Here is a 70,893-nt window from a genome sequence, read left to right on the forward strand (position 1 = left end):
GCAGGAGCCACACGATCCGCAACCTGCTGTCCACTTCTCTGCCAACCAACCAACCAACCCCTTGCAATCTGCGCTTTCTAGCTTAGCCACGGCAGTTGTATCAGTGGCTAAAGGCTAATTGGTAACAGCTGATGGCCAACTAATCAGTGATGGCCATCTACTACCGGAGCCAGAACCTTTCCACATGAGGCTGAGAGCATGGAAACTGCTCTCTGGGATTTTGTCCCCACACCCTTTCTTAAATGTGTATACTTTTTTTTTTGGCACCTGGCCAAGCAGAAGTCCAGGTTGTCACACAAGTCTGCCCCCCCCCCCCCAATCCAGCCTTCAAAAAGGAAAATAGGAGGGCAGGGTCACAACAGATGGTGACCTAGTTCCTTTTCCAGGTAAGGCCCCGCCCTCCTGCCAAAAATATAGAAGCTGTCTGCAGTTTTTCTTGGGGCAGGTGTCAGTTAGAGCAACACACCCTTAATTTCAGAGGAACTATTGACTATTCTGCAGGTTTTCATCACCTTTAATGGTGGAGGCTTTAATCATATGCAAAGGAAATTAACCGCAAGGCAGCAAGGCACCATTTAAAAGCCGCTCATCTGTTGCTGTCCTGCAAATGTAAGCAATCTGCCTAGTTTGCACGTGAGTGACTCTGGTCCCTGGAAACCAGGGCTCTCACACTGAGGTCGAACCACTGAAGGTCTAAGCAGCCCAACTCCCCACCCAGAAAACCCTCCTGAGACACAGACACACTCAGTTTTCCATATAAGTTTCCTTTTATTTTGAAATTGAAACAGTGGAATGAAGTGGTTTGTGGCTGAAACTGGAGTGCTCCTCCAGCAAAAGAACAAATTTCAAAGTGTGAGCCAGCTGCTCCACCTCCCCCAGACAAAATAAAGACCAGATTAAAAGGTGGGAGAAAGGGTACAATCAAAATCCGGGTGGTAATGGCTGGCAGATTTCCAGCAAAGTACAATTTTCAAAGTGGCCGCATTTACAAAATAGGGTAGCACAATCTAACACCATTCCCCGCCTCCAGCCCCCACCACGATTCGCATTCATAACACCATTTTAAACTCTCCTGAGTAAGTAACCTCTCAGGACTGGATACCCATTCACTGCCTCAGGGGAGAGGGCGCTTTTGACTTATTCTGGTTTCTGGGACCTGGATCAAGATGCTCAATAAAGGGGAGAATCCAAACGGCGGTAGAAGATGTGTATTCATGATGCTAACTCATTATCTGCTGAAATTCATTTTGAACACCTTTCCATCGCAGTGGGTTACATAAAATTTACACAGAAGTGTTACCAGTGCCCCCCCAACCCCCACAGGGGGAAACGGTGAGTCAAGACTTAAGCACCCTAACACACACAAAGCCTTAGTTCTTGGTGGGGGGTGACGAAAGTCACCTGGCTGGGAGGGTAACGGGTGAGAAACACAGGTAGGACTCACAGGGCAAGAATGGGGTGTGTGGGGCAGGCAGGCCAGGGGGCCCGACTGTAAAAGCAGTACCTGTTAAAATAGCGCGTCACCTTAAACAAGTGGAGAAAATCGCCAAAGAGTGAAACTTAAAACGGGGGAAAAAAAGAGAAAAGTTTGGGAAATTAAAATAATCCAGTAGTCACTGGAAAATGTCTCCCTCTTTTTTTTTAAAATTTTATTTATTTATTTTTTTTTGGTTTTTTAAAATTTTTTGGAAAGTATTTTTAAGGTAATATTTTTTTCCTTTGGAAAAAGAAATCTTTTTCCCCCCCTAACCTAAGCAAGTGGAGTTGCCACTACCTAATTTATCTCTATTGTCTTGCTAAGAGGTAGATAAAACAAAAGTGAAATGGGGCTTCTATGAGGAGGTCCATTAGAGGGTGGGGAGGGGCTGGGACCGCCCAGTGGAACTCCCCCGACTACAAAGACACCTGAGTGACCAGAGGACCTGGCCCTCAGACTCTCAGGACAAAGGATCCTGCTCCACCTCTTCTTCTAGAGCCAACTGTCCCCGTGGAAACTGAGAAGGGGATCCAGTGGAGGTGGAGCATCTCAAAGAAACCCTGTTGAAGAGGTCTTAGCTCTGGCTTCCCCAGGCTTCCTGGCTTTGGGGCTGAGTGGTGGGTTCCAGGCCAAGCCCCAGATTTCACCTCCAGCCAGCCCCCTTAGGTAGAAGAGGCGGTGATTCCTCTCCTCACCCTCTGGTCCAACAAAGATATAGCAGGTGACAGAGGGACAAGCTAGAGGGAAAGGGGTAAAACATGAGACCTCAGGGCAAGGAAGGCAGAAAGGGGGGACCTAACGGCCACCCCTCCCAATCCAATTGTGAGTGGGAGATCCTGGCAGGCTGCCTGCTCAAGGACAAACCTTCTGTGGCACAAGCCTTAACTCACTCCTCCTGGCTGGGATTTCTACCCTATGCACGGGTCCCTGCCCTTGGTTCCAATCTTACTGTAAGGATTGAGGTAGTTAATCCATTTATACTCGTAGCATCCATCACCTGTTCCTCAAAACACACGCTCCCAAGGAGCTTCCTGCTATTTCATTTCAGAACAAAAATTCTTTCTTTTGTCTTGTCAGTCCAGAGTCAACCATACTAAGGCACCAGTAACGGTGCCATCAGACTGTGCCCCCCAGGAGGTGCACAGGGCCGAGGGTCAGGCTTGGGGCTCTGGCCCTCACCCTCCAATTCCACCTTCGGTCATGAGGCCTCCTCCCTGTTCTGTACCCCGATCGAGAAGGCTTATGCATCCAAAGAAACAAACTGAAGTTTTCAGCTGGTGTTGCTCTTAAGTCTGAATACAAGAGAAATGTTCTGCATCTAAATCATCGATTGTTTGGAAGGGAAATGGCTTTATGTCCCCCGGCATTGAGGGTTTTTCTTCCATCTTCCTGCAATTACTGTGTCAGGCTGTGCTGTTCTCCTTCTGCCAGTTTTCAACAGACAAAACAGTTGCATGGTTTGAATGTCAACGCCACTAGGATCTCCCCATAAACACTTTGGGGGTGGGGGAGAAAAGAGACCCCCACACACACCCCTGGAGGAGAAGTGAGAGGAAGAGGGTGGCTAGAGGCGCCAGCTTCTTAGTGAATTGGGAAGCTCGGGCAGTCCCTCTGGGGCTCTGAGGTAGTTACATAGCACCGCTGGTTCCCAGTTTGGCAGAGGTTCTGTCTGGAGTGGGAGGAGGGGAAGGCACCCTAAGAGCTAACTGAGGCCCCTCCTCACCACCAGTCTGCCAGGCCTGAAGGGAACCTGCCATGCTATCTCCGCAGTGGGGGCAGGGGACCAAGAGCAATCCCATGTGGAGGAGCCCCAAGCTTCCCCTCCTTCCCCAAAGTGCAACCAGGAGCCATGGGACCTTCTCATCTCCCTACCCCTTGGCACGTATGGCTCCCACATCCGCCAGGAGCCTCAGAAGGGACGCTTTAGCTCAGTTTCCAGGAGCTCTCCCCTTCTCAGACAGCCCAGGTCTGTCAAAAGATGGCTATTGCTTTGACTCAGGAACGGCCTCTCTCAGCCTGTCTGCCTTTGGCACAGAGGAAAATGGACAAAGAACCAACTGGAGTCCCCCCCCCACCCAGTGTTCTCTGGGTTTTACATGGGGTCTTTTCTGCCAATAGTGAGGCACAACTAAGAGAATGGCTCCCAACTGCCCCCAGAAGTGGAGCGCTCAGGGGAAGGGAAAAAAGACTGAGAAGGACTGGGAGGGGAAGGAAAGGGTAGGTGATAAAACTCCCTGTCCCTGAACATGGCTCTCTCCTACCCAGACCCCTCACAGGAGCTGAGTCCACAACCCAAACTGCAAAAGGCAACCAGGCCCTCAAGGGGACTAAAGCCATTAGGGTGTAACTGTCAGATGCAGCTTCAAAGTCAGTGAATCAAACCATTTTGGTTTTTTATGTATTCCACGGAATTAAAAAATATATCCTAGAGAGATGTTCCTTTGTTAAAAATATATACGTAGCACACACACACACATATGTATACACATCTTAGAGCACAGAAGTCACTTTTCTCAGATCATAGAAATCTCCCAAGTGCTTTTCACGTTAGCTTGTTATCTCATCAAGGATGGGGAAATGGAGGTGACACGCAGGAGGGCGGGGAATTGCCCCAAGACCCAGCCTATGGGTCAAAGGCAGATCCACCACGGCAAGCCCTTGGTCCCGCTAAACCTTAACCACCAAACCATATTCCTTTTGCTTTCTGGTAGTGTAACTTCCACGATTTTTCTGCTGGGCAAATATCAGCGATGAGTGGAGCTGTGCCTAATCCAAGTCAAGTTTGACAGTCCCTTGCCACACTTCCTGGTCTCTCCTGGGAGCTGAGTCAGCCAAAGGAAAAGGATGTGGGCTGAAGGTGTGAAGGGAGCAGGATCCCAAGGAAACTGAACACTGCAACAATCACATTTCAGGTACTGTGGGTTTTTTTTTTTTCCTGATGGTAGTTTGAACCCAGATATCAAAGCATGCTTGCTGCTGGAAATTCACCTTAAATCACTAAATGGCCGATGTCTGAACGTTATCTGCTTGATTTTTGGGATAAAGCATATAGAGCTAGAGCCAGGGATGGAAGCTGGGAGACCCTTTATTGTGGTTAGGACAGGTGGGAAGCTTAATTATACTGGCCTGATATTATCCCTAAAAGCTTTCCTGCTTCCTCCTCTCTTTGGGGTAGACATTTCTGGGGTCTATGAAGGAACGTTATAGCGAGAAAATGGTTAAGACATGAACGAGGCGGGAACTTGTCCCCAATCACATTCGCATATACCCTTACCCCTCTTTGCCACCCACCACCCTAAAATGAGAATTCCCTAAGTTTGGGTCCACCGTCAGAATGCATCAGATCAATCTAAAGAAGATAGGGAGATGGAGGGGGCAGTTATCCAAGAATTTGCTTGCCCCCTGGCCTACTGGTATAGACCAAGAACAGCAAGATGAGCTTGAAATGAAAACAACAAAAAATGAAAAGCATTGCAATGAACAGACCAGGTGGACCTCTGAGGGTTAGAGGGTAGCTTTGTCTCTTCCACCCACAGAATCTTGGCTCCCATATTTTTAGACGGAGAAATATAAATTTTTTAAAGGGTATATTTTTTAGTTAATATTTCTCTCCTCGATAAAACGGAGGCAATATTTTAAAATATCTCAACAGTACCACTGGTGGGAAAGATTGGCTGGGATGCCCTTTAACCAAAGGGGGAGAGAAGGGAGACTTGTTTTGTCACTGGGGGCCCACAACCCAACTAAGCCTCTTAACCACACCAGGCAGGATTTTCCAGCAGAGGCCGAAGTCAGAGATTGGAGCCTCACCCTGGGCCCTTCCCTCTCAGCCCCAGCCTTGTCTCAAGGAGCCAGCCCCCGCTGCCTTTCCCACAGGGCCTGTTCTCCAGAGTGTCTAAAGGGTTGCACTGGCTCATGTTGTAAGAAATTATGAAACATAACTTTCTCATTTTTTTCTTTTCATTAAAAAAATAAAATATTCAAGACTATCAGCTTCTCTTTTGCTTTGCTTTTCTTTTTTATATAAAATATCAGCAAGCCGCAAAGAAAAAAAAGATTTAAAAAAAAAAAAGGTGGGGGAAACAAAAAGGAAAGTAATTGCTGAGGTAACTTCATACCTTGAGGTAGTTTACTTGCGCACAGCATTACCTGACTGACTCCGCCCACATGTCATGGTTGTCTTGTTGGTACTGTTGTTGTCGCAATGTCAGAAGGAGAGGACGTCACACGTGGGATTTTCCACATGCAGAGAGGCCCTCCTCCCTTCCCAGCACACTTGATAGAATTGTCCAAGGGAGCTAAAGTACATCAACTGGCTAATATGCATTGACAATCAGTATATTAGGAGGAAAGGCCTCTCAGTTAACTGATGGCTGCCGTCTTCCACAGGGGCTGAACTTCAAACGGGATCTTATGGAGCCTGGTAAATTAATAAATTAAGCTTATTTACCTCTTTGTGTATAATATGTTGCTGGTATTTTGAATTGTTTTTTAGGCACACCTTTCATCACGCCAGTGATTCGTGGAGGTAGAAGCCATCAGTTAAACATGCCTCTAGGATAAAAAAGCACATACGCTGCAGTGAATACTGAATATTCGTAATACATGCCAGCTGATGAACTTTAGCTTTATCGGGAGCTCAGGGTTGGGTTCCACATCCCACCACCACCAAAAGAACAGTGCCATGGGGGGGAGTGCCCCGCAACCCCTGCCTCTGGGAACCAGCCCTTATGGGAGCACATGGGCTGGGGTGAGGGCAAGTGGCAGCCTTTGGGGCCACTCAAGTCCTCCATGGAACTGAGACTTTATCAAGGGGCATAGTGTCCCCTTCCCAGTGCTCATATCCAATCATTAAAATAGACTTTAAAAAAATATAAAATCTGCCTGAGAATGATGGGAATCAGGGACGGTACAGCGGTCGCCCCGAACCCGTGGGGCACTCAGTACCACCCATGTGCACCTGGACATGACGTGTGACCTACATGGTTAGGGGGACGCGAATGGGTGGGTGGGTCTTGGTGGGGAAGCCCCCGCAGGGTGGGGGAAATTTCAATTGCGCCAATTTTTCCAGATGGTGATCTGGAGTAGAACAGTCACAAGGGCACTCCTTTTAAACGTGGATTACTATATACTTTAATCATCTTTCTCCCCATTTCTGGCCCCATTATTTCTTGCTGTTCCTACTGGCTGGTTAGGGAGGGATTGGAATTAAACTCCAGATGCTGCTGTGTCTTCTCCCTTTGCGTCAATAACGTTAAGCTAAGCAATGCACCGGTTCCCACTTTTTCTGGTAGCAGTAAAGATAAAACAACTAGTGTGAATATCGGGAGAGGCTATGTCAGGGCATGAGAATGGAGGTATTTTAATCAATAAACCAAGCAGGAGAAGGCTGAAAGATTTTAGGGTCAAGAAGCAAACCATCCTTTGAGGCTGATTAAAACACCCCTCTGCATGTTTTTAAAAACATGAAGGAAATTTTATTTCTCTTCCCACTGGGGTCTGGCCCACCCTCTGTCAAGTGGGACCTGAAGAACTTACTTAAACAATCCACGTTTAAAAGCACCCTGAGCTAGAATTTCCATGGTGACACCCTGAGGGGTGGGCAGTGATGGGCCAATTGGTTGGGTGTTTGGGGCAGAGAGATCAGGGTTCCTCACCGGAACGTCTTTCTCAAGCAAGTGGGCAAACCTGATCTACATCCCAGCCCAAGCGTCCCTGATTCCCACTCATTCTCAGGCCTTTTGGGGAGAACACGCTCTCGATTTCAGCCCGTCGTCCTTGAGTCAACGTGATGGGAAGTGGCTGGTCACTTCCTCCGTGCCTGGGCCTGGTTACTCTGTCCCTTTTGGTGCAGCTGTTTAACTTGGGCCAGGATGTCTCGGATCTTGCGCTGAGCCATCTGCAGAAAGAACAGGCGAGAAGGAGGGCGTGAGGACCTCCAAAAGGCAAGGAAGGAGACCGCCTCGCACGAGAGAGGCCATCAGGACCCAAACACCAGCAACAAACAGGACACACAGTACTTCGAAGAAGACGAGGAAGACTGACGGTTAGCATGACCTTAAGAATCTCTGCTTCCGAGGGGACACCGAGCACCCACAGGATAATACAGCAAAGGCAGGGGTGGAGGAGGGAGGAGAAACAGTTCTATAAACTCACTCCGAATTTAAGACTTGACCAACTTTAAAAATTGACAAAGTTGACACACATTACTGAACCCCAAATGGAAACCTCGAGTTTCCAGGAGTATGTGTTGTTCAGAGGGTCATCAACTAGGAGACCTCAGTCACAAATCACAACGCCACTGCCCATGTAGTTACATCCGCAGGAAAGGGGATAAAATGCCCGGAGATGGATTAATGAAAAAGCATTGAAATAAGCTCCACTGTGAAAACGGGCAAAATACCAAAGGATCCACAGCTTTACTCTTTTCCTTCTTAACATGTTGCGTACGGCGGGGTTTAAATCCCTCATACCCCTCTGTTCCGGCAGGTTTTTAAAAGAAACTACTTTAAAATGCACTCTTCTCTTTAAAGCGTAAATGCTTCTATGTCATTTATTATTTTTCTATAAATAATAGATTCTACAAATAAATTATTCTATAAAATAATTATTCTACGAATAATTCAATAAAATATGCAAAGTAAAAAGTCACCAGTAAAAACGAGAATTCTCGTTATCCGTCCCTAACGCATGGCTCAGAAAAAAACGAAGATTCTCGTGATCCGTACGCAACGTGTTAAAAATGTATTGCCTGAAGAACAAAGTTTTAAGGGAAATCAACCGCACAATGCTATTCATTTGGCAGAAATGTCCCGGAACATCTCCTTTCCATGAACAAGAATGGGTGATGGATAAAGACAATTTACTTTCTTATCCAGAGCAAAGAATGGTTAGGGAAGAACTAAGGTTAGAAAACAGGAAAGACCGTTAATATACATGGGGTGCCAAATAAAAAATGTATATACATTTTAAGAAAGCGAAACTATTAAAATTGTAATACTCAATATATACCAATAACAAAAGACAAATACAAATCACGTTTGACTTCTGCAATTACAAGAGGTGCTCCAAGTGGTTACCATCAGCGTCCAGACACTTCCGATTACGGCAAACTACTGCTTGAGCAACACAGACCGAAGTGTCCACTCATATACATTTTTTGGCACCCCCAAATGTGTAACATATAGTGTATAACATATAGTTATTTCATGTAACATATACTATATATGAAAGTTGTCAAATCACTTTCCCTAGGGAATCTTAAGAGGGAATAAAGCATGTATACATCACAGCCCTACACCTGGAAAAGAACGAACCAAACCAGGGGCAGACAGAGTCCACGGGACGTGTGAAGGTCATGCTGGTCACCCTCTGGAGTCTCGCGTCTCTGGTTCCTGGGCTCCTGCCACCCTCCTGTGATGGGGCAGTACCATATGTACCTGGCTGGCATAGAAATGCCCGATGATCTTGACGATGACCTGGTCGTTCTCATCGGGGGTCTGATCTCTTGGCACCACCACCTCAGCTGCTGTCAAATTCTGCAACTCATTCACCTGGGGGTAGGGCGGGCAGAGAAGAGCTCAGGGTACCATCAAGAAAGCATGAGTAGGACTGGAGGGAGGGGCAAGAGGCTGGTGACTAGAAGGTAGAAACCGTACGCGTCGGGAGTTAAGCTTGGGGAGTAGAATCAAGTAACTTTCAATGTGACCCTCACAGCTCACCGTTTTACCGCCTTTGCCAATGACCCGTCCAGCTGCTGACGCTGGCACCCGGATATGAGTCTCCAGCTTTACTTCCTCCTTGGGACCAAAGAAGTTCTCCTCCTTGAGTTTTCCATAAATTCTTCCCTGAGCCTGAGAAGAGGTCATGGTTGATCAGCAAGCCATACAGAGATGACAAAACACCCAGTGCAGTCCCCGAGCTCCACCCAATCCTCTTCTGGCCCAAGGGCCCACCCAACCACTTAGGCCAGGTCAACGGCACTGAGCTGTCAGTGTCCCTTCTGTTTATCTGTAATACTGGAGAACCTTCATAGAGTAACTGAATATATACTAATTCACAGGCTATTAACCAGACCTCTAGTATCTGGGGTGATTGCATTCATTTGGACAAGACAGTGGCCAGCAATTCACGGTCCTGAGTGGCAACCGATCGAGGCACGCAGAGGGCGGGCTGTCACGCTACAAAACCTGGAGAGCTGTCCCCTTCTCCATCCGTCAGGCTAAGTTAACCATCAGCTCTGCTGTCTGACCAGAAGTTTGAGAACCCAGGGATGTAGTAGGAGAGGGAATTTGGCATCAAAGGCCTTCTTAGTAACTAAGCCCGAGCGCACACAAGGAGCCCTCAGACTTCCTATTTCCCATATGCCTTGTTGACTTCCAAGAATTAGTGAGGGAAGTAAAAGTCGACAGAAATGAAGTTTGATGCCAGTCTGAAAGCAGCCTTCAGCGCTGTATCCTGCAGGGAAGCTTTTTAACAATGTGACATGGATTTAAGCCTTCCTCCCCATGTTGCCATTGAGTCCAGTGTGCCCAGTTTGGAAAAATAAAGATCAGAACCTTGAATTGGGCCTCTGGGGGTCCAGTGATGATGACCATACGAACTTTGGAGTCAGGAGTTTCTGGAGGAGCAATCTGCAAAGCAAACAGCTTTGGGTCAAAGAGGTGCCCTCTATCTCCACTGCTGCAGGCCCTCCATCCCACGGGGCATCCACTACCCACTTGAGGACCGGGGGTAAGAACCAAGACCCTGAACCCTAAGGTCACTGCCCCTGCACCAAGACTGTTTGGAGGGCATGGTTGGGTTTGCTTCAGGGGCGTTATCTAAGTGGGGCCTCCCCACTCGATCCCCTCCAATCTCCCAGGGCGGTTTCAGTGGAATCTTGCCCAGGGGAGGGGCAAAGATGAGATAACCAATGCGGGGAGGACAGTGACCACACTTCCCCAGAGAACAATCACTGCTTTTGCCTAGAACGTTAAGACCACTGAGAAAAATGAATTTAGACTTGTGCAATTTAACGCCTTTGTTTCCCTGTAACACATTCTCCCTCCTCTCTCCATGGGACCCTGGCCAGGGAAGGTAAAAAGACAGTTGACATTTACTGAGCAACCACTGTGCACCAGGCACTGACCAAGACAGGGGCTTCCACTGCATTATTTCCTGGTGTTACCATGACTCCTGTACTGATTAGGAAACTGAGGCTCAGGTCACACAGCCTGGGGATGGGCATTCGAACCCTTATCCATCTGTGGTAAAACCTAAGCTCTCGTTCTAGGTTATAATACCGCCGCCTTCCCAGCCTGAAAAATCCAGAAGCACGGAAGGCATTCTGCAGAGGACGCAGCAAGGTCAAAAGCAAATGGGCCTGCGATTCCGCAGAGAAAAGGCCTCAGCGCCAACACTAGCTGGATGGGGGCGCCTGGTAACAATGGAGGAGTGTGACGGAAGCGGAGTGTTCCCCCATCGCAGGGCCTGGAAGGACACAGGGCATTTTACCTTGATGGAGGCGCTGGCGAAGCGGGAGAGCTGTTTGATATGCTGCCCCTTCTTGCCAATGATGGCGCCCACCGCCTGGGCAGGAATGAACACCTGTACCATCTCCTGCTCCGGAGCCTGCTGCCAAGACAGGACATGTTACGACCATGGGCCAAAGGGCACAGCCCAGAAGCCCCTGCATGCCCGTCATGCATCCTCAAGGAGGAGGGAGGGCAGGCACCCAGCGGCCAACCTGGGCTACGTGCTTTTTAGCTCTCCCTATGCCCAGCAGGGCTAAAGAAGCGAGGCAAGAGGAAGGGGAGGGAAGAGGAAGCGTGCCCCCAGCATCCCTGGCAGAATCCGTGATTACCCTCCTTGGGACAGACGTTCTAAAGTGTCAGCAGTGGCTGGCAACAATGCAGGAGAAGCATCCCCAGACCTCCCTTCTCTCTCCCTGCAAATTCCCAAGCATCTGGCTCCCACAAGGAGTAGAACTCTTTAAGGGAGGCCACGAATAGGCCCAGGTGTCCCCTGTAATAAGACCTTGCACCTACCATAAAGGAGCTGTAGGGAGCAGCTCCGGTGACGCTGCTGGGAGGTGGCGGGACTGCACTGGATGAGGCTGGGAAAAGACCTACAGCAGCCAAGTTCAGGCCGGGGATGAGATGAGACTGCAGCTAGGGGAGGAAGGTGAGGAGGAAGAAGTCAGCTCAATCTGACGGGGCCTACTGGTCCTTTGCGTGTGGCCCTGGCTAAACCAAGAGGGCGAGTACCCCCAGAGAGACTGGGCCAAACACAGGAGAATGACATGCCATTACACATACACCTGCCTGCCCTTTTGGTTTTCACTCACACTCACATATATACTTACGGTGTGGAGTTGAGTGATGTGGTGTTCTCATTGGACCAAGAACTAACTAGTAACTACAACCAGAAGAGCCAATTAGTTTTATTCCATCAGAACTCCATTCTCTGGTTTATTCCAGGCTGAGACAGATGGCAAACTCATAGCCCTGTATTGTAACGTGTCTACGTGAGAGGAGTGGCGGGGACAGAGATCCTTTTTGACTTCTAGAACTCACCTTTTTGGGTCACATACCCTAAACCATCATTCCCTTTTGAAAAATCACATGAAAATTATGGACGCTCTCCCCACTGAAGTATACGCAAACACATTTTACAAATAAGTAGAGGCAGCTCACAGACCTTGAAGCCCAAGATTGAAACTCCCACCCCAGGACTTAAATGAAGAACCCCTATTAATCAAATTTAAAAGCCTTTTTCTGATGAATTGAGGTCCAAAAGCAAAGTAAATGCTTCGAGGTCACACAGCACATGGCGTGCCTGCCCCCGGGGAAAACCCACTCTTGTGTGGTTTAGGCTCAGGAGGGCGGGCGGAGACGTCTGACACTCACACTCATGGCAGCCACGTCATTCTCATAGGCCTCCCGAACTTTCTTCATGATCTCCTGCTCAGCTCTGCAACAGTTCTCAATGGCCCCCTTCACGGTGATGGTCCTTTCAGGGTTATAGAGAGTGAGGTCCTGCAGCCTGGGGGGAAAGCAAAGAGCAGTGTCACCCTCCCACGCACAGCACAGGCTCAGGACCCGGCCAGGGACGAGTCACAGCTCCACCATTTCTGGGAGCTGTTTAATTTTTGCCAGATAGCTTTCCGTCTCTGGCCTATGCTTTGTAACCAGGGCAAGGGGAGGTCCAGAGAGATGACAATACCCAACTGAAACGCCTCTACTTGTGAGGAATCCAAACACAGACAGGTTGTCATCACAGGTAACGCGAGGCTTATTTTCCTCATGGTTCAAGACCATGCATTCCTTGCGCCTTTTTGGAACAGAGCAGTTTGCCCACCAGCGAGTCTCATGAAATGAAGACACACGGCACTCACAGGAGCTAATCTATCCCCTTAATTTTGGTTCTTCCCAGAGAGGCAGACCGCCATATAGAGCATATGCTCTGTCCTCAGATGAGGACCTAGTCCCGCCCCTTCTCGCAGCATGACAGACAAGCTTGAAACCTGGAATCCCTGGCTCCAAGCTGCAGGCTCTCTCATCGACACAGTGAGGTGGGATGGAGAGTGCAGAGGACTGAGGGGGGCACCAAACCACAGCCCCCCAGCCCGCATGGCAGTGGTGATAGGAGAGCTGCAGCCTTTATAGGAATAAATGTGCTTTACCACTTCTTTGATTATTCTTCTTCGATAGGCAAAAATGGCATCCAACAGCAGGGGCAAGTATTAAGGCTCAATAATGAAACACAGCCGACCCTGGGCCCCCAGACATCCCACTCTTAAGGAAGGAAATGTGACAGCGCCTTACGAGGAGATGGTGATTTTTGTCTCTGTGTCCTGCTCCACTTTCTTCAGGTTGCGCCCCTCCTTGCCAATGAGACGCCCCACGAAGTTATTATGGGCCAGGATCTTCAGGGGGACCTCGTCAGCCCTTAGGGAGACAGAGGAAGAAGTGAGGGCAAGAGCTCCTTAAATGGTGGGTCCCATGGGCTTAGCCATCACGTCACCCCAGTGGGGGCTTTCAGAAGCCACAGGACAAAGTTACGTGTTTGAAAATAACAAAAATGAGCAGATTGATGGTCGCTTAGGGATAGAGAGAGGGGCACAAGTGAGTGATGACTATGTTCATTATCTTAATTGCGATGGGGGTTTTACAGGTATGTACGTATTAAATCTCATGGAATTGTATAGTTGAAAATAGCCCCACTATAGAATTCGATGCAGCTATAAAAAGCATGCGGTGGGTCAGTATGTGCTGATGCATGAACGTGAAAAAAGCAAACTACAGAACAAGATGTTCACTATGTTACTATTTATGCTGAAACGTGCACATATACATGTTGTGTACATACACATGTGCACATGCAGGCTTGAGAGGGCACAGAATTTCGAGGAGGATATACAAGGAGTTACTAGTGGGAAAGAGGATTTCATTTCTCAGTTTCTATCCTTTGGTACAATTTCTGACCGTCTCCTCTATCTCTGTACTCTTCTTGTTAATCAGGTGTGGAGTCAGGGAAGGGGCAGTCCCCACATGCCGAGAAAAGCTGAAGCCTTACGTTTTGGTGTCCTTTGCCTCCTTATGCATAATCTCCAAGATCATTTTACAGGCGGAGGAGCAGCCCTCGGGGGTGGAGTGCACACTGATGGCCTTCTCCGCCGCCCCTGCGTTCTCTTTCCTGTGCACGTCTATCCTGAGGACCAGGGACAAGGGTGGTCAGGTAGCTGTCTCCAGGGAGACGGGGTCTTCTTCAGGCTTCCCCCACCTCTCCTCACCCAGAGGCACAGGACAAGGCCGGTCAGGATCAGAATTGGGGAGCACAGAGAAAGGGCGAGGGACACATGAGCAGCCTGCTGCTCCGGATTCTGTCTTAATCAGGAGGTGGTGGTTGGAAGGGTGGCCTCTACCATGGGAATGCGGGCTTGGGGATCAGCAGCCCACAACGCTAAAGCTGCATTTCCCCTGGAATTCTAGCTTTGCCCCTTAAGGTAGCAGTAAAGGGAAGGCATGCTGTCCCAAATTAAAAGTAAATAATAAAGGATTTACTATGCATAGGATATAATGTGACATTATATAAGGATGTAATATTCTTTTTTCAGAGTACACCAATCAGCCATCTAGATTAGAGAGGGGTGGCTGTGGTGGAATGGGAGACGGGACAGAACTACGCCTGTGACTGAGGGCCCCAACTTTGGCCAGGCTGACCAGCCCTACGGACACCAGTAGGTGGTACTAAAATCAGAGCACTGAAGAGTGACTGACTCCCTAAGACTAGGTTCCCTTGACGAGACTTTCTACAAGAAATTATAGACCCTTCTACCTAACAATGCGAGGCCCAGCCACTGCCACCAAATGGCACCCCCAAACCCACTCTACCTCCCTACCTGCCCGCCCCTGCCCAGGAGGCAGGGACTGGAAGTGGTGACCACTGAGTGGGAAGAAAAGTATCAGGCAACATTTCCTAAGCGGTAAATGTTGATGCCCGTCAGTGTATTTCCAGGAGGCACCTGCCCATCCCCAGACGCCAACCAGTTTCCTGGCACCCATCTCCATTCCCCAGCAGCCAAGACTCACTTGGACTGGGTCTGTTTTGTAATATTGCGGATGGTGGCACCCTCCTTGCCAATGATGGCACCCACATACTGGGTGGGCACCAGGAGCCGCAGGGGAATATCCACTTGCTGCTGCTTGGCTGGGGCCCCCGCTGCCACAGGTGAGCCCTGGCGGGGCTGAGCCCTAGAGCCAAAGCCGCCTCGGCGCCCGTTCTCAGGGCCCTGCGCTATCTGGTCATCAGGAATGTAGGAGACCTTCAAGGCATGGTTCTCCAGCTGGTGACCGTTCAGCTTCATGATGGCTCTGGGGACAGAGAGAGATTCTACTGTCACTCTGCTTCATGCCAATCACACCAAACGCCCTCACGTACAAAGCACCATATTGGGTTACAAGCAGCCCGGAACATAAGAAAGGGAGATGCCCACCTGCCCACCACTCCCACCTCCACCTTAGAGAACCTTCCAGTCTAAATGGCAGTAAGACAGCAAAGGAAACGTCAATAAGTTATTTCCACCGAAATTTGGAATCAGCTTGTCAACTTTAGCCAAAACTACCTATTAAGTCTGGCACCTTCCATGTTTAAGGAAACTCCATGGAAAAGAAGTTGAGTTAGAGATAGAATGGCTTGTTTACCACTTGGAAGCAGGAGTTTAAGTACATCTGGGATGCCTGCAAAACGTGATCGAGCCCCATCCAGTCCCAAACCTGTCGCTGGTTAGAAATGTAAACAAGGCAACAACAAGTAGTGGGGAGTGAGCAAGTGTTGACGTGGTCTTTACAGCCAGGCAAAAGACTACAGATTGGCCACAAGGGGCAGTAGGAGCCTCCAGAAAATTCTGAGCCCATGAGACAACTGAAAGAAAATGGCATTTGAAAAAGTGGGGGCATTTTACAATGTACCCTAAGTTGGAGGATACAAAAGGGATAGAGGAAACACGATGAAGAAGCAAGAAAGCCACCAACAGCAAAATGTGGCAAAAAGCCTGTACCAGTGTCGACATAGATATAAACGAGTAAATGTGTAATGTGTACGGTTTGTCAGTACCAGTGGGTGAGAAGTGTTAACTGCTCAACCAAAGGGATAAGGAGCTAGAAAATGTGGGTATGATGGGACTGCAAGTACCCCAACAAGCACAACTGGGCTCACGGAGATCAGTGCAGGAAAATGTCTGCCCCCACATAACATCAACGAATCCTTTTAAAAAATATTGCAGTTCTTCCTCGTAATCACTAGATGGTGCCATGAACACAGCAAACGACCCTGAAGTTCTCTCAGAAGCCAACCTCTTCTCCTGCAGAGGATTTCCCACCTTCCCTGGCAGTTCTTTGGTTCCCTCCTTTCTATGCATTTGCTATCAATCCCTGAACCAACAATATCATAACCCAAGTGGGGACTCATGCCTACCTGGAACTCATCCCTGTCCGGAAGCAGCAACACCCCTCAAAGACCTTCCCAGCCCCCCTTTCCAGCCCACTCACTGCCTGGTCTGTTCCCGGTTGGAATAGGTGACATTCACCACTGCCGTCTCACTCTCGGTGTTCACTGGGGGAGAAAAACAGGCCTTGGTTAGAGCAGTGAATTCTGGAGATGCCACCGATGAATCCAGTGTGTTAGAAGTTTATCCTTCCTTATTGTGAGGTCAAGAAGGCATCTAGAAGACCACTTGGGGCTTGAATGACAAGGCAAAACAGTGCCCCCCTTCAGGTGCCTTTCACCAGAACTCCTAGAAAATCCAAATTCACCTTCTTGCATTTCCTTTCTATGTCTCCCTTTGAGTTCCCCACCCAGCCCCCAAGAGAGCTGAGTATACAGAAGGATGTATAGTCATCCTAACATCAGCAGTCAGGCAGCAGGTCAGACGACCAGCCGGCATGCGCACAACAGCCTGATACATTTACCCTTGGAAAGTTAAACTAGTTAAAAATCAACACACACTGAGATTAGCAATTTATAGAAGTAAACATCCCAAGAAACGGTCTGGTCTCTAAGGATACGGCTGAAGAAACTTGGGGAACACTCAAATCCATTTTAGAGGCCTAAGTATCCTCAAGGATGCATTAATCAAATGTACATGTATTACGACCTAGCTAAATGGGTTGACAGGAGTGGCCGTTGTGGAGCCTAGAGGGGGAAAAAAGTATACGTCTGCATCTTTTCCTGGGTAAAGGATTTTCTGACTTGAGTATTCCAAGCATCTTGACCATGGAAATGCACATTCAGGGCATAATAAATTCATGACACTAGCTATTAATCCCATCACACTCCTCATAAGCAACCTTTTGATTACTATATATGCTTTCCTACAAGGAGGAGACTGGATTGGACATTAGAATACCAGGCGATCTGGGCACATACTTCTCATTTTAAATTAATAAAGTGAACCTTCTGTCCTATGCATCATGTCCTGTGATTCTGGGTCCCCTGGGCTTGCTTAACCCTGGGGTGGAGAACATGGACAAAAATCAGGCCTCTGCCCCTGAGGCAATCGGCCACAAAACCTCACGCAGACCACTCAACCCTTCTGGCCTTCATCAGCGGAGCTCTACCAACTCAGTGGTGAGGAAGATTCTGCAAGAATAATCTTCTCGTTAAATGGAAATACAGTAGTTAATAAAACCACTGCCTTCGTGGAGCTTTACATCCTAGGAGGGGAAGACAAAAATAAGCATAACAAATAGCCAATTCTAAAGAATATTAGAAGGGACTTTGCTCAGAAAGTTACACTTGAACAAACTTGAAGATTCTGTTGTCCAACAAAATGAAATGTTTCCTGTTCGCTCCAGGTACCGGGTATCCCCTCCAGACACGGTGCGTTATAGCTCCCTGGTGAGCCCTGGATACTTAACTAGTGTGGGCTCCTGCTAGGCCTCCCACGGAGGCTCAGCACCCGTGTTCCCAAGCCACAGCTCAATCTTGTTCTGTTAGTCATTAGTCTAAGCTGTGAAAGGACTGGGCAATGGTTATGAGTGTGCCCGCTTGTGTCCTGTCATTTATGATAAAAGGCCAGCTTTAGGCTTAGAGCAGGAGAGAACCTGTTTGACTGACTCAGCACTTTACCTTCGTGCAGGCAAGTATTTTAATTGTTTATAAGGATTTATATAATTTGCCCGTTACACAAAGAATTTGGAAATGAATATTTAAATCTTGACTAGGTGATTATCCACGTTTCTCAAAGATCTACAAACGCATACTGTATCTTGTCTGCCCTAATGACGAAGCTCTACATTTGTCCAGCCTAAATCACTCCATTTCATTTTAGCTCATTGCCAATGAAAATAATTTGTAATCTTAGACCATGGAGAAACCTCAAAAATCATAGCAAACTTATGATCTAGAATTCTTTTGTATTATTTCTCCCGTTGTGGGCCCACTCTTGAAAGATTCTGCCTGCCCATCAATGTGTACTCAAGTAATAAATCCTCTGCTTTGTTCCCCCAAAGACATGTAGCTATCAGAGCTTCTGACAAAAAAAGAGGGGGGGATGGGGTGGAGATAGAGAACCAGTTGATTATTCCAGCCAAAAACAAAGAATTGAGATGCCTTTAAAATAAAAGGGCTGCAGACTTACTCGGGCTGAATGCACAATTTCCATTCTTAAACTATGTCTAAAATCTTAGGACCTCTACCTTGGTTGACCCCCAGGAGCCTGTGGACCCCATGTCGAGAAGGAGTGACTTTGAGTCTCTCATTAAACAAAAGAGAAACTTGTTCCAAGACAAGCAGCAGAGCCAAAGCTGAGACCTAGTCCAGCATTTCTCCCTGCATACCACACTCTCTTCTTTTGGGGTGCTCATGGAAAATGAGGCAGAACAGGACCACCACCCCCCGCCAAGTCCTCCATCACCACCCCACCACTCTGCCCACTCTTACCTTGCTCACAGTTCTCTACTGTTCCATACTGAGCAAGCAGGCTGTCCAGGACCTAGGAGCATGGAGAAGGCAGGAAGGCTACTCTGAGCATCCTGGGAACGATCACAAGGCCAGCCACTGCACACCCCTCACCCCAAAGCACTGCAGCACAGGCAGAGCCTTAGGTGGGGATTGAGCATTATTACCTGTTCCATTTGCCCTTTCTGGGACAGTAATGCTGGTGGTGACCGATGGAGTTATCTTTGCAGAAATGTACTTGAGCTCCAAAAGGTATTTAACGGCCTTTTTGGAAGCAGACTTGGGTCATCTGGGTCCCTAAAATCAACTTCTGCCATCACTAAGTTTGGGGCTCAGGGAACAATCTTCCCACTGCCCTAATGCTTTTCACCATAGGAACAAAAGCCTAAAGAATGAATTATTGGTAGTCTTGGGTTAAGGATGAGACCCAGCCTCCCTCCCCTTCTGCACCCCAGGCTTAACCCCAAACCACCAGAGGACCTCCCCAGTCACCTTTGCCAACACAGGCTGACCCAGACTTACTTTCCAGTCTCCACTACCCCACGCCAGGAAGATTTTCCCTCAATCACTTACTTCCCATCGAAGCTGGGGTGGAATATTTCTGATCTGAATTTTCCGGCTCCTGAAATGAAAGGGAACAGGATTAGTGACAGCTCTGAATGCTTCAGGGGACTGGGGCCTTATAGTTTTGAATCCATGTCCCAGTTTCCATCTCCCTACCTTCTGCTCAACACCAAAGTCTCAGAGTCTAAGAATGGTCAACTTGGGGACAGCAGATTTAGGGGTACTTTTGCTATCAGTGCATGTACCACAGATAGGAAAACCAAAATCAGAGCACGAGGGGAACATAATGCCCTGAAGAAAAAAAAAAAAATCACATCTGCTTTGTTTATCTCTGTACTTAGCTTTCTCACTACAGAAAACTTTTGTTCAGTAACCATCTATTACCACCCACTATGTTTCAGGCACTAAGAATACAAAGCGACCTAAGACATTATTCATGAATGTGATACCTATTGAATTGGTGCCTCCTTCATGCTGGACTTTGTTCTCCATGCTGGGGACACAGCCATAGACAACAAAGTATCTGGCCTCAACGTGCTCACAGCTTCTTAGGGAGACTATATGCAAACAAACCACAGCAGTGTAACGGTGCAGCAGCTAAGTGCTTTGTGCAGCTATGGATTTAAACCCGGGCTCCACTTAGTAGCTCTGATCTTTAAAAGATTTCACTTCTTTGAGGCTCTGTTTCCTCCTTTATAAAAACAGGAAAAACACCTATTCAAGGGGTGGTATATAAGGTAATGTTAGATAACATTATAAAGAGCTTAGCAAAAGGCTTAGAGTAAGTACTTAAAGTGGAGTAACAGATGCATCTAGGAAGACGAAGGTGGGAGTGATTAACGTACACAGAACCCAGCATTGCGACCGCCACCTTCCTTCCTCCCACTTGACTACACTTTTTCCTTCCCATCTTTCAAATGCCTCTTAAAAATATAATCTTCCCTGAGGAAGGCTTTCATTTCAGGTTCAAGGCTGAATCCCGGAGAAATTGGTTACCACCCAAATCAATGTCCTCATCTCTGAGGTTAAAGAATTTTAATTGACCTGTCTATATTGGTCAATTGTCATTATGTCTTTGCCTATCCCTGATCACAAAATCTTAGTCTAGGGACACAGCACCACAAAATTCTAGTGGCATGAGGAAAAACTGAACTAGGAAGCAAGAAAGTCCAGTTCTAGCCCTTAAACTGCCCCTGACTGGGTGTCTGTCTAAACCACTTAAAGCTTCTGGCCTCTCTCCCTATGCAGCAGGGGTCGTGTCAATTCCTGCCAAGCTAGAAGGGGGGCGTTGAAAACATATGGGACCAAGGGAAGGGATGCTAAGCTCTAACTATAAATGTTTCAATCTTGGCTCTGTCCTGGGCCAGCTCACGGATTTCATCTCAAGTGTCTTCAGCTATAAAATGGAAACAGAAAGACTCTAGTAGCTCTGCTGCTTTGAGTGTGGAAAGTCATTGATAAAACAGGTTCAGGAAATCTCTTCCGGGGATGAAATAACTTAGGGGGAAAGGAGGGTAACTGTTGAAGAGAATCTGTCTGTGGCTCATAACCTGATCTGAGGAGGTCAGACTATAGCAGGACAAAAGGACAAGGATCAGAGAAACAAGTCCAGTTCCAGGTCCTCGGATCCCACACCAGGCCACCTTCCTGTGATTAACTCATTTGCCAACAGGGAGGCCATGGCTTCTGCCCTTGTAAGGGATTTCCCGTATGACTCACTTGGTGACCAAATGGACAGAGAAAATCCAGGACCTCTCACAATGAAAATCAAACTGCTGGAGAACTGAGTAAGAAATAATTACACCATTGGAAGATTGAGAACACGCATCCAGCCTAACGCCAATGACAGGGGTCGCCCAAGCCCAGGATCTCCCTCAAGGGAACTTCTGGGTGAAGAGCAGACGGGGTGGGGGCTGCCTGCCTGGAAGTTCAAACCAGTAAGGCCTACAGCAACCCCAGTGCAGGAGCTCAGTTTGAAGAGCACTCTTTCAAGATGGTCCCTTGGTATAATCTCAGGTTAAAGGTCAAAAGTACCCTCCCTTCCAACTCCTAGTTTTAGGGCTTTCTTTTCAGACTGGGGAGGGGTTGTGGAGGGGATGGGGTGGTGAAATCAAATCTCTGCTGGGGACGTTAATCCATATCCTGAAAGCAATGGCAGTCTGGAATGTGTGGAATGTTCCAGGAGAAGGAGGGGGAGGAGGGTAGGGCCACCCAACCAATGAAGGAAAGGACATCCTGTAGCCCTCCCCCAGACCCCTCAGGCCTCCAAACCCCCTTTCAGCAAAGCCCCCAACCCAAACAAAAACACATCAGAGGCTGGGAAGAACCTTTGTCTTTTAAGCCCTTGGCCTGGGTTCTATGAAGTATGATGCTACCTGGTTTCTTTCAGGCGCAAAGCATATGGGGAGATGCAGGGAACTGTATGAGAACTGTACACTCTTCCCTGGACCCCTGGGCTCTGCATTCACCCTACAACGTTTTATGGAAGGCTCACTGCGGGCTGGGTGAGGGCAGTGTGCTGAGGACAGCAGGATCCGGGTGGAAGCTGAGGGTGCCCTGACTGGTTGGTTATAGTCTTTGCTCAGTACTTGAGTTTCCTCCCGTGGACAGCTGATAGGACTTTTGTGATAACACTTAAAGCAGGGCGCTCAATCCCTATGCCAGGCCCAGGAGCCTGCAGATATCCAGACAAGGATGGCAAGAGAGAGGCAGGCAGGGCTGACAATGAGCAGCTCAGAGTGATAGTAAAAGAGACTTCCACACTAGTGGGGAAATAGTGGGAAATACCACAGCCTAGAGTCCCACCCCTGTGATAACTAATGGGACCCACTCCAGCACCCCAGTGGATCAGCTTCCACTAGGGTTGAGCAATGTCTTTTGTCCTATAGGTAATAGGGCACTATACTGAGCAGAGCCTGGGGTACCTAAACCCCAACATCCATTGTTCAGGAAAGGCAAGAGAACTCCTAGAGGTTAAGGAACCACCACCTCGAAGCTGATAAACCTGCTGAGTGAAAGAATGGAGCCATGAGCCCCAGGCAATGCAGGCAATGACTGCAGCCTAATTATTTCCCTGGGTGCCAACACTGTAGCTTCTGACCTCTCTGCCTGCCCTGACCTGCAGGGCAGTTACGGAGATCTGGGGCAGCTCCCCAGATACAGAGCAACCACAGGGGACCCACCTCTCTAATGCAAGAAACAAGCAGGGGGCATAAGGGCCACAGAAACCAAAGTGGCCATTCTTCTCAAGACCAGGGGAGATTCCCGAAGAGACCAGAAGGAGAGAGCATCCGTGCAACAGCATAAGGAGTTAAACAGGAAAATAAGAGATTCAGGAAGCACAGGGTCTGGGCACCCGGAAGGATGGCTGGGAGTTCTCCCTGCTCAGGAAGCTCTTGTCCTTTTCACCTTTTCAGAGAAGTGTCACTGACAGACTGAATGGAAGGAAAATGGGTCAGTATTTGAGAAGTACTTACCAGATGCCACGCTCTGAGATTCAGCACCTCCTGTCCGCCTCCCATTCCCCACATTCATGGCTCCGTTTTACAAGCCAGGGCCCTGAGACTGGGAGGCGGAGTGCCTTGGCCAAGTCACACAGCTCTTAAGAGCCAGAGGCAGTATTTGAACCCAAAGCCTGTCTGGTTGAAGGCTCTTTGCACTGTCTCGTGCTGCCTTTTTGATGGCACAGAGGAGATAAAAGGCCTTTGCCAAAACCTAGTCATGTTCGGCTTGAGGAGAAATTTCAACTATTCAGAGTGAACAGGGCACCTGCTGAATGGTGCTGCAGTCCAGTAAGCCAAAGAGCCCCACCCGTAATTCCTTAAGCTAGTCACTTCTTTTCCCAACAGATTTCCAGAGCTAGCTGGCAAGTGATTCTACGGCGTAGCCAACACTGACTACATGTCTGATAACGTTGTTAACTTTAAATCATGGTGATTTTTTAAGTTTACATTTTAGAAATGCATACTGAAATAGTTGCAGATGAAATGACACATCTAGCATTTGCTTCAAAATAATCAGGGGATGGGTATAAATGAAAACAGATTAGATACAAAAGTTGGTAATTTTTAAAGCTAAGTGGTGGGCGCCTGGGATTTATTACACTATCCTCTCCACTTTTTTATGTTTACTTTTTTCCATAATAAAAGAGTTGGGGGGTGATGGTTATTCTAGCTCACCTGGTTTGAAGTCACTGCAAGTTCCAAATTAAAGGGTCTAAGCTAATGAGGTTTTCCTATTGGTGTTTTATTAGCAAGAATCCAGACCTTGGTTAGGCGCCTGCTGGGGGCAGGAAGAGTATGAGCCTGGGGTCCAGTGGAGGGAGGAGCAGATGCACAGATGGGACCCTTCTCACAATGCACATGGGAACAGTGACTCAAGGTCTCCAAGAATGGGGGGAGGGGTGAAAACTGCCCCAGGGACTGTCCTTTTTCTAATTCTTTGCAAACCTCCTTCCTCTTTTCACCCCAATCTCAGTGGGGAGGGTGCCATCTTCAATAGCAGACGGCCTCACCCCTCCCTAGAGAGGAGTTTCTTTAAACCAGGGTGGGGCAAGCCAGTTGAGAAGATGGGGAAGGAGGAGGTAGTAGGAGGTTCTGGAAATCTTGTTAAACTTGGGGCACTATTCAGAGGCCTCTATTGTGAGTCAAACCTGGACTTTCATCTCAGCAGAGAACTAGGATTAAACCATGATCTCCAGATTAGATCCTTCACCTCCACCCCTCCCCCAGGCCATGATTCTCTGAGTAGCAGGCTGTGTGGCCTTGGGCAAGTCAAGCCTTCAATTCTCAGGACCTGTTTCTTACATCAGGGTAAAAGGATAATTAGTTGATTTTACAGGATCTTACGTTTCCAGACAGGGATCAACCCAGTCCACCTACATTCTTACTTAGAGGGATTTTCTGTGTCTTGATGGTCTAAGTAAGTGGTTCTTAACCTTTCTTTTGAGACTTGGTTCCCATTAGGAATCGTGACAAACACTCTCCACCAGAAAAATGCAAACATTTTGCACACAGTTTCACATTTTCAGGGGTTAAGGAAGACTTTGGAATCCATCCATAAATCCAAAGTTAAGTCACCCTCCCACAGATCTACACATTTAACTTCATCCCCAATGATGGCCAACTCTTCACTCAAGCCTGCCTGCATGTCGGGAAGAAACTAACCCAAGGCAATCAGAAAAGCTTGACTGGGAATGGGGTTGGGATTATTGCTTGGATATTGGAAACGAGTAAGTAACTCAGCTGTTTCAAACCTACAGAAAACACACCGTGCTCATTTAATTCTAATCAGTGGTTAAGAAGCTCCCTGACTTACCATGACTTACCTCAAGGATTCTGGAGTCCGTGCGGCTATTAAAAATGTATACTTACATGCGTGGCTCCCATTGCATTTCTGTCTTTTGGTTCTAGGCACGGCGCTACAGTGCAGAGCCTAGAGTGACGAAGATAGGCATGCCTCCTGCTCTCATGGAGTTTACAGTCCAGCAGGGGACCCCAGTTTGGTTTGGAATGGGAGACGGGAATGGACAAAGTGAACTGGGATGTGGAGGTGGGCGGTCCACTGGATCCCTTCAGAAGTGGGTGACCCCGTTGACTCCTCAACAAGAGAGTCCCCTGCGGCTGACACCGGAGTAGAAGCACCCTTCCAGAGCTGGCTCCCTTCCCAGTTGTTTTTCCCAGCTGGAAGTCACACATAAAAGATGTCCTAACGTGCCAACCTCTGCCTTTTCCATAAGATCATCACTCAAGTCTTTCCTCCCCACCCAGCCTCCTTACCCCATAGCATGGAGAGGTGGAAAAAAATAATTGTCCAAGAAAGCTTCTGAAGGGGGCGGACCTGGCACGCTCCAGGCACGGCAATAGCTGAGAAAGAAGGAGGGGTTGGGGAGGGGAGGAGGAGCTGGCCCAATGCCCAGGGCTCCGTGCCAGGCTGATCCAGAGGCAGGGCAGCCAGACCGGGGGGGGGGGCAGGCGGGCGGGCGGCTGGGTGGATTGATGGGCAGGGTAGGGGCTGGAAAGGAAAACACTGATCTACTAGAAGGTGCAGAACCAGACCGAGCAGATACCACCACCAAGGAGAACGCCAGAGGGGATGGGGAGAATTGAAGACAGGGACACGACTAGAATGTATCTGTGAACATGGTCTTTTAAATATACATTGCACACACGCACTGTCCCGTGTGCCAACTCCTGTGCTAATGTTGGGGACAAGCAGAAGGAAAAACAAGTCTACAGAATTAACAGAAGACTTTGGGCTGAACCCTACCCCCCCGCCCCAAATTTGGAAGGCTCTATACCACGTTTAATACGCTCCTAGCCTACCTGGAGTCGGAACGGGAAATCACTGGGCTTCTTACATGACCAACGAGACACACACACACACACACACACACACACACACACACACTGCCCCGGCACTAGAAGTTCTCAGTTGAAGGAAATCAGATTCACACAATAAGGCAGGAGAGGTGTGAGCCTCAAGCCTTGAGAGGGTCCTAAACATTCACCTTCATTTTACAGATGGAGAAACTGAGGCTGAAGAAAAGGGAAGAGACTTGGCAACACTGAGGTAGGACTAGATCTCAGCTCTCCTCCCAGACTGGTGATTTATGTTCACGCCGCCAAACCTCGCTGCTTTCTCTATGACAAGAAGTGTTAACACAGCCTAAGTGTACAGCCCCAGTGTCAGCAGCAGGAAAGATGCCCATATTCTGTATGGCTAAGTGCGTGCCAACTGGCTTTTACGGCATGCGGCTCCAATTTGGGCATAGGATTTAACTCACAGAAAAGCTAACTACATTATAATACGGCTGGATGACTGTCAGAGAGATTTGTTAGCAGGGTAAAAGGGTACTCACCAATTTGATCTTGCAAAATTTCACCGAGGTTTGGGACGGGGAAGGAAGCAATGGTGTGATACAGAGTGGAAAGGTGCTAACTAGTGTTAGAGAGCAAGCAAACTTCAAAGATGAATACTTTGCTCAATTCGCTCATCTCGGAAATAAATGGTTTGACAAGAGAGCACACATTTTTTTCTTGCCCATCTGGGCAGCGCCAAAGGAAGCCAAAACAGAAGCTCTGAGTCAGTGGAGCTCTTTCCAAATCCCAACTCTGCCTGGGCCAACTGCCACTCCCTCCTCCTTCCACTGTGCTCTCTCCCCCTAGAATCTTGTTCTTTCACCTGTATGGTAGCTGGCCGTGTGAGCTCTACAATGTGAAGTGGGAGGAAAAGGGAATCGGGGGCCTGGGGAGGTGGGGAAAAAGAACCATTAGCATAAACCTAGCATGTTTATACAAATGGAAGTGACCAAATGCGAAGGCAAGCGGTGGTGTGGGGAAGAAATTAACCATTGAGTTTACCAGCAGTTGCCACTGCTCACCGTACTTCTCAGGATGGCAGTGGGAAGTGTTTCTGGGAACTTCCCTGGGGGTGGGGGAGGTTAATGGCTCTAATTGAGAGAACTGTGGAGAGGGGCTCAAAGACCACTTCCTGCCCCAGCCTCACCAGAGATGTTGGTTTTGCTCTCACCCACCCCACCCCAGCTCCTTGGAGATGTCAACATCTTAAGCTTAAGAACCAAAAGGTCTGGCACTCTGAGACCCAGGGACCTGGCTGAAGACGGAGCTGGCTCTCAGTGGAAAAACATCATGGGGCATGCCTAGGAAATGGAGAGGTTGAGAGTCTCCTCAGGAGGGAACGGCAAGCTTGGAGAGCCCAGCTCAAGACAAGGATTTTGAGGTGCAGCTCTCAGAAGCAAGGAAAAGGAAATTAGACCAGCCTTAAGAGAAATGTCTTCTGCAACACAGAATTCTGCATTGAGAAAAAGACTGGGAGTTAGGAGTAATTCTTGGAATCTAATGTTCCCTGGGAAAGGAGGAGATTGTATCCCAGTATACATTTAAAAATAATAATGTGTCCTATTAGTGGAAAGGAGCTCTGGCCTATCCCTCCAACATGAGGTTAACAACCTCAAGAGATTCATCATCTCCGCTCCAGCTGCCAAAGACCTGTTGGTGGTCAGAAACTTCAGGAAGCTGGTGTTTGTTTCTTCCTAGTGGGGTAGTTCTTCATCAGAACAACTCTGCTCTGACAGGGATACCCATCCCCAGTTCTGCCCTGGCTTGGGAAAGGAGCGTAAGGCCCTCTCCGTAGAGGTCTTTCTGTCCCCAGTCCAGGGATCCTGTCTGGGAGGACTAATGGCGTATCCCAAGACGGTTCTCAGCCATCCTGGGCTAGGAGCAGGGGGCAAGGCTAACAGCCGAGCGGACCAAAGGCTGCGAGCACAGCTTTCACTGTGGAGGCCACTGGAAAGCGGGAGCAGGCAGGGCAACTGAGGAGAAAGAAAGGGGTGCCTGGGAAGGGCGGCAGCAGCTGAGGGTGGGGGAGGGCTGCTGGCAGCTGGGGGTGGGGGGAGGAGGGGAGTCCTCATGAACGGGCAATTGAGAAGGTTTGAGCAGCTGAGCCGCTGGGCTGGCGTCGGCTGGCCTGTGCCCCACGTGGGCCGCCCCTTCCCCCAGCCCCTCTCACCTAACCCAGGGAAAGCTGAGCGCTCACCCTCCCACCCCAGCCGATGGGTGGGCCGAGTCAGCACAGCACAGGGAGGGGGACAGTGGATGCCCCTAGGGCCCCCCTCTGCTGCAAGACCCTGCCAGTCTAGAATGTTCTGCCTCCAGAACCCCCTCGGTACCCTGCCTCCCTCCGAGTGGTCCCGCTGGGCCCCTGGGCCCTCGGCTACCCGCGCAGGGCCCAGAGGGGGAGGGGACACACTCCGGGGGCTGCCGGGTGGGGGTGGGGACCAGGACTTTGCCCTTTGTCTCTCTCTCCAGAGCCACCAGCCGAAACCCGACCCCATCAGCGAAGCCAGGCAGCCAGAGAGGGGCAGGCTCCCCCTCCGGGGTCCTTTAGTAAATCCAGACCCGACCTCCCTGTGGTCAGGGCTGTGACTGAGGTGGTCCTGTGGGGGAGGGGGCTTCCCGCCTGCAAACAGGCCTGCAAGCATTTAAGTGGGAACCGGTTGGGGGTAGGGGGCTGGAAGTGGGGCCGCAGAAGCTAGGAGGGGAGAAAATGGCCCGGGAGGCGGCATTCCTTAGAGACTTCGGCTGGGCTGCGGGAGGAGGCTGGACCAGCCCGGGAGGCCTCCCACTGAGAAGGCAGGAACTGAGGCCTGGGAGTGGAGTGGGCTGGGCTGGGTTGGGCTGGGGGCACTGAACCAAAGGGCCTTCCGGGCCTGGAGAGAAAAGACCCTCCTCCCGGGGCGCTCTGGGAGCCTCCACAGCAAAGTCATACTCACCCCCCCACGCAGAGTAGGGCATTTGTCTGGGAGGGAGAAGCACTTCTTTGTCTGCCCCTTTGGGGTGCCATCAATTAATAATATTAATAACTCACATTTGCACAGGACTTGATGGAGTTTACAAAGTACTTCTTTACAACCACACTCTCCTATGAACCTAGAACAAGAGGTTGACTGAGCCTCTAAACAACCACAGGAAATGGAGACTATTTCTATTTCCATTCTGCAGATCAAAAAACAGGCTCAGTGGGGTTAAGTGACGAGACCAAGGTGACACTGGCCAGCAAGTGTCACTACACCCTGAAGCCTGTTCCTGCTTGTGGGGGGTGGGAGATAACTGGGTTCTTGCTCCTCAACATGTATGAACTGCGAATTATGATTCTGTAGCAATGGAACAAAGATCAACTCTTTGTCCCTTCCAGCTAAGACGAGGAGGGTAAGAGGGGAAGCATCTCTGTCTCTGCCCTTCCCCCCAACCTCCTATTTTTCCCACCCCAGGGTTGAACCCAAACAAAAGGGCAGAGACGACAAAATCAGCCAAAGGCACCAAGCCCTGGTGCCTAACAGAAGTGCCAAAGGATGGAGGTTTGTAAAACTCAAAATACTTAACCAGCTTATTTCATGAGATTTCTGGAAATGGAGAGAATTCAGATGAGGAAACGAGGCCCAAGAAAAGACACTGACCCCAAATCCCAGTTTACACGTCTGGGGAAAGGACGGATTGTGATCCCTGAATTCTATCTAACGGCACTCAAGGCCCCCACTTGGTTCAGCTCCCTCTCATGGGTTATTTCCTTCCAAGAGCAGAATATTCCCATTTCCCATGTTAGCTACCTAGACAAGGGGAAGTTTTCTTCAACCACTCAAGAGTGCCTGAAAATCCCAGAAGTGGGAGGAAAATACAATGCAAAGCAGGAATGAAACACCTGGGGAGCAAAGAGATTTGGAGCAAGGAGAAATTAATGTTAGGTGTGTTTTTATTTGCTAACCTTATGCTCTGCCCACAGAAAAAAGCTCGAGACTCAACTTTGAGTATTGAGGATAACCTGGTTCCCACCTTGTAAGGAGAGCTCAGCCTGGGAGGTTGAAAGGCCTGGGTTTGAATTCTAACACTACTACTTATTCAAGGGATGACTTTGGTTGACTAAATCACTTTAACCACTCAAAGCTTCAGTTTCTTCTGTAGAATTAAGACAATACCTGCAGAGTTCTTATGGGGATTCACTGAAGTTAACAATGACTAGCTCTGAATAGATATTCAATAAATGTTCCCAATAAATGCTCCTTATAGAAATAACTCATCTTTTGACCCTCATCACATGGCACAGTGATCAGGAGCAAATAAGATGTTCAATAAGGGAAATAAATAGGGACATCTATCTGCCCTACTTACCCGACGGCCTCTTCCCACTGCCATGCCATCCCTTTCTCTTCTGGATAAACTGTCTTCCCACAAATACCGTGTTTCCCCCAAAATAAGACCTAGCTGGATAATCAGCTCAAATGCGTTTTTTGGAGCAAAAATTAATATAAGACCCGGTCTTACTTTACTGTAAGACCGGGTCTTATATTAATTTTTGCTCCAAAAGACTGAGTAGAGCTGATTGTCCAGCTAGGTCTTATTTTGAGGGAAACACGGTACCTCCCTGTCAGTTCACAATGCTCTCCCTTAATCCAAGCCTCTATTTTTTCTGCCTATCCTCCAAAACAGCTTAGCTGAAAGCCTCCCGCCTCTATTTTAGAGTTCCTGAGGTTGTATCCCTCTCGTTTTACTATAGTCTCTTGGCCTCTGTTGTCTCACAGCTTTTCCTGAATCTAGTTTTTATTTGCAGGAGGGGGTAGGGATTCCGTCTTTTACCGCTTTTGTGCGGCTCCCTCTCTCAACCCCTGTATCTCCTTTCTCCACCCTGAAAAAGACCCAACAATGCTAAATAAAAACCCAGTAACTAATTAATATTGAATGCAGGAGAGAGATAAGGAAGACTCCCATTTTATATAGGATGAAGAAGTGGCAACTATGTAGGAAAAAGCAAAACTAACAATGATTTAAAGGCGGGGGGATGCGTATGTATAGTTTAATGGGCACAGCGTTTCAGGCTAACAAGAAGAAAAGTACTGGAGGTGCATGGAGGTGATGGTTGCACAATGTGAACGATCTCAATATCCCTGAACTGTACACTTAGAAATGGTTACGACAGTAAGTTTTATATGAATTTTACCACATTGAAAGTAATAGTTTTAAATACCAAGGATATAGTGAAAAAAATCTAAAAGCCCCTGGAGAAAAATTATCTGATAAAACTATTTCCTTCCATCTCCGTCTTAAGACCAATGTCTTTCCCCTGTTCCTGATTGTATTTCTCAGATTCGGCAGAGGGCATGTCATGCAATGGACTCTGAATATAAAATTAAGTGGATGAATGAATGAATCAATAGGCAATTTAGAGGTACCAATCTTGCAGCAATACGCAAGGTATCACAGAAGTCCACACCACCTTGTTAAGTATTTCCTGACATGGAGTTTAGTTGTAAATATATAAAAGTCACCCCCTCCCCCCCCAAAAAAAGTCTAATGACTGAATAGCAAAGACACACACACACACGCTAAAGTTGCTGACCATGGGACATTTTGAAGAGGCATCATCCCTCTTCTAGTTAGAAGTCGAAAGGAAACTACTTATTCAAGATGATCAGCGAAGGGCAAGGGTAGGAAAGTGAAAGAATGATTATCTCACGGAGATACATGAGGTTTGTGAAGGTCATTTTATTCCACCTCCTGTCTACTCCCATCTTCTTCTGAACAGGTATCACTATTCTAAGAAGTCTGCAGCAGCAGCAGCAACTTTAAAATCAAATGGGAATAAACATAGGGAGGAAAACACTTTAGATAAAATAACTTCTGTCAGCTAGATTTTCCCTTCTTTTACAGGGATAAAAAGTTGCTGAAGTGGATACTCTTCGAGAGGAGCGAAGAAAATATTCTTCTCAACCGCGCTGCCTGCCCCGCCAACATCCTATTGTGTCCAGTCCTTGCTGCACCACCAACAGCCAGGTCTGTGACGGACTATCTTTGCCCTTTAATTTAGGGTTCTGTCCCAAATCCTGCCAAAGCAACTGTTCTCTATTACAGTTGGACTTCTCCTCCCAAGCAACTTAAGAGACCTAGAGGAGGAAGTAGAATAAATATTTCTAATTCTGAATAGGCACCCTCAACAAGTTTACTCCACCCAACAGCCCCCACTTTAGTTCCTGTCTCCCCTGGTTTCCTCCTCCTCAGAGTACCTAACGGAAAGTTGAGAGCCCGGAGCAATCCCAAACGCCACTCCAGAAGAGGCCGAACGCATCACTCCGCATGAACTAACTGTAAAACCCTTTGTAGTAACTGATTAAACTCATCCGCTTGTTAAATGGCCAAAAGCCACATCCGATTAGAAGCCCTTCCCTCCCCACCCCACTAAGAGAAGGTTCCATCTTCCTTCCCTGGAAGGAGATGTCGGAAGCGGTTGTGGGTATCTGTTTTGTGTGTGCACCCTTTGGGCAGGGAGGGCTGAAGAGAGGAAGTGGACATGAAGGTGGGGGTTCTAAGCACATCTTTGGAGACTGTTTCCAGTCCAGGGGACCAGGGAAAGAATGTGAAGCCACTGCAGCTTTGCCTCCATCCCCCACAAGGGCATAGGGAACAATGTATGCTGTCACTTCCTAGGTATCCAAGGACCCCAACTTCTGCATGCCTACTTTGTTACCTTACCAAGAGCAGAACATTAAGACAAACATGCCCATCTCCTACCAAGTGGGGGAAACTGCTCCCATTTCTACCTCCCTCAGACCCCCCAAAAGGACTCACAGTCCCCTTCATCCTGAATTCTTACAACACCTACCTCATCTGCAGAATTATGGTGGTTCTCTTATCAAAGTCCCTACCCTACATGCACCTTCAACAGTAGCCCCAAACTGTGAAATTTCAGCTAGGAACCTGGCCCAGGTTCAGGGAATCAACAATAGGAATATATGACCCATTCCCCTAAGGAACAATCAGCATTCCCACCATGCTTGCCCCATATCTCCCAGCCTTTTGTCTGAGAGAATGGGTAAGACACAGCATAAGGTAGTTACCAAAGCACCTTACACACAAAGCCCCTTCACTCTGACCATCCATCACCGTGCCATACAAAGCGCATGCCGAATTAACAAAAGTATACTTCCTTAGCTATTTGCCAAGCTGCAATGCAGTCCAAAAACAGGAGGCAGAGAGGTCCATACCTAAAACAAATAATAATAGCTAATATGTAATAGTGCCAGTTACGGTACAGAAATGGAGGCTAAAGGAGGTTAAGTAACTTTTCCAGTTTCCCAATCAGTGCCTGACTCCAGCGCTCTTGATTTTAAACACTGAACTCTCTTGGGAGAACTTTCCTCCACACTCCTGCAGTGGACTGAGAGAGGGACCTAGGGCAGGTCACGAGACTGACCTAATAGAGCTCCGATCTTGAGCCTCAGGAATTCTGAATGATTCCCGAAGAATTATGAATGATTCCTGAAGAATTCTGAGTGAGTCCCGAAGCATGCTGAGTAATTCCTGAAGCATTCTGAGTGAGTCCTAAAGAACTCGGAGTCCTCCCCACTCCTTTTGCCAAAGAACTGCAGGTCCCACAAACAACCTTTACACAATGTTTTAAATTTCTGAATTCTCTGATTTCTCCTCTTAAAGATTCTAACTATACCCATTCAACGAAGCTAAACTACCCAATCAAATTGCACTCAGCGTTTTAACATTTTCCATTTCAAATGGCCAAAACATCTGAATGAAGGACTAATTTTTTAATTGAAACAAATTCAAAATTAATAAAAATGGAAGTTTCCCTTAACCCTGTAGTCCTGAGGAAATGCTGAGAGGATTGACTAGAATCCACGGAACAGACATGGTGGGGAGGAAGAGAAAATGACGAGATCTTCTACCTCTCCTGCCTCCTCTCGGAGATATTTTCTCCACAACCCTCCCCTAATCTTTGAGCAAAGTTCCCACCCATCCTGACAGGTCGTTTATATGCCTTTAGCCACCAAAATGCCACTTGTCTAATAATCAGACTTGTCCTGAGGAGTCTTGAAAATCCAGTCAAAAATTATTTTAGTCATCCAGCTGTTTGCTCTCTGCTTTATTCAAAAGCCGTTTACTGGGGGATAGCCATGCTCTTCTCCTCTATCCACAACCAGAACATCAAGCCTGGGCTTCTGCAATAGGACTCCATTTCTGGTGTTTGTTCTGTATACAGTTACATTTCAGTGTTTTGCAACCAGGTTTCCTCCAACTACACTCAAATGTTGAGGTCCAGACCTACTTTTATCCCTGTGATTTACCCATAATCCACACATTTTACTTCAGAGGTCTGTTTCAGGTGAAAGCTTGTTCAAGCCTGTTGTTCCCTCATTCCTCACTATTTATTGTAAACCTACTATGCTGCAAAGCTAAGAAGCAGATCTTAAAAAGCTGGCTGGCTCTAGCTTTTTCAATACTAGGATGACCCCTTCCACCCACTAAAAAGTAGTCCCCTTGAACAAAATCTGAGGGGACATCCAAGTTCTTCCACTAAAATGGAGTTAGAATACTGGGGACCGAACATCTGTTGACCTGCTAGCAATGCCTCCTTCCAATGGTGTGGGTTATCGCAGGTCCTGTATGATCATTTTCTAGCCAAATTAAACTTTCATCAGTAACCAAACAAGCATACACTTTCTTGAGTCCACGCTTTTTGAGGAGAGACGTTTTCTTACTTTGTTTTGACAAGCATTTTAAAAGGTGTGAGCAGGGAGAGGAAATGTGCTCAGCACAGGTGGAAATGGTGTGCAAATTTTATATTAACATGGAGCCAAACACTGGCTGAGACCCTGAGAAAGATCTTCCAAGCCTAGCCAGTGGCCACCTGGAGAACCTGTTGTCTTTTACAATAATGAATCAAATTGCCCAGAGCCCCTCTGGTTACTACTAGTCCCTTTGTTATTGTTCCAGTCAGCCTTTGGGACATGGAGACAGTTCATTTTCTGTAAAGATTACGGATTATTTAGCACTGTGAACTCTTCAAGGTTCTATGCCCCATAACCAAGGGGCGTAGCTGCTGGGAGGGCAACAGCTACAGGTACCTACATTTCCTCACCACCTCTCTCATCCTCTTAATTCTTCCTTACCCACTCTTTCTCCTCTGCCTCTTCATTTCACATTTACTCACCAGCCTCTTGTTTTTGCCTTAGAATGGAAAGGTTGTAAGACAGCAGGGTGCTGGGAAGGCCTGTGAGCTGATGAGAACTCTCCAGGAGGGCAAGGTTGGGGATGTGGGGGCTCCAAGGACTACAGGTTGGGGGTTATTTGCAGGCGTGCCACAGCCTGGGGTCTCGGGGACCCTGGGAAAGGAAGCCCTCCTCGGAGACCCAGGTCTGCGGATGTTCCGGGGCAGGAGCTTGTTCAAAGGAGGAAGGCGGGGGCCCCAGCCAGAGCGGGCAGAGATTGAGAGGCTGGGGCTGGGGCTGGGGCGGCGGCGGGCGGGGAAGGGTGAGGGCAGGCGGGCCGGCGCGGGCTCTCCAGGAAGCGCCTCCAGAGCGGCCGCCGCGACTGACTTTCTCAGCTTTTTGAAAAGGGGAAGGGAAGGGAAGGCAGGCAAGTCCGAAAGCAAAAATGGCCTTGCCCTCCGCTGAATCTACCGCCCGTCTTCTAAACCTGGTGTCTGCGACCGCCTCTCCCGTGGGTCGCTCACTGTGCGCCTCCCGCCGCTTCTCTTTTAAAAGGGAAGCGGGAAATCCACCCCAACCCCCATCTCTCTCTTTCTCTCTCTCTCTCTCTCTCTCTCTTCCCTGTCTGGAATTTCCAACCCTGGACCAACTCGTCTGATTTCTCCAGTCTCCTCTGCTGCCTTGTTTCTTCCCCTTTTCTCTAACACTCCCGTCCCAAAATCTAAGCTGCACTTTCTGGAAGACATTAGCCACATTTAATGAATCTTTTAAGAGGATGGGGAGAGAGCAAGACTAAATTTAAATTCTAAAAGCTGGCAAAATGTCTGTTCTTCAAACGCCTTTGGTTCATACACTTATTCTAATATCAACACCAATACCACACACACACACACACACACACACACACACACACTCAAATAAACAGATATAACCGATATATATCTCTTCAACACAAACCCCTAAACTTCAACAAACAGCATTTGCTAGTCTCCCTTTTCACGCAACTAAACCAGATCTGAATTTTTTTTAACGTTTAAAATTGTATACTCACTAGCCCATCTCAATGGTATCTTTTTGTCAAGCGGTTGTTACACATTAAAGTCTAGAATAAACAAAGTCAAAAATGAGTCTTAAAAGTACCCAAACACATAAAATAGATTCAAATGACATATATTAAGGTAATTTAATAAGATTAGACGCTCAGAACCTTTGAATCAAAATTCTTCCAATGGCTAATGTCATGTATTTCATTTCTAAAACATAATTATAAGAATGTTTTGCTCTTTTTCCACCAAAACCTGTACCATTAAAACTTTACATTTGAAAGAATTAACTATACTTTGAATAAATTAGTGGATGGGAATTACAATTCTTCCCCTTCTTTACTTAAAAGTTCTACATCTGGGAAACCACTGGAGTAAAATTTCATCTTTCTGCTTTGGGAAACCTAACAACTCTTCCAAAGGATAATCAAATACCACTGTCCTTAAGAAAGTCACCTTGAAATACTGAATACTAAGTAACAAGGATTTCTCTAGCAGTGAAAAAAACTTAATTTATGAATTTGTAAAGTTTACTTTCTAGGTGGAAATTAAAATGGGGAGAGTGAACTGATTTCCACCTTTCCTCCAAAGAGTGCAGAAATTTTTAAGAATCAACCATTTTTTTACTTAAAGCCTAAAAAACTAACCTAATATTCATAAGAAAACCTCTTTACTAAAAGTGTCATAAACTGTTTCTACTTTAAACTTACTTGTTGAATACTTTCTTGTTAAAAGGTACATCTGACTGCAACCACTAAAGTACCTGAAAATCCTTCCACTCCAGTATTTACTCCTTTGTTGTTTTTTTTCAGAAGACATTCCCTTCTTTTTTTTTCATTCCCTTGTTTCTTAACCCCTCTTTTAATTGATTTTCAGCCCTAAAGAACAATTTTCTCTAAAGGCATACCCATTTCTGAAGGCAAAAATTTTTGCTTGTTTCGAAAAAATTTAGTGATCCAATTATTTCTTCAGAGTCTCCACAAATCACATAAAAACACTTCTGCCATTTATAAGACATCCCTTCAAAGATTTTTTAAAGCTGCTGACTTCAGAAATTAAACTGCAAAGTCAGAATAAAATTTGAACACTTTCTTTTCTGAGAGTTCTTACACTTATAAGGCTATGAGACCAATTGTTTTAATAGTTGGAAACTTAAGGGAAAGTGTTTTAGCCCACATTAACCTGCCTAAGAAAACCAAGTTTTGAACTTGAATACATTTTGACAGAGAAAAATGCAGTACATTTTTTTTTTAACAGCAACACCGTTTATTTTGATGACACCAGTTGACAGTAGCTATGCTATCTTTAGGTCACATTCCTCTAGAAAAAGGCACATACAGTGGCAAATGAAGCAAAAGTTTAATTCCCTTAAACAGCAAGTCATTTCCCAAAACACGACTAAGATGGTATCCTCTTTACCTTACCTACTCTCGTGTCTCTCAGGATAAAACACGTAATACAAACCCTCTCCACAACTGTTTTTAAAATGCTTTGGTTATACTCTGTTGTCCTAATATTTGACAGTAAATATACACAAATTCTCAACAAAAAGCCAAAATTGACCAAAATTCCAACACTGACTGACTAAGAGGAAGTAATCAGAGAAATTTAATGTCACCCATTTTAAAAATTCAAATCGTTCAGTTTAAATGTATAGTGTTTGTCATCTCTTAGGTTCTTAAAAGGTACAAATTATATTTATCAAATAGATACAAAGTTAGAATATATTAATACTTCAAATTCAGGGTTGTTCAGAGGTTAACTACTGTAATATCATCTTTTGTTCGACTCCCCCCTCTAAAAACAACAACAAAAACCAAGACCATTTAGCTTGCTAAATTTTTACCAATATTTTAGAAACGTTTGAAGTCATTAATTCATTTGGAACTAAGCGCATAAAGTTGTTTTTAACAATGAAAACATAAGAGTATACATACACAAAATATATATGCACAATTGTTCATTTTGCTTAAAATATTAGTCATAGTTAATTAACTAGTTCCTGTCCTATACATCCATGAGATTGAAAAAGCCAGTAAGTAACAAACCTACTGAAAAAATACTTTCAGACAGACTAAAAACACGTACCACAACATGCTTCCCCAAAGAACACAAAATGATAAAGTATATGGACTTCATGAAAACAAACTTTTTTAAAACCTAAAACTTCAAAAATTGATTCATTCTAGAAAAATGAAGTGCCTTTTCACCACCACCCCCAAAGAGTAAAATAAAACATACTGACTCAATGTTTGTGCTCAAAAATTATTTCAGGAAGGGGAGAACACAAAAAAGATCGAATTCAATATATGGGTGTGGAAAGTCAGATTTTGTACCCACTCTTCTCACAAACCCCACCCCTTCCCAACTCAAAAGAGCCCTCAGTAATGCCTTTTGGAGGGAACAAGGAGCCTAAAAATGGCTTGAAAGCAAGCAGATGGCTTAGGGGAAAAGATCCATAAATACAGAGCACCATGAAAATTAAAATATAAATATTTTGGGTTCCATTTCATCACATTTAGCTATTTCTGTTGCTTTTCACTTCATTCCCTTTAATATTTAAACCATGGTGAAGAGCAAAAGAAAAAAAAAAATCCCTACATATTTTGGAATTCCAGTTATTCTGGATATTTCTCAACATGTTTCAAACACCCAGATTTCAGTTCAATGTCCACAATCTTCTCAATAAATCTACTGGTGTCAGTGAATGTTTTTCTCTTATTCCCATCTCCAGGAAATGTTTCAAAATAATAAATAAGACTTTTTTTCTTCCTTCCAATTTGATTGCGTCTTTATCCCTAACTCTAATTGCCTTTCCAATAACAGTATTTCAAGCACTGGATGTTAAATCACAAGCTCTATAAACAGTTACAAGCCATATTGACCATCTATAGATACAATAGTTCCAAGTTAAATATCTCAAGCTAAACCATCGAACAGATAGATTTAGATTTTTCCTCCTGTTAAACTTTCTAGATCTTCTTAACCGCCTCCAAACGGTACAGCCACCCACCTCCACCTTCCCACTCAGAAAAGCCAAGGACTGTTCTGAAATGCAGCAAGTTTCCAGTTGAAATGAGGGGAGTAGGGGAGTGAGAGAATCAAAGATTTACTGGGGGCTGCAACGTGAGAGAAAAGTGCACTGTCAACACATTTAAAGTCAGATTTCAGAAAGCAGAAATACTCTGCCCTTATACTTCCCAGCCAGAGTTCAATGAAAAGATTTGAAATACACCATGAATTAGATTTGGGGATATGACAGAGGTACCCCACTTTGCTGAAGTGAGGATAGAAAGGTATTGGCACACGGAGACAGACAGAGACACACACACACACACCCACACACACACACCCATTCATCTAGGAAGTTCTAGACCCTCCAAAGAGCCCCAGCTCACAGCCTGAACACAAAGCTCTCACCCCAGATGGTCCCCTCGTAACAATGGACTGAAAGGGGGTGGGGGGGTGGGGGCTCAGAAAGGATAGCACAGCCAAAGCATATTCTTTGCAATAATCCAGTTGGGAGGGGAGGATGTGGGATATGAGGGACTGGGGGTAGGAGTCTGAAAATACTAGTGTCCTTGCCTGTTGCAGAAATATTATATAAATAAAGCACCAGCATAAGAGAATTCTTTTGGGAGCAGGAACTCATTCTACCTCCCCTAGGGAGCCAAAGGGGACCCCCCCACACATCCACTTAAAAATTATGATAAGGGAAGGGTGGGAAAAAACAGAAAATCAGAAAATGAGGCCTGCTAGGAAGTTGCAAAAATGTCCATGAGTCTAAACTCTTCGAGACTTTTAGCTTCCCCACAAAAATGGCCCCTCACACTTTAATCAAACTCCACAAGGCTTCCCCCCTATTTTTCCCAGTTTACTTTTCCAAGTAATATTTCTTAGCCCACCCCAGCCCCAGCTTATTTTTTTTTTTTTACAAGCTGTAAACCACCCATTACAAGATCTTAGCCAATCTTCCCTCCCTGCCCCCAACATCCGGAGTTGGGGGTGGGAAGGCCAGAAATGGGTTTCTTCCACTGGAGACACTATGGACCCCAGGACACAGCCTCTTAGGGCCCCCAGGCTGTCCCCCTCCCCAGAGAAGAGCTCTTTCCTACCTTTGTTTTTTGGGGACGGAGTGTTCAATCTCTAGGCGTTTTCCTTGCAGTTCTACTTTCCCTAAAGATTAAAAAGGGGAGGGGGGCAATATAAGAGCTTGAACAGGGGTGGGGAGCGGGAAAAGGAAGGAGAAAGACATTAGGGTAATTCAGGAGTTACTGGGATTTGAGACCTTCCTAGGAATCCAGGCAGTGGATTTCGCAGCCGGATGCGAAAAGGTCGCTCTGAGAATGGTGGAGTCTGTAAACTCATTATTGTGTTTTCTTAATTTTTATTTTGTTCTGTTGCCTCACTGGGGCTAACTGGGTCATGGATCGCTCTGGGAGCTGGATTTGGGAGGAGTGCGAGGACGTCTGTGTGGGCGGGTTGCCTACACGGCTCCCAGATGTGGGGAGAAGGGCCGAGAAAGGGCCCCTGTTTCTCCTAAAGTGTGTTTGGGTGTGGGGATGCTAAATGAAACTATTTTTCCGTCAAGCCAAAGAAGAGGGCTTCGGGCGACCTGGCGGTCACCTGTCGGGCCGGTCGGGAGGTGAAGCCCTGGGGGAGCGAAGCCGGGACCGCTGGGAGGGTCCCTGGCGGCCGCGGCGCGCGCCTCCCCGCCCAGCCTCGCGTCTCGGGAAGCAGCATGGCGACCCGCCGCCGCTGCCACCGCGCCACCCGCTCACGCCCCACTTTCAAATCAAAATGGCTCAACCTACAGGGCCTGGGCGGGAAGCGGGACCCCCTCTCTCAAGTCGGCCCGAAGGCAGCAGTCCCCACGGAAACCCGGGAGATCGCAAATGAAGTGGGGGCCCCTTCCCTGCCTGGAAAGGCCCAAGGCGAAGGAAGGGTAGCCAGGGGTGCTCATGGGGTGGAGAAGGCGTCCAGGCGCGGATGGCGAGGGGCCGACGTGAAAATAACGCCCAGACGGGGGTCGCCTCAGTGGCGCCCCCCCACTACTGCCACTGGGGCTCCCGCCCCTTCGGGAGGGGGTCAGGGAACGACCTTACTAAAGCCTCCAAAGACTGGGAGGAAGGGGTGAGGAAACGCCGAATATTTCCGCGGCGGGGTAGTGGTGAGGGAGTGGGGGTAGGGATGGAGAGTGGGGTAGGGTGGGGGCGTCGAAGGAGGTGGGTGATGGGTGGGTCCTGAAGCCAAGCCCCGCAGGCCCGTGGGAGAGCAGAGTTGGCGGGCACGGAAAAGAGAAGCGCAGGTCTCCGTTGTTCGGGGATTTCGTCGTGGTTTCTCGGGGAGGTGGGAGCACTCTTACCCGAGAAAGTTTCGATGGCCTTCATCGCCCAGTGCTCGTCGGGGCAGTCCACGAAAGCATAGCCGGATTTGACCAAGAACTGGCCGCTGTAGGAGATCTTGTGCTCGGCAAACACTTTCTCCAAGTCGGCGGGGGTCACGCTCTCGTTTAGGTTGCCGATGTAAAGCTTGTTCATGGTGGCGGGTTCGGGGCGGGACGCGGTCCCTAGCAAGGCCGAGCGAGAGGGCGGGGGCGGGCGCGGGCGGAGAGCCTCCTAGGCCAAGAGGCTGGCTGGCGGCCGGCGGCGGCAGCCGCAAACTTTGTTTGCACCCCACCCCTGAAGTTGTCCGGAGCCGGGGGCGCGAAGGGCGGCCAGAGGGCGCGCAGAGGTCGCGGAGGAGTTCGAGAGGCCCGGGAGAAGTGCCCGCGGCGCGCTGGGAGGTGGACGACGCGGCACTGCTTCTTTCCTTCTGTCCGAAACCCCTCCGAGCGGGTTGGTGTGTCACGTTTCTCCGCGGCCGCCCTGGCGCCGCCTCTAAATAAAATCGACTTGAAAAAAAAAAATGGAGCGGAAAAAAAAAAAAAAGGCGAAGCCACGTGGTGAAAGCCCCCACCCACCCTGCAGGGGAAGACCCCCGACGCCTCCGGAACCTTAGGCCCTCCAGCCCGGCCCAGCCCACCAATCTCCCGCCGGAGGTGGGGGGCACTCTACTCACCCCCTGAGTCAACTGGGCGGCGGGTGGGGGGCTGCGTTCCCGAAGCTTCACTTGCCCCCTCCCCCTTTGCATGAATCTGGCCCCTAGGGAGGCGCCCCGCCCCCACTCATCCTCCTACCCCAGCCCTGGCTGGGGGAGGGTGGTCGGGCCCAGAATCTCCCACCTCTTTATGGGTAAAATGTACGGTTATTTTTTATTCCTGTGGTGGGTGGGGGGGGTTTGCCCACCCTACCACGGTTAACTGCTAGCGACTGACAAGCGGGGGACGGCGGAGATAGACAAAGAGAAGCCGAGGACTCTGGGGTCTTCAGGAGGGGGTCGCGCGAACCAGCGATTTAGAAAGAAAGGCGCCTTTTTCCTGGATTTTTAAGTGGAGGGGGGGGTCTCGGCCTTCCCTGCCCCAGCTCTGGGAGACTCCCTCGCCTCCGGGAACCCAGGACCAAGGGTCCCTGAAAGCGCGGGACCGGGAGGCTGGGAACACGGGGGATCGCGGTTGGGAACGAGGGATCCACAGGAAATCAGGTTTCGGGATTCCCACGGGCGAAAGAAATTAACACCCAAGGTTCGACTGCTGAACGAGAAGGTTTTGGGGTCCTGGGGGAACCGGTGGCTCCGGCCCAGGAAGACCCCGCGAGAGGGAAGGGTGGAGAGGACAAGGAGTTGGTAGCGTGAGCAGACCCGGGCGAACCGAAGGGATAGGTCTCAGCGAGGGAGTGACCGGGTGGAGATCCGAATGGTCCCCTTCTCCCGCCCCGACGCGAGGACAGACAGGTGGAGTCCCCTCCGCCCGCTCCACCCAGGACAGCGACAGCAGCTTTCCCCGCGTTGGGTTGGGGTCTCGGAACTTTGTTTGGGGCGCAGGATAGGAATCCAGGCGGGAAGGCGGGAGAGGAGCCAAGAGCAGGGGGCCGAGCGCTAAGCCCCGCCCCCGTCCCCAGGTCAGACCCGCGGGGGGAGGGGGTAGTTTCCGCTCGGCGCTAGGGAAGCGAGGGGCGGGAGCTTAGAGGAGGGGGCGGTGGTCCGCCCCCCGCCTGTTCCTGGGGAGGGGAAGCGGATCCGCCCAGGTCCCTTCCCTCGCCTTTGACCAACTCGTTCCGGATCCTCCGGCCCGGAGAGCCCGAGGGACGAACCCGACTGGGCAAGGGGCGACACGTGGGCGGTCGCACCCCGTCTCGGCGGTGGGGGAGGGGGCAGTTCGCCGCGCGTTTCGGAGTCCAGGATACGCGGCGGAAAACGGGATCTGCGTTCCACGCGCCACCGGGATCCTGGGCCGGGGGACCGACCAGCCAGGCCGAAGAGTTTCCAGCGCCTGGGGCTGGGACGGCGCCAGGGGGTGTCTGAGAGCGCGACCCGGGGACCCTGGAGCCCCTTTGGCCAGGGAACCAGGGAAAGAGGGGGTGGACCCTCAGTATTGCCAGAAGCTCCCTGAACTAGGCGGAAGCTCGGGTTTTGCTCCGGGTTCTGCGGGAGGGAGAAAGCATTCTGTCGGGGGCACGCGAGCTGCGAGGGCAGGTGAGAAAGGGGGTCACTCTCCCTTTCCCGGTCCCCGACCCCATTGTCTCAGTCGCCTGCGGCCCGAGCCGACTCTGCAACACGTGTTGGCTGCACCGATATGAATGCCTTGGGTTTTTTCTTATTTGTTTGCAGAGTCAGTGAGTTGACTCCGACTTGGGAGCACCGCTCTTCTGCCAGACGATTCTATACCGTTCGAAAAGTCGGGAGTTAAAAGACGACATGCCGCACCTTTGTCCCCCTCCCGGTTTTCCCCGCGCGCTGCAAAGAAATGGGGCTTGGGCGTGGGGGCGGGGGAGGGCTTCCAACTCGGTGTCTCCGTCTCCACCACCTTCAAAACCGACCCTCCAAATCCGCGTTTTGTTCTAGCCAGCCACGTGTTTGTCGCATTTTTGTTTGCGATCTTTTTCTTTCCATGGGGCAACAGAAATTAAAATACTACATGCTATTAGTTGCTAAGAGGAAAAAGTCTATCCAAGAAGGTGGGCGACATCTGTATCCCACCCCCTACTCCGACCCTCCCCTGTTTCTATGAGCTCTTGACCATAAACATAATTTTAAATCCAACGAGCTGGAATCGGTACCTGCCACATAGTAGGCATTCAATAAACATTTTTTAAATGAAAACGAGCTAATACAAACTGCAGAGCAAAGAGAATTCAGAGGAAAATTAAGAGTCAAGGGGAAAAAATTATCTTGGCCAGAATGTGTAGGTCTGTTGCCTGGGGACTTTTCTTGGTGTTGTGTGTGGACTTTTGAAAGGGCTAAAAGATAGTCTCAGAAAGGCTGTTGTATTCCTTGGCCTTTCCCTAAATAGGAGCCCCACTCTCCTTCAATCTTTTCTGCTATATTGGGGAACAAGAAAGATTGTACTAGGCAGGGTGTTCCATTCCCAGAAACTTGACGTGCTATTTCCTTCATTTAATTTAAATCTTAAGGAATTAATAGAAGCACCTCTCAGGTTTTCTCCCTAGGGGACATAACCACTACTCTATCCATTCCTAAAACAAAAGCATGTTACACCGCACAAAAATCTACATCCAGACCTCTAAAATGCAGTCCACCTTTTCCTATCCTAGAATCAAAGGGAAACAAAATTTTTTAAAGTAATAATTGAATTCAGTTCACTTTTAGGTTGATTTTTTTTCCATTTAAAAATATATAAGCCGAAATGTGAACTGGAATTAGTTTATAAAAATGACAGTAGAGAAGAAAATATAAAGGTATAAAATTAAAATTTTACCAACCATTGCTAAATTGAAACTGATGCGTTTTAAAAATCAGCTGTTTCACTGAATTCTAATCCAACCCCCTCCCCCACCAAGGGCTTCTGTGTATAGTCAGAGGCTGCAAGAACACAAGAGAGAGGAGACAGCTGGGGTGAGATGCAGACCTTTTTAGCCCCCAAATCAGTTTTGTCTCAGTGACCTGGCTATTTTAGGCTGGAGTTGGGGGGACTGAGTGATGTTGATTGGTGCTTCAACTCTCCCTTCTGAGTGAGCCCAGCACTAAAATTAACCTGAGAGAAGGGTTATTTCTTCTCAAGACTCACATTCCTAGGTTAGGGATAGGAATGGGCAGACTTAGGACACCATAATTAATCATCCTTTTTTTTTTTTTTTTAAATTACAGATAACTAATAAACATTGCATTTGTTTTCAATTTTTTTTTCTACACAGCTTCTTTTGGGAAAAATTAATCTTCAGTTAAATTTAGTTTGTAAGAATTAAAAATATAGCTGCAGGATAAATTGTTTTCTTTAATAATAATTAACATTATTATCAATTATTAATTATTATGCTATACTTCTTCTTGTTCTCCTCTTTCATTTTTCCTGGAGAATTGTTTGGTCTAGTTGCAGAATTGAATTTTCCTCTGAATTCAGAAACACTGAACCTTGACTCCATTTTAAAAATGGGATTCTGATCCATTTTCCTTCAATGTGAATATACAAACACATGCAGAGAGACAAAAACATTTAAGAGAATGAAATAACATTTTTAATTGCAAATATAAAGTGAAAAAAATCAACAATTCCACGAGTCATACAAATTTACTTTTATTTTTTAAATTTTTCTTTCCAATATTTGTTCACTTGTAATATTTTATATTTTGTCAACTTATTTTTATAGCTTAATTTTTTCCTTGCTGTTGTACCATAAGCATTTTCCCAGGCTGCCTCAAAGTTTTCATAACTATCATTTTTAGCAAACATGTAGCATTCATTTCAGGAGGTGTAAGTTAATCATTGTTATTTTAAAATATATGTTACATCAAATTTTTTACTTTTCTGAGTGGAACTGAATAGATTTGGGGGGCATATAACTTTTTCCTTTTAGATTAGCTCCTATGGATAAATCTCCAGAATATATATTGCATTTCAAATCTAACATTTATCAATGACTTTCTATTTTAAAAGTTTAGCCTGTTTTACAAAAGAAAGGACACAAAACAATTGGTAAGCAGTTAGAAGGGAAATACATTAAAATTGAATTTTTTTCTATTTTTATTTTCAAATGAACCATAATTTTGAAATGAAATTACAGTGTCTATAAAATATACAAAAATAAAAGTTCTCATTTCCTGACAGCTGTTCTGACTTCAAAGTTTTAGGAGGAATTTGTTTTTTGTTTGCTTGGTTTTTATTTTGTTTGCTTGTTTTTTTCATTGTTGTTGCCCTGGGATATTTTGTTTCTTCCTGCAACTTGAAGTTTTAATGTGGTTCTTTTAGAAGACTATAAATTTTGAAAAACTGTAAAATAGTCAAAATTTAAAAGCACATGTAGCATTTTCTCCTGTCAAATAAATAAGGATAATTATGTGCCTAAGATAACTCATAAAATGTAAGAAAATTATAAGCTGAAAAGGACAACTTCCTCTTTCAAAGTATCATTCAAAAGTGTTTAATGTTTAAAATCTTACAAAGAAATGTGTTTATTCCAGAAATAGAAGAGGTTCAAGGAGAAAAAAGAACTTTAAGAACAATCATTTGTTTTTCTATGGGTCACACAGTGTGTGTGACAAAACTGCTCAATTTTTTTGTTTTGGCTTAGGTTTGCATGGTAGAAATTTTTAGATAATAAAAGGAGTAGTTTATTTTATAAACTTTAAAAAAATGGATGTTTCCAAATTAAGTTAGTTAGTAAATTAAACTACACCACACTAGCCCCTATTGACACATGTAAAATAAATGGTCAATAACATTCCTCACACTACACTATTACTGCCTTTTGTATTTTTTCATTCCAAAATTATTTGTTTAAGAGATAATGAACAACTTTGTTTAGTCCCAATTTTGCACTAAATGCAAAATAGATCACTGGTACATTTAAGTGGAAATTTTACAATTCAAGGAAAGACAAGGAAATAAATGTTATTTAAAAAAATAAATTGAAAAAGCAACAAAAGAGAATCCATACCTAAATATTATTTAAAGTGAAAATAAAAAGACAGTTTTGTTCTTTAAATCTACATATCTTCTAAGGATTTAAGTGAATTTAATTCAAAATGAATTAATTAACATTAAACTGCATGGAGGTTAATTCGATTTTTGCTACATACATCTATGTGTTTTAAGACTAAAGGAATTTTTCTAACTCGAAAGCATTTGTTTGCATGTTTAGTTTTATTCCTGATAAGATTAATTGGTTTTACTCCTGTTTCTAGTTAAGAATTTTTTTTTCAAGAACTGTCTCAAATATTTTAGAGTGCTTAAGGGGATTTTTTTTTAAGTTTAAAAAATTAATACATTTACTGTTTTACTAATATTTCATTACCAAAATATTCATTAGAAACACTTTAATCTGTCTTTGTAAAACAAATCAGTTTAACAAAGAAAAGGAACACAGCCTAATAGTAGGTTGTTTTCCTAAAATAAACTGATTGTTTAACTAAACAGATACAATTCTAAAAGTGATTTGTGATTTTCACGGGTTAATAATGGATATAGAGTTTTGGTACACCCACCTCACCCATAAACACCCTCAAATTTTTAAGAATTATTAAGACAACTTCCATCCTTAAACATAACCTGAAAGTCTTTGGTCAGCAGTCATATGATAAATTATTGAATAGGTTTCTATAATTTTCTTTTCATTTTTAAAATGTGTTTACAAAGTGTGTGGGGAACAAATATTAGAGTTCTTTCTAAATTGCTTTGAAATGAGGTTCATGATCTCTCCCTATCTTCCTCTTCCTCCTTGCCCCTCCCCCTCCCCTTTCTCTCCCTCCCCCCCTCCTTTTGTTCCTCCATTTTTCCTCCTACTCCCGACACTGTCAATTCCTTTCCTCCCCCCCTTTACCTTTACCCTCTTTTCAATTTTTCTTTTTCCTTTGTTACTTCTCTCCCCCCTTTTATTATTCTTGGGATCCTCTGCCCCTCAACCCATTTCTTCCCTCTTTTTAATCAGTATATCTAGCCAAACTTTCCTTTTCTTCACTCCTTCCCTTTTTCTTCTTCCTCTCCCACTATTACTATCACTTCAAACTTATTTCTGTGGAAGAATACAGAGATGCTTGAATTATTTTATACACCAAAATGAGAAACTTGTTACATTTTTGAGACCCCCCCCCAGGGTGATTCAAATCCCAGAGCTCCTGCACCCCTGTGCTCTCAGTGTTTATTGTCACTAGCCACTTTTACTTCTTTATATCATTTTTCTGTATTATATGTTGCTTATAGCTAATTTTGTTATCAGCATTTTATATATCAAATCCTTGAGGGCAAAAACTATAAATCACCCAGGGGGTCCAATAGTGCTGACAGGTGTCCAAAAATATATATTAAATAGGTTATCTTTTGGTACTGTTTGAGAAGACATGGTCAGTGTGATAAGATAAAACGTGTTCAGCTTATAAAAGCTTTTTCGTTCATTCCTTCCTTCCTTCCTCTCTTCTTTCCTTCCTTCCTTCCTTTCTTCCTTCTTTCCTTCCTTCCGTTTTTCTTTTTCTTTCTTGTTTTGTAAATACAATACTCCACAATCAGATGAAATACAGGTAAATTCAGTTATTCAAAAGGTTCATTAATCTACATCCAGAACAGCAACCAACAAATAGCAGGTATCGGTGTGGATGTGGAGAAAAGGGTACCGTGGGACACTGTTGGTGGGATTGCAGATTAGTGCAACCACTATGTAAAAGTTTCCTCAAAATATTAAAAATAGAACTAACATATGACCCGGAGATTCCACTTCTGGATATCTATCTGAAGAAAATGAAAACACTGATGAGATATATGCATCCCTGTATTCATTGCAGCATTGTTTGCAATAACCAAGACGTGAAACAACCTAAGTATCCACCAATAGATGAATGGATAAAAAGATGTGGTACATGTATACAATGGAATATTACTCAGAATAAAAAAGAATGAAATCTTGCCATTGACGACAACATGAATGGACCTAGAGGGCTTAATGCTAAGTGAAATAAGTCAGAGAAGAACTGCATGATTTCATTTATATGTAGAATCTAAAAAACAAATGAACAAACAAAACAAAACAAATACAGACTCATAGAATAGAGAACAAACTGATAGTTGCTAGAGGGTAAGAGCAAAAAAGGTGAAGGGGAAGAAAAGGTACAAATTTCCAGTTATAAAGAAGTCACAGGGATTAAATGTGCAGCACAGGGAATTTAGTAAATAATATGGAAATAACTTTGTATGGTGAAAAATTATTGCTAAACTTATTGTGGTGATAACTTTATTAGGTATATAATTTTTTTGGTACATAAATATTGAAAAACTATATTGTACACCCAAAAAGAATACTGTATGTTGGCGATATTTTAATTAAAAAAAAAATAGCAACCAAAGGTTATCTCTGGGCTTGTGGCTCCCTAGTCCTGTGCCCAATGACCACTGGTGAGCGTTCTCTTCCCCCCTGTCTGGTCATATAGCCTTGTCATTCTTCTCAGCCTAGGGTTTCAGGCAGTCGACAACAACCATCAGAGTTAGTTGTCACAGCCCTTTGCCATTTTATTCTCACTTAATGCCCCACAGCCAGAATGACAACCTCAAGAACAGCCCACATGCACCTCCTGCCAAGAGCTCTGCTAGGGTCTTTTTTTCTGCGAATGTAGTTATCACCCCATTAACTATGTAAAAATTTGTAATTTTGTATGCCATCCAAAGCAAAAATGTCACCCCAAGATAGCCTTCCATCTCAGTGATTCCCAGGAAGTCTAGTACAGCCACTCGCCCACAGGAGAAGTTTATTGAATATTCTAGGTATCAATACAGCTATACACACTCAAGGGAAAGGCATAACAACTTTTATAACAGGCTACATTAAAACAAAAATCAAGCAGGTCATAAAAATAGCAAAGTGGGTTTTTTATTTTTAATTTATAATACTCATAAGAATATAGTGAAATAAAACATTTCATATGGCTGTGTGGGAGAATATCTTTAAGGCAACAAAAACTTTAAGAATTGGTACTTGATTTAGAAGTTGCACTTTTGAGTAACTTTTCTACCGAAAATCCAGTATATAAAATATTTCATTCAGCCATAAAAGGAGTGATATTCTGATAGCTGCTACAATAGATGAACCTTGAAAATATTCTTCTAAGTAAAATAAGCCAGACACAAAAGGAGAAATATATGATTCTACTTATATGAGGTACTTAGAATAGTCAAATTCATAGGGACAGGAAGTGCAATGGTGGTTACCAGGGCTTGGGAGGTGAGGTGGGGAGTTAGTGTTTAACGGGTACAGAATTTCAACTTGATAGGATGAGAAAGTTCTTGAGATGAATAGTATAATTATTGCACAAGTAAATAAATGTACTCCTTGCCACTGAATTTTACACTTAAAAATGGTTAAACTTGTAAATTTTGTTGTGTATATTTTTCCACAATTAAAAAAGGCAAAAGAGGGGGCAGCCAGTTAGCTCAGTTGGTTAGAGCGCGATGCTCGTAACACCAGGGTGGCCGGGGTTCGATCCCTGCATTGGCCAGTGTGAGCTGCGCCCTCCACAACTAGATTGAAACAACTACTTGAGTTGGAGCTGATGGGTCCTGGAAAAACACACTTAAAATAAATAAAAGTTTTTTAAAAGGCAAAAGAATATTTTGTTGTTGTTGTTTAGCTTTTATTTCATAATCATAATCTTAACTCTGCAACCCAGCTAGACTTGGAGAGGAACAAGGAAAATCCAGAACCCAATGAACTGCAGCGAGCGCACCAAGATTATAGGGTGTTCGGAGCAGATGGGGGTGAGGGGTGCTCTCCCGAGCTACAGAAGGAAATGGTCTGATGGTTAAGATAAAAACAAATCAAATTTGTTGTCCACAGTCAGCAATGGTGATCTTCTTGCTCATCCTGCCATTCCTGGACCCAAAGCTCCCCATGGCTTCCACAATATTCATGCCCTCTTTCACCTTGCGGAAGACCACGTGCTTGCCATCCAACCTCTCAGTCTTGGCAGTGCACATGAAAAACTGGGACCCATTTGTGTTGGGTCCAGCATTTGCCATGGACAAGATGCCAGGACCCGTATGCTTCAGGATGAAATTCTCATCATCAAATTTCTCCCCATAGATGGACTTGCCGCCCGTGCCAGTATGGCGTTTGAAGTCACCACCCTGCCACATCAACCCCGGAATCATTCTGTGAAAACAGGAGCTTTATAACCAAATCTTTCCTCCCCAGTGCTCAGAGTATGAAAGTTTTCTGCTGTCTTTGGAACTTTGTCTGCAAACAGTTCAAAGGAGACATGGTGTAAAGTCTCAGCGTCCTCAGTAATGCTGAAGAGCACAGTGGGGTTGACCGTGGCTGGGCACCGAACACTCCAGGGTGGTAGCCCTGGAAGTCCAAAAACACAAACAAAGATCTTTTTCAAAATCTAAAAAAGGAAACTTAATGAACAAATGTGTTAATTATCACTATCAATTAAAAAAACCTGTTAGCGATATAAATGTTTCAAAATAGGGGACTCTTCAAGTAACTTTTTTTAACATTTTTTTTCACTTTTTTATTTACTTTAAGTGTATTTTTCCAGGACCCATCAGCTCCAAGTCAAATAGTTATTTCAATCTAGTGGCCCATGTCGGGATCCCACTGGCTGTTAAGAGTGCCACACTCTAACCAACTGAGCTAACCGGCCGCCCCTCAAGTAACTTTTAACATAGGTACCTGCTAAAATATTATGTAATCATTAAAAATTGTGTTCAAAAGGGTTTAGAAAAACTTGGGGGAAGTTTACCAAACAAATGCACGTCACAAAATTGAGTCTGTAAAATAAAAAGTCTTTGTGCTCATACAGTTCGTATGATTGGAACCATCTTTAAAAAAACAACAACTACATGTGCATCAAAGACTGGACATCACCTTACTAGAAACTCTTGTACATGGATACCCAGAGACATGTACAGAATGTTCACAGCAGCGTTGCTTATAATCACAAAACCTAAAAACCCTACTAATATCCATTGACAGGGGAATGGATAAATAAAGCCAAATACAGTCATGCAATGGAATACTAGTGAGCAGTGACAATGAATTAACTTCAGCAACATGTTGTACCAACATGGGTGAATTTCACAATGCTGATAAAACACACACACACACACACACACACACACACACACACACACACACACACCAGACTGAATATACACATTATGGTTCTATTTATATAAGTCCAAATATACAAAACTACACAATATATTGTCTAGGAAGGCATCCAGAAGAGGTTAAACTTTAAAGAAAAGCAAGAGAATGATAAATAAAATTCTAGAAAGTGGTTAATTCTGGGAAGTAGTACAGGGATGATTGTAGAGGGGCTCACAGGGCACTTCAAAGATATTGGGGATGAATGTTCTAATTCTTAATCTGAGTGGTGGCTACACAGTATTGTTCTTCAAACTGTACATACACAACTTAATTATCTTTGTTAAGTATAAATATTTCATAATAAAAATTAATTGAAACAATAAAAGGTCTGGTAAAAACTGTTAACAGTAACTCTTTGATTTTGAGAATATAGGTGGATTTCTCTTTCCCTCTCAATTCTGCTATATTTTTCAAGATTTCTAGACTGTCTATCATATTTTTATAACAAACTCTTTTAAAAAGTCAAATAACTATTCAAATGAATCATCCCAGAATACCTTTACAAGCCAAATAGGGAATACTTTTGGGTCATCTGCTGTCCCAAGATTTGATACAGCCAGAAATTCTCCTTCCATTAGCAGCCAGGGTTGAGGATTAACTGCAACTCACCCTGATCAATCCCGGATGTGGCTTGACTTTAGCTAAAGGTTGATTAATTATACATGGATTCATAATAAACTGAGATGGTATGTGCTGAAACTTAGGACCAGCATGGTAAACAACAGGAAGCAAGCGCTCAGATTCACACCTTCCCAGTTCGTCCTGGATCTTGCAGACCTGGTCCTTATTTGGAGTCCTTTTTGTTTTGGAACCCTCTGAGGGAGAAGTCCATTTCTTCCTCGTCAATCTGGGAGTTTCTAGTTCTGGGATTATTTCTGTCCTTTTTTTTTAAATTAATGAACGAATGAATTTTTAAAATGATTTAAGGGAGCATTTTTTTCCACACAATGGAAAACAAACACAGGGAAGGATCCATGGTGCTTCCTTTCTCTAAGTGACTGGTTTCCATTATTTTCATCACCTAAGAGCTCCTGTATTATTTCTCCATGAGGCCAATGTTTTGAAAAATGGCCGATCCAAAAAATTCCATTGATCATGTAATAAAAAATTATTCTCATGTTGAGTGGCTAAGCAGAGCTTCTGCTCTACACAGTGGCAAAAGGTCCACTGAAGAAAGCAAAGGGACCTGGAAGTGGAATTTGCCTATTCAGCCTTGCCTGAAGCATGCGTCTGATTTGTGTTAGATGTTCTGGCTGAAAATAGCTCATGAATACCACTGCACCCATTACACCTTCCTTTCTTGCTTTTTAGAGCCCTAGATCTGGAGACCCCAGGGTTGGAAAAACAATCCTGAGGACCAGCTTTCCCAGTTCTAGCACTCCGCCTGGAAGAAGAACAGAAAAGAAAAGACACAGAGAGAACATTGTAAATCACGGTAAACAGGGTGGGGGGTGGGGGGTGGGAGATGAGGGTAAGGGGGATCAAATATATGGTGATGGAAGGAGAACTGACTCTGGGTGATGAACACACAATGGGATTTATAGATGATGTAATACAGAATTGTACACCTGAAATCTATGTAATTTTACTAACAATTGTCACCCCAATAAATTTAATAAAATAAAATTAAAAAAAAAAATCACGGTAAACATCCTGAGATGGGCAGTATCATTGTTTCTACTTTTTAGGTCAGCTATGCTGGGATAAGTAACAAAACCAGGATTCCAACCCAAATGTACCTGGACCCCAAATCCTGTCTCTTGCCTTTATACCAGGGGAGCATTTAAAAATCCCAATGCAACCCACGTGTACATCACAATTTATTTTATACAAAGGTGGAAAGACAACTCAAGGATAATCTTGTCAACAAATGGTGCTGGAACAACTGGACATTCATATGCAAAGAAATAAATTCCATTCCATACTCCATGCTATATACAAAAATTAACTCAGTCATTTACCTAAATGTAATCATTTAGGTCATATAACTGTAAGTCTAAAACCTTTGTGACCTCAGGTTAGGCAAAGATATCTTAGATATGACACCAAAACAAAACTCATAAAAAGCTGAATTCATAAATTGGGCTTCATCAAAAACAAAAAACTTCTGTTCCTCAAAAGATAATGTTAAGAGAATGAAAAGACAAGTCACCGACTAGGAGAAAATATTTGTAAATCATATATCTGATGAAGGACTTGTACCCAAAATTCTCAAAACTCAATAGCAAGAAAACAAACAACCCACCCCCACAAAATAAAAGGGCAAAAAATTTAAAGACATTTCACCAAAGAAGATATACAGATGGCAAATAAGCCCATGAAAAAATATTCAATATCATTAGTGATCAAAGAAATGCAAATTAAAATCACAATGAGATACCACATTATACATTTTAGAGTGGCTAAAATTGAAAAAGACTGACCATACCCAGTTTTGGCAAGGCTGTGCAGGAACTGGAACTTTCATACAGCTGGTGAGAATGTAAAATGTTACAACCACTTCGGAAAACAGTTTGGCCGTTTCTTAAAAAGTTGAACAGACCTCAATACTAGATATTTACCCAAGAAAGAGAAAAGCATATGTCCATACAAAGACTTGTCCACAAATGTTCATAGCAGCTTAATTTGTAATAGCCAAAAACTGGAAACAAACCTAAATGTCCATCAACAGGTGAATGGACAAACAAACTGTAATATATTCATATGATGGAAGAATACTACTCAGCAATAAAAAAGAATGAACTATTGATCATACTACAATATGATTGGATCTCAAAATAAGTATACTGAATGAAAGAAGCCAAACACAAAAGAGTGTATACTGTATGATTCCATTTATATACATTTCTAGAAAATGCAGGCTAATCTACAGTAACAGAAAACAGGTCAGTGGTAGGGAGGGGAGTAAGTGGTAGGAGAGAGGGGCTCCAGGACACCTGGGGATGGTAAATAGTTCACGACCTTAATTTCAGTGATAGTTTCATGGGAGAGAATGTGTCAAAACATTAAATTTGGAGTCCTTTTGTTTTCAGTTAATTATTTTTGTTTGCAGTTAATTATTCCAGTTATACCTCAATAATGCTGTTTTTAAAAATCCCAACACTGTGCAGGGAGTGGGTGAATTGGAAAAATAACCATTTTCTATCATCATAGTAAAGATGGCTTCAAAGAAGAATCATCAATTATTGTTAAATAAACCTAAGTAAGAGTGGAGAAGTCTGATGAGGAAAAAGGTATTTACATTGTCTAAAAGTGTCTCCCTGTACATGGCTTGTTCATTATAAGGATAAAAATAGTAACTATACAGTGGGATCATCCAAAACTGTGGGTGATCAAAATTATCATCAATCATAGGCAGGTAGACATCTGTTCCTCTGTGTTCAGTACCCTGAAAAGGACACAGCTTCATTTTTCTAGTATTCTGGCCAGGATGCATAGCCTGAACCTAATTTGGAAGAAATATCAGACAAACCCAAATTGAGAAACATCCTATAACATAACTGGTCTGTGCTCTTAAAAATGTCAGTATCATGAAAGACAAAGAAAGACTGAGCAAGTGAATAAAGGAGAATAAAGGCATGACAATTAAGTGCAATATATGATCCTGGGCTGTATCTAATAATGGAGGGGAAATACCCAAAAGAACATTATTGGGATAGAAAAAAATTGTAATATGGACTTATAGGCGTTATATCAATTGTTACATTTCTTGAATTTTGATAATTGTGGTTATATAAGTGAATATTTTTGTTCTATGGAAATATTAAGTGGTAAATAAACATGATGCAAGTAATCTACTCTCAAATGTTGAGAGGATAGATAGATAATAGAACGATACAACAAAAATGGCAAGATGTTAAAACTTGTTGAATCCATGGGTATATTGGAGTTGTCTATTATTTTTACAACTTCCCTGTAAGTTTTAAATTATTCCAAAATGAGACGTTTTTAAAATCTCCAGACTAATGACTCTGGAAATAGCACTGAGGCATTGGGATTTTAAAAAGCTTTTCAGGTAGGTTTGCTAGATTTGGCAAATAACAGTACAGGACGCTTAGTTAAATTTGAGTTTCAGATAAACAACAATTTTAAAACTTTTTTTTAGTATAAGCCTGTCCCATGTAGTATTTGCTTGCTAACCAGCAAGTACCCCCTCAGAATGTAACTCATTCTGACCTCTGTACTCTACTGGTCTTTGTGGAAAATCAGAAAAATTACTAGCTTTATCTATCTTCAGTATCTAAAATCATCTCAGTTCCCACTCCTGCACAGAGGAGACTGAGATAAATAGATATTGAACGGCCGAGTTTATGACAGTGAAAAGAAATGTTTAATGAACTTAGCATCTTCTATAATAATGACAGTGATGGTCAATATTTTTTAGGGCTGATGACATATGGTAGCCAACCTCTAAGGTGACCCCCAATGATCTCTGCCTCCTGTGTAGTCCCTCCCACATTGTACCAGGGTTGGTCTGTGTGACCAATAGCATATTTGTATAGTTGAAGTGATGGGCTGTCACCTCTGGATTTAAATCTTAAAAGACATTTAGGCTTTCATCGTGGTCCATACCCTTGCTCTGGGGAAGAAGCCACGTGGTGAGCAGCCCTGTGGGGAGACCCACATGGTGAGGAATTGAAGCTCTCAGCCTCCATGCGTAAGACTGAGCTAAAAAGGTGGTCTACAGTGCGGGAGGGGCTCGCTGAGATTGCAGCTCAGCTGACAGCTCCCTGAGACTCGGTGAGAGACCCTGAGCCAGAACCACCCGCTACACCACTCCCAGATTCCTGAGCCTCCGAAACAGATAATAAATGTCCCTCGTTTTAAGCTGCTACAATTTGGAGTAATTTGTTATGCTACAAAAGAAAAGTAACGTATCAAGATGTAATATAACACAGTGTATCTATCTTCTAAGTATACATGATTCCCAGATCAATTTTTTGAGGCAGGAACTATTACCTCCCTCCTTTTACAGAAAGGCAAACCGAAGCACAGGGACGGTAAGCTGCTTTAATCACCCTCCTAGTCAGCAGAGGTGGATCAGTCTCCAAAGCCTTCACCCCTAATATGGAATTTCACAGCCTTCCATGTCCCAGGTGCTGGGCTGAGTCAGCCTGGCTTTATTATTTCATCTTATTTAATTCTCATCATAGAGTGAGATGGAGGAGATCATTCCAGAGAAAACTACCAGCCAACACTCTCGCAGCATGCCTTCAAATTAACAAGACACTAACTTCACACTTACCTATGAGGTAGGCAGGGCAGATTTGTGTTCTTATCCCCAGTTTAAAGATGGCCAAGCTAAGGCTTAGAGTGGATAAGGGCTTTGCCCAAAGCTGAGCATAACTCAGGAGTGGTGCCTGGGTGGGTGGGTGGCGCTGGGGTTTGAATCCTCCTCCTTCTCTCTCTTCACCCCACCGGGCGACTCCCTAATCTAATTAACGGGGTGGGGGGTGGGGAATGTTTTCTGAAGTTGCAGAAGGCCTTCCCCATACCCAGCGCAGGAATGTGTATGTGTGTCTTGGGAGTTCATTGGGGACCCTAGAAACTGCTCCACTGGGGACCCTGAAACTGTTCCATCCTTCATATCCCCTTGCAAGGAAAAGGAAGGGAAAGCCCTCCCTTCTTACTCCTCTCTTCCTTTCCCTCGGATGTGCTCCCAACTAGAAGAGCTCAGGAATGCTGCCCAGCCCTTCGGCCTTTTATCCCAAATGTATCACCAGTTCTTTCCTTCCCCACAATGAGAACTTTGTGAATACTCCCCCAGCTCTAACTGTGCACTGCTCTTCTCCTCCCATGGATTAGGCTGCAACTACTAAGCACCGAGCTCTTTTTCTTGACAAACAAAAGCAAACAAAACAGCCTTTGAAAATAGCAAGAGGGATTGAGGGTAGAACTGAGAGAGAACTTCCAAACTGACCCCTGTAGCAGATGGCCGAAAGAAGCTGTAGGTAGTATATTCTTTCTTGACGATCCTTCTGGAAAGTTGGATCTTCCATGAGTGGTAGTGGGGCTGGTATGGGAAAAAATGTTTGGGACCATGACTATGTGATGTGTTTGGGGAGGAAAGGCTACAGGTAGTCCTTCTAGGAATCAGGATGGACCAGATCAGTTTGTGAGGGTTCATGTTCTTGTCTCTTCTACAGGAGAGAATAAATCTGCCACCTATTGTAAGAGAGATCAGAGAGGGGTGTCCGCTCTCTGAGTCAGCCAGGGAGCATCAAGACCAAGTGAACTTCAAAAGCAGACTCCACGGCAGGGAGACTGAAGCCAGCCTTCTGAGTCACCCTCGCCTGGCTGCAGAGCTCGGCCTGGAATGTCTACAGTGGTCCTGTCAGCCTGGGGGGTGATGACTCACCATCTTGAGCTGGAAGAGCCAGCAAGTCCCAAAGGCTCTCCTGCTGTTCCAGTTCTCATTCCTGGGGCCTCGATTCAGAAGCCAGGAGGGTCTGGAGAGCAGGAGCCTGGGTTCTCTTGCAGCAGTACTGCCGTCACTCCGTCACCACACAGACTCCCTGACTTCCAGGACTCCTCAGACATTTCCCAAACCATGCCCCACAACGCTCTCCACCTGTCTGGGCCATCAGCCTTTGTATCTGGGCTTTGGGCCAGTTGGGGGTGTTCTCCTGCCTTCCCATCCCTCGTGTCCTCTCTGACCCCTCACATCATGGAAATTCTCCACTGTGGACTGGGGCTCTGCCCCCTCCTGAGCTTCCCCTCCCCACCCTACCCTTGTACTGCACTGGATTCTGCACACCAGGGCACTTTTCATGGCGGCACGGACTGGCTGACCAAGGCACCAGTGGGATTTCCTGAACTATTTTGATCAAGTCCAGCTTCCCAAGGCCATTGTTGCCATTCCTGAGCCTCCCAATACGCCTTGTGGGGGACCTGTGGGTTCCCTGGGAGTTTGGCATTTTCTCTGATCTCCACATCCCTCCTTCCCCCAGGGCCCTGGCCACATTCTTCCTAGTCTGTCCACTGCATGGCATGAGAACCAGAGATCAAAAGGAAACAGGGAGAGGAGCTGCAGAGAGTTCCCCTCCAAGAGGGGTAGGTGGGGACTTAAAGCACAATTGGCCGTCAGAGCAGCCCACCCCCCAAAACAAATCCATAGAGCCCCAGGCAGGGGCTCAGGACTGCCAGGACCCACCACAGAATCTTCTTTACTGTGGTTTGGCATCAGACTTAGGGATCCCAGGGAATGATGTCCACCCTTCTTGCACACCTTCTGCCTCCAGGGTTTTGACGTAAACCCTTCTGAGCCCATTAACTGTATTGCTCAACAGGAAGCAGGATCACAACCAGCCCCCAACATCCCCTTTGGAGGCCAAATCTGAATGGATCTCTAATCTCTACCCGCTGAGAGCTAGGAGATGGAATTTGGAGAGCCTGCCCGGAGAGAAGCTTTTCTGCATGGTGAAAAATGGGTGGTGTGCGGGCGAGGTCTCTAGGAAGCAGAGGTGAATTGCCCTCCTACTCTGGTTGCCTCTCATCCCACACAAGCACTTAATTTCATGCTGGAGCTGATCCCAGGCTGGGGAGTTCACCTGGAAAGGAAAGTGGCCTTTATTAGGCCCCGGAGCTATCCTGTTTCCCTGAAAATAAGACCTAGCAGGACAATCAGCTCTAATGCGTCTTTTGGAGCAAAAATTAATATAAGACCCAGTATATTTTATATTATAGTTATTATATTATATTATATAAGACCAGGTCTTGTGTTATAGTAAAATAAGACTGGGTCTTATACTAGTTTTTGCTCCAAAAGACACATTAGAGCTGATTGTCCGGCTAGGTCTTATTTTCGGGGAAACATGGTAATAGGCAGAACATGAACTTGGTTGTTTATGGTTGAAAGTACCCAGGACAAGTGGAGAAGGGAGAGCCTGGGAAGGAGGCATTGGGAGTCCACCAAAAATGCAGTCTGTGCTTTATGCCTTCTAGACTGAGAGCCACTGTACTAAGTACGAAATACTTGTAGGAAGGCAAAGGGAGCAGCACCCAAGTGAGTCTCCAGTCTGAGGGGCAGACACAGCCCTTAGCCTCAGGAAGCCTCTGTAGGATGGAGAAGATCTAGCCCCTGGCTCACACCCCTGCTCTCAGAGAGCCCCCAGTCTGATCCAGGAGACGAAGTCCTTGCCCTGGAAAGCCCTCCAGTCTGACAGGCAAAACATGACCTCGGGTCCCCAGAGACAGGACCACCGATTTCTCTTATATAGGACAGTAGTGCATTTGAAGAGAGAGGATTAGATCTCATAAATCTTTACAGATAAATAGAGTTGTAGCTGCCCCACCTTCTTTTGAGTTCCCAAGATGTAAATGTGCCTCTTTTCCCTACTCTATTCTGCTCCTAAGAAGGACAGCTTGAGTGTAAGTTCTCAGTTCACCTGTTACCCCAGGGAACCTCCACCCTTCACGTTCCCTCAACCCTCTGCCCTCTCTTTCTTCAGCTTTTTCCACAGCCGGCTGGGACCACCCCCTAGATATCACAATGGGGACATTGCCACATTGCCAACGCTATGGGCCGCTAGCCAGAGCTGAGGTTCAAATGAACGCAGCCCTGCTCACTCCCACCCAGAAGTCGCCTATTGCCTATGGGAGCGTCTTGCTCCCCCAGTTAGTACCACCCTACCCAAGTCTGCCCTCACTGAGGGCATCCTTTCTAAAAGAAGAGAGAGACAGGAGAATACTGAGCCCTGTGCCCAGAAGGGAGGAGGGGGAAGAAGAAAAGGGGCACTTAAGGTACCCTACCCACGGGCAGGCCCCAGACAACGGCTGGAAATACCCAAATGTTAATCACCAATTAGCACAGTTCAGGTGGAAAGGGAAACTTTATTACGTGTAAAATGGACTTAATGTGGCGGGAGCTGTGCACTTAATTTCTTGAGATAAGATGCTTTTAGGCTAATCAGCGGGTCTGTGATGCCTGGATATAAAGGAGCTACAGCAGATTTTTCTTGAGGCAGGTTCCAAAGGGCCAGAAGGTAGGAGGAAGACATCCCCGCCCTGACCTTCTTCTGGAAGAGCCAGAAAAGGAATCTGGTAAGAGAGCAGCTGGGACAGGGGACGGACAGACACTGGAGAGAAGTGGACTGGGCACCCCTGAGATGCTCAGAACCCTTGCATCTCACCTTCTTTTCCTCACAAGAAATAAGCAGTTGGCTCTGAGGGTTCCTTTAACACCGAGGTGACGCAGGCAGGAAGATGAAGTCTTGCAGCCTGCTCATCTCTAGTCTAGCTTTGGTTTTGGGGCTTGGGAGGAAGGTTCCTTACCGCTATTCAGCTCTGCTGAAGACCCCCTGGGGCAAGCTCTCGGTAGAAGGGTCAGACTTCAGCAAGAACTTTCCTGAGTCGTGATAGAAAAGCCTGGCAGAGGAGAATGGGATGGTTCTACATGTGGTTTTCACTTAGGGCAAGAGGCTATGATGATTTAGGTGACAGACAATCTGAGAGCTGGAAAGCCAGCTGGTATGAACTTTGGAGGGCTCTGAGGGGAGAATCTTGCCAAACCACATGCCTGTGATGTCTAGCCATTGGAACCGGGAAGGGGGGCTGCCCAAGCACACGAGTCTTTTCTGCTTTCTTCTGCCTGGATCTCTCCCCCATTGCCCTCTCAGACTCTACTTAAAAACAACAACAACAAAAAGAAGGTCCACCTCTTGGCCAGATTGCATGTTCCTTCTAGTTACCAACACCTCTAACGCTCAGTACCCTTCACCCTCCCCAAGATGCTGCTCCAGCCTCTTAGAAAAGCCCCCAACCTCAGGACCCAGTGTAGCCCAGCTTTCAGAACCCTCACAGGCTCTGAGGTACACCAGCAGTGCCTTGCCACACCGGCTGCTCCCTCAGCGCAGTGCTTCCACCTCATCCTGGTCCTTTTCTCTTAGCTCAGGAAATAGTCCTTGGAAGACGGTGGCCATGAAGACATCTCTGCTGCTGGTGTCGCTGCTCCTGGCAGTGGTGTTAGGACAGACGGAAGAGGGTCACTCCAGGTAGGGGTGAGAAGGGCAGGGGAAGGGGCTGGGGAGATGACTGGGTTCTGGTTTTCAAGGGGGAGGTGAGAAAGGGAGGAACCTCAGGCTACGATGAAAGAAGCTCGAGGGAAAAACCTGCCAGCAGTCAGAATGCAAAAAGCAAGAACAGTACCAGAGAGTACTTATGAGCTACTGTTGCAGCAGGAGAGACTGTGGTTAGATCTCTGGGAGGACTTCTCCGTTGCCAAGGGTCTGAAGTAGATGACAGTATCTCCCTTCCTAATGAAATCCTTCACCATTCATTTATGTGTGCATTGGATCCAATTTTATAGAGGGCTCAGAGGATTTCTGTGGAGTGGTCCACGAAGGCCTCCCGCCCTCATGGAGTGTATAGACCCAAGGGGAAAACAGACAAAGAACCACCTCACCGCTTTGCAAACTGTCACAATTACTGTGAGGAAAATCAGAGTATTAGGAGGGAATATAGCAAGGGGCTTCGTATTTTGGGGAACCAAGAGAGACTTGTCTGAGTAAAGAATTGGGTCTTCTCAGATGCAAGGATAAGCCACATGCCTGTGTAAATTCATCGATGTGAACTTGAGGCATGGCTGTCAGAGACATGCACAAGGAGAGGCAAGGTCAGGTAGAAGTTAACATAGACCCGGGCCAGGCTGCCCACCTAAGCTGTGTGCTAAATTAATCTCTCTGCACCCTGGTTTCCTTATTCACAAAAAGAGGTGTAAATGGTGTCTGCCTAAACTAATATAATAGTGAATGTCAATTGCAATTGGAAAAAAAATTAAAAACCAATAAGGGTGTTGTGAAGATTAAATGAGTGTATGTATTAAAGGTTTTCAGGGGCCGTGACTCAGTAAGCGCTATGATAAAAGAGCTCACTAGCTAGTGCTCACTGGGAACCCAAGACCTGAATCAGGTAGGGCCAGGGCAAGAGGGGTATCGGAAGGAGCTGTGATTCAGTCCTTTGGGACAGGAGACCCCTCCCCATCCCTCTTTGCCCAGAAGCCAGAGCCACACACTGAGGATGCAGGGAGTGGGCCCTAAGCTGAGGATAAAGTCCCTGGAGCTTGATGCATGGACAAGAGGGGGGTTCTCTACAAAAGCAGACTCCCAAATAACGAGCTGGCTCCTTTTCAGAGGTCGGCCTCCTGTCAGCGACAAACATGTATGCTGGCATTGTGATCCCCTGCACTCCATCCATGGCTTCCTGGTTTCTCTCTCCCCCATCCCTGCCCCTCAGATTCCACACTAAGGCTAGCAGCTCCCACCCTCGAGGCCGCAGGTATGCCGAGGGGACCTTCATCAGTGACTACAGCATTGCCATGGACAAGATCCGCCAACAAGATTTTGTGAATTGGCTGCTGGCGCAGAAGGGGAAGAAGAATACGTGAGTTCCCCTTGCCCAGCTCTACCTTCCGATGTTCAGGTCAGGTGTCCATTGTGGCCACACAGCCGTGGAATGCACACTCCAGGTGGCGCCTTTCACCCAGGCGACGATGGGCAGCTGAACATCATGGCGGCCCTGGTTTGGGAAGCAGTCCAGTCTAGGGGCAGGACTAGGGCAATTTCCAATTCTTTTCTTCTAAGGGGAGAGGGTGGACAAGATGTGTTGGGCTCACAGAGGATCCCCAGGGATTGGGGATAAAGGCAATGGAGCTGAACTGCTGCCAATGACTTTTTGGTGGTGGCCACTTCAGACTTCGGGAATAGGATAAACTGCCCTCATCCTACTTCCTTCTCTTTGCCAAATCTCTGTCCCTGCCCTCGCCGTTTGGTCAGCATGGTAGATTCTGAAAAGTTGTTCACTAGCAGCTGAAGACGAGTAGTGGGGAGGTTGACTGGAGAAGGAGGTACCTTCTGCTCCTTGGGTTGAGGGACCAACAGATTCCAGCATCTATGGACTGGGGAACATCTGGCATGGCCCCCAACCCCACTCACGCCCTAATCTTTATCTTACCAGCTGGAAACACAACATCACCCAGAGGGAGGCCCAGGTCCTAGAGCTGGCCCATCAATCTAACAGGAAGAAGGAGACCAGAGAGCAGCAGGGGTGAGTCAGCCCACAGGCAAAGGGGGGTTGTGGGGCCTCCTGACCCACCCCCATCTCATTGTTCCCTCTCTCAGACTCCGGAGCAGGGCCAGGCCCCAGATAAGCATCCCCTTCCACTCCGAGTTCAAAGAGGGGTCTTCACTGAACTCTTGGAGGTCAGCCCAAGCTTAAGGGAGAAGCCTGGGACGCATGGGGGCAGGGCTCCTGGGAGGGGCTTGGGGGGGCCAGGGTTTCTAAGATTGATGACTTAGTGTGCAGAGTCACTGAGTCAAGGAGAGGGGGCCACGAAAGAGACCTCGGGAACTGGCTTCCCCGCTTCTCCCTGCCACACTTCAGGAAGGCTATTTGTGGAACAGGGACTGAACGAAGGCCAGTCCCCTGAAATCAGTTACTCCCTGTCTGAGGAAGCTGAGGAATCTATGGCACCGATCATTCTGAAGCGTGAATGTTCCCAAAATAATCTCTTGGGGTTTTGTAATGGATTCTGGGATACTTGTAGAGGTGGAGGGGTGGGATGTCTCCCACCAGAATTCTGTTTGGCTTTCCCTTGTATTGAAGAGACTGCAAGAGGCAGATCAGGGTGGAGCTCTGAAAGCTGAGGTAACTGGCAGGCAGCTGTGTTGACTCCCTCTCCCCACCCCCCAGCCCCCCTGGAAACCCCAGTGCCTGTATTTACTCTCTCTGGGTGGGGCCCAGGCCAAAGCAGCCTGCCTGAGGTTTTCTCCTTTGTAGCTCCCTACCCAAGAACCCCAGTGATGAAGATTTGCCAAAGGACTTACTGATTCCAGAGCTGCTGGCCTGGATGGTGGATCAGATGGAGCGCTGCAGGCTCAGGTGGCGGAGTTTGGTGGCTCTGGGTGTCTAGCATAGTGGTCATAAGTTTGAGCTTTGCAGTCAGACACTGGTTCAGACCTTCACCCCAACACACTCTGGCAAGTTCTTAGACTCTGAACCTCCGTGTTTTCATGAAAATCAGGGTTATTGAAACCACTTTGTGGGGTTATTGTGGGGTTTAAATAAAATAATGCAAGGAAAGAGCTGAGAGCAACACCTGTGGAGTAATAAGATTTCAGTAATGCTGGCAGCTATTATTACTGCTTGCACTTCTTTCTCAGCCTCCTGCCCGTGAGATGCTGCTCTCACCTCCCCGCCCACACAAGCTGAGCTGCCCATACTATTCTCAGCTTTCCCTCTGTATCCTTGTGCCATGCCATCTTCCTGGCGATGGAACCCCTATAGTTGGTTGCATGTGGCCCTTCTCCATAGCTGCTGCTGGTCTCAATGGGCCTTCAATCCACCTCACTTGCTATGAAGACCTTCAATCTATTATGTCCTAGAAACGAGGTATGGCTACATACCATGGAGAGACCCATCCACCTAAAGGGTGAGACAGGACACTCATTGAGAATGCAGACATTGAGGCACAGCAACCAAAATATATTGAGACTTTAATGTTGGGAAGCTAGGGAGAGATTGAGGGAACAAATCTGGGAAGGCTTCCGGTAAGAGAGAAATATGCCCAGAACAATAGAGAAGAGAGTATGAGAAAATCTCCATAGGAAGGTGGGTAACACTCTCTGTGCTTTTTTGAATCATTTTGATTACTAATTATTAAAAAGCTAATTTGGAGGTTGGAGCAGTTAAAGTATGGCTGGGAGCCAGGATAAATTTACTTTGCTGACTCCAAGCTGCTAATGACCCTCCTCTCCACCATTTCCCCTCCTCTCTCTACTCGCTGCAGGTTTCAGTGACTCTGACTAAACCCAGCTCAGGACTGGACTCTGCCCTTCACTTACCTCCTGCCTCAGCTCCACTCCTGGGTACCCTAGAGAAGCCAAACCAATAAATTTTAAGCTGAAATAAATCTTTGTACCCATTGTCAAAACATATTCAAATGTCTACTCAGCACTAACAATGTATGTTTGTCTGTGTGTGCGTGCCACCCTATGTAAAGGATATGCGGCTCTTACCCATCTGTTAATTCATCTATTTATTCTGCACTTACCGGAAACTTAACATAAGCAGGAACTGTGCTAAACACTGAGTATACAGCATTGAAGAAAACAGACATAATCCTTGTTCCTGAGACATTTACAGTCTAGTGATGAAGACAGTCCTTAACCTTTAAACACACAAACACGTTAATAATCACAGAACATGCTAAGTTATGTGAAGAAAGATGAGGGTGCTATGAGAGAGGACAGAGAAATCTTATCTAGATGGAATGGGGAGTCAGGAGGGCCTCTCTGAAAAATGATATTTAAGCTGAATAAGATTTGATGGATAAAACGGACAAAGGATGAGGGGAGCCTTAATAAATATTAACCAGTGTTATTATGATACAGTGAAATGGGCAACGGGAAAAATAGCACAAGTGGAGGTTGGACAGGTGGGCAGAGAAAGGGCCATTAAAGGCCATGTTAAAGCTTTTCGATTTTATCCTCAGAGCAAGGGCAAGTCTGAGGAGGGGCAGGTCAGGAGACCTACTTGCATTCCAAAACAATCATACCGATGAGAGTAAGAATTGCACTGAGATGAACAGGGATGAAAGTAGAAGAGGAAGACCAGTAAGAGGCTCTGCAGGATTCCAGGTTTACAGTAGGGTGATAGTAGTGGGGGTGAAGGGAAGTGGGCAAACCCAATTTGTCCCAAAGTCAATATCTTTATCTTCCAGTGTGCAAAGCCTTCCTCATCTCAGTCTGCTGCGTCCCTCCAATGCCCTGCGTCCTCAGAAGTACCTCCTCCCCCGTCTTGGCTCATCTTTGCCTGGAAAGTCCTCCCTTCTCCTCTTTGATTTAGTCATATTTTAGTAGACTAGAGTCAAACACCTAGATTCAAACCACTTACTAGGTCTGTGACTTGGCAAGTTAGTTTCTCTCTCGCTGAAGCTCAGTTTCCTATCTGTAAAAAGATTATAAAAGGTACCCACCTCGGGTGGCCGCATGGCTCAGTTGGTTAGAGCGCGAGCTATGAACAACACGGTTGCTGGTTCGATTCCCACGTGGGCCAGTGAGCTGAGCCCTCCACAACTAGATTGAAGACAACGAGCTGCCGCTGAGCTTCTAGAGGGGTGGTGGGATGGCTCAGTTGGTTAGAGTGCGAACTCTCAACAAGGATGCCGGATTGAAAATGGTGACTGAACTGCACCCTCCACAACTAGACTGAAGGACAATGACTTGGAGCTGATGGGCCCTGGAGAAACACACTGCTCCCCAATATTCCCTAATAAAATTAATTTTAAAAAAGTACCCACCTCATAGGATTGAAGTAAATATTAAATAATGCCTGGCACAAAGTAAGTGGTCAATAAAAGTTAACTTTTGTTATTATTATTCACACACAGAAACCTCACTTTAAAAATAAAAGGGTATTAATTTAAGATCAGAGAGTGGCAAGCTGGATGGCTGCAGGGCTCGGCCAGTAACAGAAATGAGCAAAGTGGGGAGGGTGTAAAACAATGGGAAGGACAGGGACTGTGAAAATGGAAGAGACATGCTCACTGAAAAGCATTCTGGGGCCCAAACAAAACGCTTTTGAGAGCTGAATTTGCCTGAGGGCTGCCAGTTTGATCTCTCCCAGCTCTGACATATTTGGTTTCCTCTCCTCTAAACACCTGGCGTTCTGAGAGTGTGTACCACACAGTTTAGAGCATGCCTTTGCTCAGAGGATATACTTTAGTGATTTTCCATGATATAACTGATTGTCTTGGAGAGATGTCTGGATCTGTATTTCTGGCGTCTTGGGTGTCTCTGGAGGTCACTGAATTAGAAAGGATTATTTTTTAAAAATGTGCACAATGTTCTTACTATGGGGCAGGCATTGTACTCAGTTCTTTATAAACAGTTTTTTCAACATTCAAATTTATAAACATCATTTTAAAAAGTCACGGTGATCTCATTTAAAGCTTCATCACAACCCTTTAAGATCATTATAACATAACAGCTGTTCACCATGCCTCCAGGAGGCAGAGCCCATGTTCTTAGCCACCTTGCCACAGGCCAGCTGACTCACTTAAAGTAAGTGAGGGCATCTGTGATAATCAGCCTTCAGTGGTGTACTGGAGCAGAGTGCTTCTGAGAGCCATTGTTAAATTGTCAGGAATTTTGTGAGCAGGTTGTAAAACCATTGACAACTTGAAAATGGCCATGGTCAGAGTATTTATACCGTAGAAATTGGCAAATGCTATAAATCAAAGCTCTTCCCTCCCAACCTGGAGAGGTGGTTGGTAAACATTTACCAGCACATCACTGGTCAGCATACTTTCTCTAAAATTATAAAGAACAAATGTGTCTGAATAAGGAACTGAGCATGTCTGCTTGAGGGTGGCACTGAAGTTTGTCAAGGGCCAACGTGTATACCTACGGGAATGAGTATGTATATGTGCATTTGTGGATATGAATAGTTAAATCTGAGGTGAGGAGTGTGAGTGAGGGATCAGTGTGAGTACCTTAAGAGGTCTTACAGTGTGAGTCAAAAAGTGAGAAATGAAGCAGGTATATCTAGATGGTGTCAGTGAGAACCTAAGGGACCAAGTTGTTGTATTAGGGTGTGGTATAGTAGGAAAATGAGGATATGAGGTCAGTGTATCAGTATGGGGTTAGTGTATTTTTCACAGAAAGGTAGATAGATATATTGTAGGAGGTCACTGTGTATGAGAGGGGGTCTGAAAAGGCTAGTATGTGTTGGAGGGGACAAATCTGTGTCTGAGAAAGTTTGTGTCTAAGGGGGCTTATGCTATCTGAGCTTAATGTCTGAGAATGTGTATGACAATGAATCTGAAGGTAAGACTATGATTCTATTCTGCTTCAAATAACAGAAAAACACAAAACAACAGTGGCTTTGGCAAGATAGAACATTATTTCTCTTTCTTGTAACCATCCAGAGTGAGGCAGCCCAGGGGTGGTGGGACAGCTCTGCTCCACAAAATCTTCAGGGACCCAGGCTCATAGGGCTCATGGCTCCATCATCCCTTAAGGCTAAAAATAGCAACTAAATATCCTGCTACCAATCTCTGCTCCTATCCTCTTATTATCTTTTTACTCAAAACCTCTTTGGTAGCATTAGTCATAGTCATGATTTCACCTTGATCTGTAGCCCAGCCCAGCCCTTTCTGCAGAATTTTATAACAGTACATCCAAATGACAATTGGCTCTCTCTCCTGTGATGACCCACAGACCTCAATTTCCACATGTTCAAAACTACTCTTAATTATTTCTGCAACTTCACGCTGTGGTTGCCCCCTCCCCCAGTGGCACACACTGTTGCCCAAGCCAGAAAACTGAGCATCCTGCTGACTTTTCCCACCCATTCTGCCCCTATCTAAACAGTTTTACCATTCTACCTTCTTAATGTCTCCTGAATTCATACCATTCTTTCTATCCTTACTGTCACTATCTTAGTGCTAGCCCTCACCATTTCTAGTTTAGATTGCTAAAAGTGACTCAAGTCTAGGTTGCCACAAATTCTAAAATAAACACAAATTGATATTACTCACTGACTTAACTCTCCATTAGCTCCTCCTTTGACTCAGTAATGGAAGTCACCTACGGAATTGAACACACAGGTGACTATAACCACCCCAGATCTGATGAGTAATAATCGTAGCTGATATTTACTTATGTGCCACGCATTACACTAAATGCTTTGTTAGATATTTTATCACGTAATCCTCACAACTTCATGAGTAGGTATTACTCTTTCACAACTGTGGAAACTGGAACACAAGAGATTAAGGAATTTGCCTCAAGTTACTGGACCATATGTAGTGGAAGTGAGCTATGGAGCCAGACAATGTCATTCCAGAGTCCAAGTTCTTAACTGTAAAGCCTTCACCAGTCAGAATTCCAGCGTGTGACTCGCACAAGTAAGCTCCGTTGGTGTAGAGTGCATTCTGGTTTGTGCTCTACATGGAGCCCAACTCCACGCCTAGCACCTAGTAGGAGGCCCATGAGCACTAGTGGCTGTGGTGGCGATGGAGGGGCAGTGGTGTAAAGGTAAGCAGGTCCGAGGCGTCCACTTGGGTGGGGAGCGCGGGGCCGCACAAAGGCAACTGGGTCTCTGGGTCCCGACCCCGCGCCCTCCTCGCTCCACAGCTTCGCGGAACTCGGCCACCAGCAGAAGGCGGGGCCCGAGCCCCTGGCGGTGGGACACTTGCAGCCCCGCGGCAGGAAGTCGAAGCGTAGCTTCCGGCGCGCGGAGATGACGCGCGGACCGCGCTTCCGCGTTGGGGAGCCGGCGGTGGATCCCGGGAAGCAGAAACCCGGGCCCCGGCAGCGGGGCGGCCTGCGGGCCCAAGGCGGGGATGCACCGCCGCGGGGTGGGAGCCGGCGCCATCGCCAAGAAGAAGCTTGCCGAGGTGAGGGGAAGAAGGCGGACCCACAGCCAGCCCTGACCCGCGGGAGACTGAAGTCCCTGGAGCAGAGCTCTGTACCCTCAAATTGCCTCCCAACAGAGTCTGACACGGGCTTCTCGGGTTCCCGGGAACGGAGTTTCTCCAGCTTCCGGTGGATTGGAATGCCAGCATCGCCAGATCCACCAGCCCTTTCTTCCACTTCCCCAAATTTGACTACAGACGAGTCGTCCATTCTACTTCCTCATCTCTCTCCCTAAGAAAAACCATTTAAG

At 46.1% G+C, this 70,893-nt stretch overlaps 3 protein-coding genes and 1 pseudogene across 4 annotated transcripts in view; 2 read left to right on the forward strand and 2 right to left on the reverse strand.

Annotated features, from left to right (window-relative positions):
* Positions 1-755: 755 nt before the first annotated feature.
* Positions 756-41,901, reverse strand: IGF2BP1 (insulin like growth factor 2 mRNA binding protein 1). Of its 2 annotated transcripts, none has more exons than XM_088802216.1 (15): positions 41,403-41,901; positions 40,153-40,213; positions 19,493-19,541; positions 18,902-18,953; positions 16,510-16,573; positions 15,052-15,333; positions 14,036-14,170; positions 13,285-13,407; positions 12,367-12,502; positions 11,506-11,628; positions 10,973-11,089; positions 10,036-10,110; positions 9,199-9,330; positions 8,917-9,030; positions 756-7,376 (listed from the first exon to the last, which is right to left on the reverse strand). In XM_088802216.1, exons 1-15 carry the CDS (start codon positions 41,575-41,577, stop codon positions 7,284-7,286), a joined length of 1,731 nt encoding a protein of 576 aa, XP_088658342.1. In that variant the 5' UTR covers positions 41,578-41,901; the 3' UTR covers positions 756-7,283. The 2 variants fall into 2 exon arrangements, with proteins under 2 accessions (XP_088658342.1, XP_074175964.1); XM_074319863.2 differs by having other exon boundaries at positions 10,973-11,092.
* An 8,987-nt stretch (positions 41,902-50,888) lies between these two features.
* On the reverse strand, positions 50,889-51,206 carry LOC109451945 (peptidyl-prolyl cis-trans isomerase A pseudogene; annotated as a pseudogene).
* Positions 51,207-62,145: 10,939 nt separating this feature from the next.
* Positions 62,146-65,134, forward strand: GIP (gastric inhibitory polypeptide). The gene is made up of 4 exons (XM_019740570.3): positions 62,146-62,219; positions 63,460-63,606; positions 64,180-64,269; positions 65,002-65,134. The coding sequence occupies exons 1-4, from the start codon at positions 62,146-62,148 to the stop codon at positions 65,132-65,134; spliced, it is 444 nt and encodes a 147-aa protein (XP_019596129.3).
* Positions 65,135-70,466: 5,332 nt separating this feature from the next.
* SNF8 (SNF8 subunit of ESCRT-II) overlaps positions 70,467-70,893 on the forward strand; it is a 6,911-nt gene continuing 6,484 nt past the window's right edge. The window contains exon 1 of the mRNA XM_019740601.3: positions 70,467-70,624. Within this exon, the coding sequence (XP_019596160.2) occupies positions 70,571-70,624 (54 nt within the window). The 5' untranslated portion in view covers positions 70,467-70,570. The remainder of the gene's footprint in view (positions 70,625-70,893) is intronic.

Source organism: Rhinolophus sinicus, chromosome 12 (assembly GCF_057876585.1).
Source record: "Rhinolophus sinicus isolate RSI-liver-muscle chromosome 12, RSI-T2T, whole genome shotgun sequence".
NCBI classification, from domain to species: Eukaryota; Metazoa; Chordata; class Mammalia; order Chiroptera; family Rhinolophidae; genus Rhinolophus; species Rhinolophus sinicus.

Coding starts and splice junctions, on each gene's coding strand:
- IGF2BP1 (XM_074319863.2), bottom strand. CDS start 41,577: ATGAACAAGCTTTACATCGGCAACCTAAACGAGAGCGTGACCCCCGCC. Junction 12,503..13,284: donor ACAAAAATCACCATCTCCTC/GTAAGGCGCTGT, acceptor CTTTCCCCCCAG/GCTGCAGGACCTCACTCTCT. Junction 9,331..10,035: donor CCCCAGAGGCCCAATTCAAG/GTTCTGATCTTT, acceptor ACCTCTTCTCAG/GCTCAGGGAAGAATTTATGG.
- GIP (XM_019740570.3), top strand. CDS start 62,146: ATGAAGACATCTCTGCTGCTGGTGTCGCTGCTCCTGGCAGTGGTGTTA. Junction 62,220..63,459: donor ACGGAAGAGGGTCACTCCAG/GTAGGGGTGAGA, acceptor CCTGCCCCTCAG/ATTCCACACTAAGGCTAGCA. Junction 64,270..65,001: donor GAGACCAGAGAGCAGCAGGG/GTGAGTCAGCCC, acceptor TCTCCTTTGTAG/CTCCCTACCCAAGAACCCCA.